Below are 72089 nucleotides of genomic sequence, written 5' to 3'. Positions count from 1 at the left end.
GGAGCTCCACATGCTGGTTTCTTTGAAGATCTCTTCATCGAATCATAAAACACTTTTGGTTGGAAGGGACCTTTAAAGGCCGCTTACTCCAACCCCATTCAGTGAGCAGGGATATCTTCAATTAGACAGGGTTGCTCAGAGCCCCATCTGATCTGGCCTTGAATTTTTCCATGAAAGCTTTTGAAGCTCCAAGCATGCAAAATAACAATGCACGGGAAAAAAATGGGCATGGTCAGCTCACCCAGAGCAGCCTTCTCAGCAGGTTCACAGGCCCTCCTGCATTCTGCACAGAGGTTTGCTGTCTAGAAAGTTTTAGTATGACTTTTATCAGCAATTTGCATACTATGGGCTGCTGCAGACTGTTCTTAGTGCTCGCTGCTGTGCCCTGCATGCTGATATGGGATGGATGAGTCCAGCCATACATTCCTGCTACTCTCACATGCCAACTCCACCTCGGGAAGAAGTGTAGAATATGTAGGTATCATGGAAACACAGAATCGTTTGGGTGGGAAGAGACCTTAAAGCCCCCTGCCACGTGCAGGGACACCTTCCCTTGGAGGAACCAAGTTGTTTCAAGCCCCATCCAATCTAGCCATGAGCACTTCCAGGGATGGGGCAGCCACAGCTTCTCTGGGCACCCTGTGCCAGTGTCCAGCTACTCTCCTAGTGAAGAATTTCCTCCTAGTATCGAATGTAAATCTCTCCTCTCTCAGTGTAAAGCCATCCCCTCTAATCCTATAGGCATGTAAGTACGGAGAAATATGTATGCAGAAAATGTAGAATTTTCTACAATAAATAAAAATGTATAAAGTTTATGGGACTTCAGGGAGTTTTTTCCAAACATCCTCTGATCTCATGGCCCTATGAATTGTAGCATCCCTGGACTGGAGTGTCAATTGTTATTTGTAGATCAGAGGGTAATCATTTAGGCAGTACCTCACTTTCTTGCCATACCAGACCTGTGGCCATGTCCCAGCAACTAGAGACTAAAGAGAAAATCCTTATCCCTTCCTGGTCAGGCAATCCTACAAGAGGAGTAAGAATGCCACGGGAAGCATCACAATGTAAACATGCAGGGGATGAACAGGAGTGGGTTGCACCCAGAACATGGGGGCTTTCCTAAAAATCCAGGATGTGCCAACAGGATTTTCAGTGGCCTTTCTCACCCTCCACATCAAGGAACAGCATCTGGTTCCTCCTGTGGTTCCCATTAGAAAACACAGGTAAAAAACAATTTTTGGGGATTTTTTCCATAGCTGTCAATGTGCAGGTGCAAGTGTTTAAAGGGATGATTGGCAACTTATCCAAGGGTAACAGGGCAAATCATGAGCCATTTGTTCAGGCAGTTCCCTGGGAACAGGAGGCAGAATTGTGCATGCACATCCCCTTCTCCGTGATGTGACTGACACAGCTGGTGTGCTCCCTCTCCTCCTGCTCTTCTCTTCCCTGCATGAAGCCAGAGTGGTCCTGCTCTGGAAGAAGTAAAACAAAGGAAGGAATGGAGCACTTCATTCATCTGTGATGCTTGCAAGGGGAACAAAAGCCTTGGCTCAAACTTAGAAAGTTCTCAATGCCAAGAGGAGCAGAGCTCTTGGCACAGCAGAGATTGGCACAGTCGTAGCTGGAGAAAGGGAGTCATAATAATGCCAGTCATGAAGGGAAGGATGGTGCCACCTGGTAAAACATGGCAGGACAGGCTGAAGAACAGTCCCTGCTCTTCCCTGACCCTGCAGAGACTCTGGGATCGATGGCATTTGGTGTCTTTCATCTGCAGCCACTCTGTGCTAACTCCACCCAGAGTAAGCAGACCTCCCCTCTGGCAGCCCAAAAGATACATCTGGTAAGAGGATTGGCTCACTAGGTTCTGCTAAAGAAAATCCATTCTGCACTGAAGCCCCGAGAGCCCACGAGCAGCCTGCTTTTGGCATATGAGCTCAGGGAAGAGTTAAAGCACAGCATCAGGCTTTCAGCAGAAAGTTGTTCTCCTGCCTTTCTTTTCTTTTTTTTTTCCCCTCACTCTTTAAAAAAATGCCTCATTTTCACTTCAGTGAATCTGTAGAGGCAGGAAATAATACAAAGACTCTTTACAAAGCCAAACTTCTTTCTTCTGTGGCATCTGTGCTGAAGTATCGTGATGGTAACAGCCTCTGCTCTCTCTTCACAGGACTCAGCTTCATCAAATATTCCCTCTCTTGAGACTCTGTGGTGGTGGGATTCCCTCTCCCAGCTCCATTGCTTTTCCAGTCACACTCTGAGCTGCTTACAGAGCTCAGGCAGAGAAAAATGAAAACCTCTTCTGTTTGCTGCTCTCAGGGAGAAGAAGGGGCTATGGCCGCCTCAGCACCAAGGAAGCCCCTCCATGGGCCAGCCAGGCAAGGGGGGGGGGGTTTGGAGGCAGCACCATCAGCCCCCGAGGTACACTTGTTAAGTCATCATGTTCCAGGCATATTTTAAACCCTTTTGGATTGCTCTAATCTAAATAATTAATCAGCACAGAGTCCTTCTCTCTTCATTTGCCAGGAGGGGTGGGAGCAGGTTGTGCTCCCTGTGCAGCACCTCACTGCTGCCAGGGGTACCTGACACATCCCTGGCACAGCCCCTGTTCCCTCTGTGCCCCCAGGGCCACTGCCAGCTGGTTCCAGGGCACAGACAGGTCACTGCTTTGTGGGTTCATCCCACAGAGCATGGGCTTGCAGAGGTGAGGTCTCCCCATCTTTCCCCAGCATCCCAGCACTCTTGCTCAGAGAGCAAAGAGTAGGGAACCGGACTATCAGATGCCCCCAGGTTCTGGAGGCAGCAGAGGCCACAGCAGCAGGCAGTAACTGGGGGAGATGACCCTCGACAGCATCTGCTGGGACCTCCAGCAGAGCAGGCTGTGCCGTAACGTCTTCCAGCTGCCATGGCTTTGTGTGCACACACAGGTACCACACTGTGAGCCACTGGCTCATGAGAGCAGGACCTCCCTGACCACTGCTCTGGGAGCTGTGGAGTCCCATCCCACTCGATGTCTTGGTGACTGGGAAGGGAAGGTCATGGCAGAGGCTGTGGAGCATGAGAGGCTGAACATGGGCTCTGGGTGGACCCTGTGCAGCTCCTGCCCCAGGGAGATGCTCTGAGCCAGGTATGGCAGAGGAAGCACCAGGACCAATTCAGCCCTGAAGGCAGAACAGTGTACACAGCATGAGGCTGCTGCTGATGGGCTGGCTGCTGCTGTGGATCTCTTAATCCCTCCTTTCCCCCTTTGGTCCATCACCACTCTGGAAACTCTTCTCTCACCACTCCCACGCTGCCCCCAAACCCTCCAGGAGATTGTGTTCCTGCTGTTTTCTTTCAGAAATACCATTTTCCTAATAAAAGTGCTATCGTTTTCATCTCTCAGTGGTGCAGACACACTTTGTTCTCCTTCAGGTTCTAATTCTCAACTTCCTCTCTAGTATTTCCACTGTAAAAATTGATTTAGAACAGCACATTTCACCTCCTCCCACAGGACCACATAAGGGCAGTTTCCCTCTCCAGGTGGTGGAGATGGACACCTCGTGAACCACTGGCCAGGCTTCCCATCCTCCAGCAGACCTGTTATGGTATTGTTCATGTTCCACAGGCAAAAACAAAACAAGACTGGAGCATCCTACCCCAGGGCACCCAGCATGTGTGTCCAGGGACCATCTGCTCCAACCGGGGAGAACCAGTGATGGATGCAGAAATGGATGGATCAGGAACCATTTGTGGAGAAGAGGATCCCCACTCAAATAATGGTAGAAGGGACACGCTTAGGGGTCAGCATGTCCAGTCCCGTCCCTGTAGCTCCTCCCTGCTCCTCAGCAGCCTCAGGTGCTGCACTATACCCATGGAAATATCAGCAGGAGTCACAGAGAACATGGATTATGTCAAGGCTCACTGGCCCAGCAGCTGAATTCCTGCCTCCGACCACATGTGCTTGAAGGCCCAGAGTGGCCCTGGCAGAGGCAGGCACAGCATGGGGAGGGAGGGTTTTAGGGTCAAACCCAGATGGAAAAAAAAGGTGGAAATGGGGGGTTTTGAAACCTGCATCGTCATTGACCAGTTTGAAGTGGATAAAGAGTAGAAAATAGTTTAAGAAAACAAATAAAGAAAAAAGCTAAACCAAATCAATCTTTTGTTTTTCCAAGACAAATATTCTTGATTTTTAGTTGATGTGAAAAATACTTGGGTCTGTGCTCACAGCTTCCCTTTGGACTCGGTGGGTCTCCCCTGGGTGGCAGCAGTCATCCCCAGGGCCAGGCTAACTGACGAAAGAGCAAGAAGAGTTTCTTCGGAAGATTTTATCCCACAAAACCAGCAGGACTGGGCCCAGTGACTCTCCCAGTCCTGCAGCTCCAGGGTGACCACTGTGATGAATCCCCAGGAAGATTTCCACACCAGACAGCAATGGCTCTGCAGCCAGGTGACACAGTGAGACCACCAGCTCGGGGCGAAAAAGTGGCTGTGAAAGGTGCAGCATAAGAGAAAGTGTTTCAGGTGTCCTCCAAGGGTGGGACCCCAGACACAGGGAAGCAAATGCAAAAGGAGCCAGCCGCAGCCACATGACCTAAAGAAGTGGGGTCTCGGAATGCATCCACTCGTGGTTTGTCTGTACCATGAGCCACATCCTCCTGCAACTACCCCGTGCAACAACATCAAAAGTTATTTACATATTTATGGAGTATTTACCCAAAACCTCATAATATTAAAAAAAAATTGATCACACAGGCAGTAATTTAAATGAAAAATTGTTATTCATACATTTTCATTGTAATGTCACATGCCACAAAATATTACAGTTCATGAGGCAACCAGGGCTCTGCTAATAATTAGAATACATTACCACTTTGATGAGGCATTTACACAAAACTGCAGAACTGTCTCAGAACTGCTGAGATGTTCCAGCACCCCAATTAGAAAATGTCAGAGGCTTTTATTTATGCAGCATAAATCACACCTCTTGTCTAATTCCAGATACTTTGCACACAGCAGAACATACACATTGTCGCCTCCTGGTCCCCCTCAAAGGCCTGGGGGTGCAGGTCTTTTGAGCTCAGCGCCTGTGCCTTCATGGGCACCAGGTGCTAATGAGTCTCGATGCTCAGAGGGTCTGTAAAGACAAGAGCTGTGGCAGTACCCGTGAGCCTGTGGACCCAGCGTGGTGCTCTGCAGGTGGTCCCTGGGAGATGACCCAAGGGGATGGATGGGCAGAGGGCACAGGGTCTGTGGAGAGCAGCACCCACAGAATTAGCCAGGTCCACACCTCCCCTCTCTCGTCAGGTCCCTCCGTCCCTCCTGCACAGCCCTTTTGCTCCCCCCATGGCACTAAGGGCTGTGTGATGCAGCAGCTCCCGAGGGGTTTCTGTCCCTTCAGCCTCCTGAGGGCACTGGGGCCACAGTCAGAGAAGGCAGCAGGCACACACAGCCCCAGCACCAGTGACTTGCACAGCCTCAAACAGGCTGGACCCTCTGCCTGCCCAGATCATGGAGGGGCCAGGATGTGGACTCAGCACAGAGTCACACGGTGTGCTCAGGGCCAGGGCAGGGACAGGCTTTTCAAGGTGTGGAACCTGCACAAGCAGATCTGCCCCAACACATCCAGTGCTCCTCCAGGCTCTACAGTGCACCAGGCCCCTCCTGTATCCACATCGGGCCTCAACTCTGCTCTTCATCCCTCCTCCAGGCTGAAGTTCTATATCCTGCTGTCCTTTGTGCCATAGTCTGAAAGCAGACTACGGAGCATTGTCACTACAAGTTGTGCCTTGTGCAAAATTTTTTACCAGGGTCTTTAATTGCATGTTGCAAATGTACCACAATAAATTTCGGGTCAGAAAGAAATAGTTGCACAACTGCCCTCTTAAAAGCAAGATGCCTCTCAAACACAGGAATAGCACTATAGCAAGAGAAAAAACTTTCCCAGTCATTCAGGAGTAGAAGAGCCTGTCTTTAGGAAGAGAGAAGAGCTGTATTTTGGATCAAAAAGGATGACCCAAGGGATCCTTACCAGAAGCTGTAAACTGCATCATAAAAGAGAAATATCTTTTAGACAAGCTCAAAAAAAAAAAAAAAAACCTTCTTTCAAGAATATTCTGTGCAGCTTAAAAATGGCTCTTATTAAAATGAATCAATTTCATAAGCATGCTAACATCTTTATTCCTCAAATGTTAAGTAGAGCATTTAGAACTAGAGAATGTATCACTGAACACCTTCCTTACATCTCAGTTCATGTTTCTGCATGAAGATCAAAGCCTCTCTGGGTGTTTTTCCTTGATATGCTCCTTCAGAAGTGTTATTTACAAAATTTATCTGCTTCCACGTGTAAGCTTCATATAATAACTCCTGTGCCTTTGTTCTCAGTGCAGGAGAAGGGAGGTGTACAAGTGTAGCAAGGCTGTTTGTTGTTTATAATTGGATCGCAAAGCAATTTGAGTTCAGAATGGAGCAGAAGTGGGCCCAGCCCTGATCTAACAGTGCTGTGGATGCCTCACCTGGCACACAGACCTGTGGTGCCTGGCTGCCTCATTTGGGTGGCGAAAAGCCCCTCAGCCATCTGTGACCTTCCTCTGTTGGTAACAGATGCTCTCATGGGGAGAGTGCTACTGCCCAGTATAAACACAGCAGGACACGAGTCACCTCCAAAGAATTGAATAGAAAATGATGTCTGCAATGAGTGATGATTGTTCTGTTTCAAAATTCTCTAAAATTTAGCTCTCTCAAATACAGTAGTTATGTTGAAGAGTCATAGAACAGAGTTTTGTCCATGAAAAAAACGAAGTGTCAACTACTTTAAATTCCTGCTGATCTCAAGGGTCATTTTAGAAAGTGGACCAAACCAGAGAAGTGACAACTGAAGATGCTCTGGGGCACTCCTACCGCAGCATCAGAAGCATTCAGGGTTACATTGCACACACAGAGGTGATCCATATCCATGAGCCATGCAGCTCAAAGCATCCAGCCAGGGAAAGGATGACAGAAAACACATTTTCCTTCTGGCTTAAACATCTGAATATTTTCGGGTAAGCAGTGGCCAGATAGCTAATGCAGAGAGCAGCGAACAAGGAGGAGCCCTGACACATCAGGTTTTTAATGCCACGCACAGCATTGTTTCCTCAGCATTGAGAGCAATAGGAGGTTGTCAGTGTTCTGGCAAGGAATCAGAGTTAATATATTCTCATAATGAATTTAATGGGATAATGAAATGCTGTTGTAATTGAAGGAATTAACATCTTCTCTTGTTAAATACCAACTTGCTTAGACCATGTGTTCCTTGAGGAAAGACATGAGCTAATCTTGGTAAATGGAAACAAACTGTGGGATTTAATTCGGGTTTAGGACTCTCAGTATCCAGACATTTGGTGGTTTTCAACACTACTCCTTTGAGTGAGTTCTTTCAAGTAACTGATTTAAATGCTTTCTTTGGTTGCATTGGATTTAACTGAGATTAATCAGCTTTGCATATGCAGATACTATTTAGATTATGTGAGATATGTAAAGATGTTTCTCCAGCCTTTGAATTTGGCAATTGTGCCTATCTCTAAGCTCCTTTAACTGTCTAAAAAGCATAAGAGGAAGCTCACCAGCAACTCCAGGATGTGCTTTTGTCCCTGTTTTGCAGAGGAGAGGGACCCTCTGGGCAGGCAGACTTTTGTCCCACACATCTCAGTTATCAGTTATCAGTTCCCAGCAGAGGTAATGGCTGCAGCCACTGTTTACCATTTGTATTCTGTCTCCTTTCCTCAATAATTAGTCATGCATATTAACTGTGACTGTGGTACCTGCCTCACCTGCGATAGATAATGGACCGATTCACTGTCTTGGTATCAGCAGAGACACTGAAGAATGTTTAGTTTTGGGTATTCAGGTATCTCTCAGCTAATTTTCAGCCTGTTTTTAAAGAGAACTATTGCCAGTCAACAAGGTGATCCCCATGAGAGCGATGGCCCCAAGAGCATCCACAGGTAGGATGGAGGGGAATTTTGACTTCACTCATCACAAATCTGCAGCCACACACAGTTTTGCAGCATGGGAGGGGCACTGTGTGATGATTCCGGGGGGGCAGTTCTGCATAGAACCTTCCTGTGTGCTTTGCCTGCATCCCCCAGAGCATCTGAGGAGGTCAGTGACCTGCAGGTGCAGTCCAAATCTCAGCATCAGTATGAGGAGAGCATGAGATGCAGGAGTCCCTCCAGCGGCAGATTTAGTTTAAATACTGTATTTGATTCCTGGATCAGAAGGGGCAGTCATTCTTGTAAAATCTAACCTCCTGTGCAGACCAGGGAACTGCACACAGTGACTGTGCATCACCTGTGGGCACCTGGGACACATCTCCTGAAGAGACATCTCAGCTCAGTGGAAAGTAAAAGTGAAAACTGATGGGGAACCCATCTTTTCACTGGATGCCTACAGGCTAAGTGTCTCCTCTGAGGAGTGTGACTGTTACAGGGCAGACCCACTTTTTGGTAGAGTGGGAGATCTGGTCTTCTGAAACAGGTTGCTTTGAAGTCCATGGACATCACCAATGGGCTGCAGCTGCCACACTTTCTCTTCCACTTTCCTGCCATGAACAGGACAAGGTAATGCTGGGGACATATAGAGCTCTGACATGGTTTTGTTGGAAGTTTGAGTAGGGCAGTTGGATTTGTGTCTCTGAGGACAATTCCTATAGGAGATGATCTGGAGGCAGGGAGACAGGCTGGAGTTACAGAAGGGTTGAGCAGCTGGTTGAAGACCTTTCCAGAGAACTAAATTTCTCAATTTTACCATGGGAGGATGACTTCCTTCCTGAGATGACTTCCAGTTCATTCCTCCTCCAGCTAGGAGGCTGGTTTTAGTGTAGTATAAATATGCAACCTAAGACACTGGAATTGTTATTTTGATATGGTTTTGCAAAGTTGTAGAGTGACAAAGATGAGTTCTCCTAGGTGAGCTCTCTGATGGCAACTTCTCCATTTGAAGCACATTTTCATTGATCTGTGACATATAATAGCATTACCCTATGCCAACCTTGAAGTGCTGTGCAGTGACAAGAGACCTTCCTTCATTTTAAACAACAGAACTTATGTAATGATCTCCTTTTCAGTAATTGCTATATGTCCATAGTGTCAAATGGTGCAGGAATCTCATAAAGTACCATACAGGGGAAATAATTTGATTCGTATTCTCTGGTTTCCAAAACAACATTATAACTGTGATTGGGAAGTGAAGCACATAGTTCATGGAGTATGAGATTATGCTTTCCATAGCATCAATTTGGAGACAGATGAGGAAATTAAATTCTTTCTACAGAAGAAAAAAGCAGGATTCAGTTTCACAAAGCTAAATTATCAACAAAATATTTGGAAAACAGAATCTTCAGAGTGACCTACTTGTAACCTTCCAATACCTGAAGGGAGCCTACAAGAAAGATGGAGAAAGACTATTCACAAGGACCTGGAGGGACAGGACAAGGAGGAATGGCTTCACACTGGCAGAGGTCAGGTTTAGATTAGATACTAGGAAAAAATCTTTACTGCAAGGGTGGGGAGGCCCTGGAACAGCTTGTCCAGAGGAGCTGTGGCTGTCCCATGTCCAAGGCCATGTTGGTCAGAGCTTGGAGCAACCTGGTGTAGTGGAAGGTGTCCCTGCCCATGGCAGGAGGGTGGAATGGAATGAGCCTTAAGGTCCCTTCCAACCCAAGCCATTCTATGATGCATCTGGAAAGTGAAAAATAAATACAAAAATTCAGACCAACATGGGGTCTGTGTGTGTCAGGGTCTCACAGGGACATGCTGGATCCTTATGAGGAGTTTCTAGCAGAGAGATCTCAGCAGACTCCCATGACAGCATCTTCTTCACGTCCCCACAGCTGGAGCCTGGGAGGAGAGTGGAGTGTTCAACACGCCAATGTGGATATTGCTCCGTTAGTCCCTTCTTTTTTAACCATTCTCCTCACAACCAGGAGTTGCTGAAGGAGCCCAGGGATAATCGAGCTGCCTGCACCTCATTTGCAGCTCTGTAATTATTTGTTTGGGTGGCAGGCACATAGTCCATTCACTAGAGCCCAGAATTGGTCTATTCCCCTCTCTTCAGTTTAACACCATGTTCTGTTAAATCACAGTATTTCTGTAGCTCTCTGCTTAAATAAATTTAAAAAAATAGTTGAAAGACTCAAAAGATGCGGAAAAAAAAAAGCTACAAAGTTGATTTAAGGGCCAGGAAGAATACTTTCCATGCAGAGATTTAAAGGTTTCAAGCTGGTTAGCTTTTAAAAAGGAAGACTGAGAGGTGACTTTGTCATCGCATTTAAACACCTAGAGGGGGAGAAAATATCGTGCAATAGAGACTCTGTGACTGCACTGCAAAGGCAGAACAAGAGCTGGAAGCTGAAGCCAAAAACATTTGAATTATAAATTAGATGCTTTTTTGGAAGAAGAACATTTATCCACCAGTGAAAGTGGCCTGAAGAGGTCTTCCTGAAAAATGTGTTCCAATGAAATCCAAGTCCCTGGCTGCAATATATGATGAACCTGGTGAAATGTAATGGCCTGTGATTTACAGGTGATGATCTAATGCATCTCTCCAGCCTTAGTCTCTATGAATTTATTAAATAAAACCATCACACAAGCTGCAACCCAGAAACAAATTCCTTCTTCTTGCCACTAACCTGAAAATGGGGAGGTGGCTGGAGCTCTGAGGCACACACTGCTCTGGGGAAAGACAGATCACTGTGATGTCCAGGGAGGAGACTGGGGGAAAAAGCCTACCTTATGTCAGCTTCCTGCAGTTGGAGACTGACGAACACATTGCTGAGATCAAAGATCCGGAGAAGCTGTGGCTGCCCCATCCCTGGTTAGACAGGGCTTGGAGCAACCTGGTCTAGTGGAAGGTGTCCCTGCCCATGCCGAGGGGATGGGATGAGACGAATTTTAAGGTCCCTTCCAACCCAAACCAGTGTGTGATTCTGTGATCTTCAGGCAGGTTTTGGAGACTTCACAGCACCTGATGCCACAGACGCTGGTGCAGGGGAAGGCATGGATGAGCTGAGGATGGGCAGCAGCTCAGCAGTGCCACAGCCCTACTCAGGAGCTGTCCTGTGGGCAGAGGCAAGGTGGAAGGACTCCGGTAAGGCATCCAACAATGCTCTTAGCTCAGGACTGACCAGTTTTAACAGTGCAGACTCTGGGGACAGCTGAGCTCAAAGACTGGTGCACACCCCACGGCTCCCAGATTGAACAAGTGCCAGGATCCCTGCATTTTAACAAACAGAACCCAAAGCAGTGGCATAGTGTCTCCTGCTACCTCCAGAGCAGGTCCAGAGCTTGGCAGTGACTGACCACCACCTACCCTCTTCTCTCTGCACCCCAGAGTGAATAAGACAAACTAAGCCAGCAAGCCCCTTCCCTGGGTGGTGGCAGAGGACGTCCCTGTCATCCCGTCCTCTGGAAGCCACTGGTGTGCTTAGTATTCACAGCACAGTCCAATTATTTATAACAGATATTTTTCATTTTGAGTTTCAAGGTATAATAAAGTGGTTATAAAACTGATTTAGGGATAGAAAAGTTTGATTATAAAGGGAAATTATTCTAAGGTTTCAATGGAAGGAATAAGTCGTATGAAATAATGGTCCTGTTGGAGGGAAGAGATGTACTGAATAAAAAGCCTTTTAACTGTTCCCTTGCCCCATACACAGCCACCCCACCAGCCCTCATGTTATGACAGGAGAGCTGAGGTTTCCCAGGGGAAAAGCCCATGCTCCCACTGTCTCTGAGCCTGTTACAGGGCAGGGAGGGCAGGAGGAAATGAGCTTGACCTCCCAGCAAAGGGAAATCTGCACAGCGGGATCTGGAGTGCAGGTTAGTGTGAGGGGAAGGACAGTTGTATGAACTTTATGATACAACACTTTGCCTTAAAAATTGATATAAAAGTGATGGAGTGCCCCTGGAAGCAGCCAGCAGAGGAGACAGAGGGCTCAGCCTCCTAACACACAGAATGGGAAGGAGGAGTCTGGGTTGGAAGACAGGAAAACCCTAGTGGAACCTGTTTTTCTCACATCTCAGTGAACAGCATCTCCTGAAGGGCAGAAGAGGCAAAAAAGGCATCCTCAACCCTCCTTACACCAAGGGTCCCTCTGCTCAGAGCACTGGGTTGGGTGGGCTGGTGCTGGGACTGGCAAAGTTCGAGACACTGTCCAGGCCCACAATGAGGTCCCTGCTGTCCCATCTCCCAACCTGTAGTCCCCCATACCTCATTCCAGTTACACCAGTGCTGCTTCAAGGTGCTTTGCAAGTGACAGATCAGGATTGGATTACTCCATAAATCAAATTTTAAATATTTGTTATTAAATAAACTGTCATTTTAACAAAAAAAATGTTGTTTACTTGCCCTGTGCATGGAATCAACATGCTATTCTGCAGTGACTTTAACCTTCCTGACATGTGCCAAGTCCTGGACAGAGAAGACCTCTGCCCTGATGCTGGGAGAATCTTGCAGTACCCAAAGCCCTAACCCATAGCACATTCATAGAAACACTGAATCATGGAATGGTTTGGGTTGGAAGGGACCTTAAAGCTCATCTTGTTCTATCCCCTGCCATGGGCAGGCACTCCTTCCGTTAGACCAGGTTGTCCACGCCCACTAGACATTCATCCTGCAAGGCTATAATGGAAGTGTGAGGTTGTATCCCTGTCTTCCCAGCCTGTGTGAATGCATCCAAGAGTGCCAAGGGGCTCTCCTGGGTTGGCACAGAGCTGGTGACAAACATGGAGATGCACCACAACTCAGGATCACTCATTCCTGGACCCAAGCAGCCTTTCCTTAACCAAGGGTGTTTGCCAGGGAGAAAAGCAGTTTGGTTCATCCTGGCTCCTGAGGACTCTAGTTCATCCAGAGGCTGCTCCTCCAGCCTTTTGCTCTGGGCAGAGCACCCAGGTTCAGATCTGGCCCTCAGGCATGAGTTTATTTCAGCAGTCTGGACTCTGGATGCAGCTTCTGCAGGCACAACAGCCACCTTCATGAGTGCCAGGATGACAATAAGCAGCACCAGCCAGCAGGATGGGTGTCCACAGCAGTGCAGGAGAAACCAGGGAGCACGAAGCTGTGTCAGGAGATGTTTAGGCTGGATATTAGGGAAAGGTTCTTCCCCTGGAGTGTGGTCGGGCACTGAACAGGCTCCCCAGGACAGTGGTCATGGTCCCAAGGCTACCAGAGCTCAAGGAGCATTTGGACAATGCTCTCAGGGACATGATGGGACTGTTGTGGTGTCCAATGCAGGGTCAGGAGTTTGACTCGATCCTTGTTGGTCCCTTCCAACTTGGGGGATTCTATGGTTCTATGAGCAAGACAGTGAGCAGGACTGGGAGAATTCAGCTCACCTACAGGCACCAGGCCCATCAAAGCACTCTGGGAGCAAATACCAGAGGGTGGAGCAGGAGTGGGCACAGGGCTTGAATGCAGTCTGGGAAACACCGCTGCCAGGAGCAGTTCTCCAGCTCTTTGGGATGCAGATAACCTCAGCAACTTCCCACTGGGAAAGGAGACAGAGGATTCATCAAAGAATAGAAGTCAGCAGGACTGTTATTAGACAGAGATGATAAAATTGCTAATAATGAGGCAGGGAAGAGAGGAGCAGAAATATTTATGTGCTGTGTGGAGAGGAGCCTCAGGACATGCTGGTGCACCACAAGAACCGTGGAGTGTTTCCTGCGCTGCTGCAGAGGGTTCAGCACAGCCTCTCACTGAGAAGCACTTGCGAACTAATCACACCAGACAAGGCACCCCCAGTGTCCCGTGAGCTAACAAGGAGATATCTGGTCTTTATTAATTTTGACTACATCAGAGACAACAGGGAGCTGATGTAGGACAACTTTGCTGCGCCCAAAGAATAAAGTAGGTCTGTAATCTGAAATCAGTCACAGAAAATAATAGGAAAACCAACACAGGTTTCAGCTGATAAAGAATTAAATTATAGAATTAATGCAAATCAGTGTAACTGGATGCAGGTAACTTTTTCATGGCGGGCTGCATGGAAAAGAACTGTTGCTTTGGAAATAAAATAGACAAGAAGCACCAACCCTGGCTCGGTGAGATCTGACATGCCTGGCACCAGCAGCACTGCGGGTGCTCCTGTCATGGGTGTGCAGCTGCAGCTCCTCACCTTGCCCGTGCTGGGTTCAGCTGAGGGAAAGCACTGTCTGAGACCTAAACAAACAAACCTTAAACATGGCTCTTCATGGGAGAGGGAAATTAAGGATATGATAAGTTCACTTTTTAAAACAATCAGATCTCCAATTCCCACTATTAGACTCAACTGGGGAGACAACGAGGATTCAGGTTAATGTGACAGATCGGCCATTTTGGGGAAATGAACACATTTATTTTAACTATGCTGACAGGCAAAATTCACTTTAAATTACATAACATGGCAATTCGTCTTCATCATCCATTAGCTGGGAGTACCTAAGTGAAAAACTGTCATCAGAGAGGCAGCCTACACTTGTTTAAAAGTTCAGGACATCCAACTGGTTTTGTGCTGCAGGCATAAATGTACTCTGCAAGATGAAGTGTCATGGTGCTGCTCAGTGCAGAGCACTGGTGAGGGCAGGCAGGTGCCTGCTCACCTCCTGGCCCCAGTACCTCTGTTGGATCATCTCCCACACCCACCTGATCCACATGGGTGCACATCAAGCATTCTTGCCACAGTTTGAGCAGCAGTTTTGCAAGCACCTATAGCTCTGGTGGAGCTTGTCAGAGCCCTGCCTCTGTATGAGCTTAGGTAAGCAGATACCACCAGGTGCTGGTGACATCAGGAAATTTTTAAAATAGTTGTTGTATTCAGAAATTTGAGAAGGTTTCCTTCCATGGCATGAGTCCTATCTGTGGCATCTGGACTCCCTTTTTTCCCTCCAGTGACCAAATTATCCAGTCATGGAAATCCTTTTACTCGGCAAATCGTGACTGTTTTGTTGAGAGTTAAAGCTGGGTCTTTTCCCACATCATTTTTCACTTCCTCTCTCCCTCTGCTTCCTCCTTCTTAGATCTCTGTCACAGCCCTGTCTTTTATCAGAGACTCAGCAAGCCCTCAAAATTGTAGGATTGACTCTTGTCTCCAGTTCAATTGCCAGTAATCCTAAGATTTTGCCTTCTTTGTGTGCCCTCTGCTTAAAAGCATATTGCTCATGGGGTTTATTTTCTATACGGACTGCAGCACCCCTCAGTTTTCTATACCTCAGCTGGATGCACTTAGCCTCTTCTGCTTGACTTGTCTGAAAAATGTGAAACTCTTGAGGAGCTTGAGAGCAAGCAATTGCCAAGAAAAACTACCTTAAAACTTTCCTTTTTTTCCTAGTAGCTCTTTGTTGAGGCAAAAAGAGCAGGGAAAAGTGCCTAAGCATTCTCTGGTTTGAGCTTTTTCATGCAGCTTCAGTGCTTGCGACGCTCTTCATTGCACATAATTTTTGGTTTTGCAACAGGAGATGAAAGATGGTGAGTGCAAAAAAAGTTCAAAAGTTCAAAAAAGGTTTGAGCCTGAAGTTCAGTAAAGGTTAAACACTATTTGGTGTCTGGAGAAACCTCCTTATAATCTGAAGAGCAGAGCCCTAGAATAGGTCGTCAGAGAAATCCTCCTAATCAGGAATTTGTTACTGGTCTGTCGGGTTAGCACCCACCAAGCTGATGCATTTTAGAGGGAAGATGGAGAGATGGGCTCATTTAATCTTCATTTTGTTTTTCTATACTCTTTTTCATCTGGCAACAGAAGTTTACAGAATCCCTGTCAGGTGTGCGCATTCAAAGCTGGGGAGAAAGGGAGAAGTTCTTCAGCTTTACATCAATATTCACTGAATGAGTTTGAGAACAAACATCACTGAAGCAGGTTCAAGATGCTCAGCAACTTCCATGTACTATGGCTATTGCATTTGAGTGTGTCCTGGTTTGAGCTGGGTAAAGTTAATTTCTTCTCAGCAGCTGTTCCAGTGCTGTGTTTTGGATCCGGAATGAGAATGGTGTTGATAACACACTGATGGTTTGGAGTTTTGCCAAGTTGTGTTTCTTCAAAACCAAGGACTTCTTTTTCCTTGTCTCATGGTCTGCCAGTGATGAGTTCATAAAGGAAACTGGAGGGAGCAGAGCCAGGAAAGCAGGCCCAAACAGTGCAAAGGGATCTCCCACACTGTGGAACATCATGCCCAGTGTATAAACGGAGGGGAGTTACTGCGAAGGCAATGTGCTGTGTTCAGGAAGGGAGGTCTGGCATCGGTCAGTGGGTGGTGAACCATTGCACTGGGCATCACTTGTTTTTCTCTTTTATCATTATTATTATTATTTACTCTTATTATTGTATTTTACTTTATTTTCAATTCATAAATTGCTGTTATCTCAACATACAATTCTTACTCTGTTTCTACTCCCTACTCCACGGAGTAGGGGGGCAATGGAGAGGGGGTTGAACAAGTGGCAATTCATCTCCAGCTGGGCTTAAAACCACGTCAGTCCTTTTCGGTGCCCAACTTTTTCAGGGCCTGAAAGGTTGGAGGATGGTGATATCACACTCTACCTGCCAAAGCTGGCCCTGGGGGCCTGAGTTCATTGTAAGGATCAGGAAGGATAATCACTGAGTCATTAAATTGTTTGGGTTGAAATGAACCTTAAAGCTCATCCTGTTCCACCCCCTGCCATGGGCAGGGACACCTTCCACTAGCCCAGGTTGCTCCAAGCCCCATCCAACCTGGCCTTGGACATTTCCAGGGATGGGGCACCCACAGCTCTCTGGGCAACCTGTGCCAGGGCCTCACAAGCCTCAGAGGGAACAATTCCTTCCCAGTATCCCATCTATCCCTGCCCTCTGGCAGTGAGAAGCTATTCCTCCTTGTCCTGTCACTCCAGACCCTTGTCCCAAGTCCCTCTCCAGCTCTCTTGGAGTCTCTTTAGGTACTTGAAGGGTCTCTAGGTCTCCCCAGAGCCTTCCCTTCTCCAGGCTGACAACCCCAGGGCTCCCAGCAGAGGGGCTCCAGCCCTGGGAGCATCTCTGTGACCTCTCCTGGACTCTCTCTAGAAGTGAGTTCATCTCAGTGGTTGCTCCCTGCTGTGGGAGCAGTCCCATATTCACAGGCTGTATCCTGGTCCCAAACAGCATCTCCTCTTGTACATGTAATTTGCACCCACATTTTTGTTCCCGCATTTCATTTCACATGTGAGGTAATCATGATCCTGTCAGGCCCTGCAATTGCACACTTTGACCTAAAATTTCAGATTATCCATGCACGGTCAAAGCCTATCAAGCTTGAAGAGTCATCCAACTGCAAGAAGAACAAGGTGTTGAACCAGCTGAACAGGATAAGAGTGGCTTCCAGAGACATGACCAGGAAAAATTCCTTAGAATGGATTTTTTTGTATCTTAGAGCATTTGTGGGAAATCTGAAGAGGAAGCGAAGCTGGCTGCATGCCTCATGGGAGGCAGTGTACACACCAGACCGTGTGAGGCACACCTCCCCTCCACTGACTAAGAGGAATGGCTCTTTTTTTTTTTTTTTTTATGAGGCCATGCTGGATCATAGAGAGATGAGCTGTACGTCCACGCCGGGCGAGAAGTAGAACCTCAGGAACCGTGTCCAGCTGTTCCTGTCCAGCACTGTCTTAGAGTGTGTTTGTGAGAAACAGAACTCACAGTGAAAGGGAAACTGGAGTTGTGATTTTGTTTGAGGACAGACCACTATAAAGCCATTATTGACTTCTAGTATTCTGTTAGATTTTCATTTTTCATGTTTTGAGCTGATGGCTTGGCAGTGTCTTAGCTCAGTAGCTCAACCCTTTTTCTTTTAAGGAATCTAGGTATCAAAAGTCATATTGCTTAAAAGTCTTCCAAACATGAAAGCAGAATAGCTGTACAGCTCTGAAATCATCCTCAGAATGTTCCATAACCTGAACGTTCATTACAAATAAAAGTTTATAGCATCAATGCTTGCTGGAGGAACTTGTAGATGTGAATCAGAGGCAGCCTTCCCCACACCTGAAGGCAGCCTGAAATAACAGCTCCAAAACAGCTATCAACTGCCTATTAATGAGACAAGGTAATAATTTTGAAATCAAATATCATTAATCATTTCCCACCTGATTTATCAATCACAAATATTCAGAGTGTGCTTACCTCAGAACACAGAGTAACAAACACAGATAACAAAAACATCAAGTGCTTCCATGTTGCCTTGTGTTCCCCAAAAGAAAATTCTCTGATCATTCTGCCAAGTACCAAAAAAAATTGGTTCAATAAGTTGCCTTCCTGCTTCTTTTAATATGTTGCAGTAAATATTTCCCAAGTCTCTGCCTTTAGCAACCCTTATTCCTAGAGTCTATAAATTATATTCTCTTTGTTCTTTTGGAGACTTCAGAGAATTTTCTTTCTTGTATAAGTTTAATTGCAATAACTTAATTTGCACACAAAACATTGATATTTCCACCATTCTAAGACAGATTATTCTAATTGGACAAGCTGACATTTACCTTAAAATCTAAGATTTAAAATTTATCTTAAATTTAAAATTCAGCTTCTCTACAGCCCTACTACAGAACTAATACAATTTATTCCAAATTTCACAACACCCAACTTCCCACGGCCAGGGAATTAGGGACATCCTGAGGTGTTTGAAATTAAATGCAGACACCTATTGGAGCAGAATGTTTTCTGTGCCAGCAATAAATACTCTTTCATCACGCTGGTTGTGAAGCCATACCTGCTAGAAAAGCAAAATCAAAGAATAAATAGAAAGAAAGTGGCTCATTGCTTGCATCAGTTTAACCAGTGACCTACTTGAGGAAAGCCAGGCCAAAAGGGATGTACTAATTTGCTAAAATGCAAATTGACAGAACTTTTACAAAATCACTCGGATTCCCTCTGGACCACAATATGAGATCTGAGCTTGACTCCTTACCTCTCCAGGCTGTATTTGTTTACCAAGCACTTTGGAGTACCAGCTATTCTTCCTTAGTTTTAAAGGGAAAGGTCTAATCTTTGATTCCTAAAAAAAAAGGCTCATCACCACATGCCCGATGTCCAATAAAATCCACTCTCACAAACCCCAGGGCCACCTAAGACTGGTGGCTTTGAAGTGCCTTTTGATACCCCAGCTCTGAAGTCCAAATGCTGCTCTACCTTGGCACCCTGCCTCTTCCAGCCCTTCTGCCAGCCTGGACTGAGTCAAAACTGCATCACATTGTTCGGGGTCCGGGGGACATTCGGCCTTTCCTAAACTCCTATGACAAATTCCCAGTGGTGAGATCATAGAATTATGGAGTCATAAAATGGTTTGGGTTGGAAGGAACCATAAAGCCCATTCTGTTCCACCCCCTACCATGGGCAAGGACACCTTCCACTAGCCCAGGTTGCTCCAAGCCCCGTCCGACCTGGCCTTGAACACTTCCAGGGATCCAAGGGCAGCCACAGCTTCTCTGGGTAACCTGTGCCAGGGCCTCCCCACCCTCACAGGGAACAATTTCTTCCTAAGTACTAATCTAAACCAACTCTCTTTCAGTTTTAAACCCTTTCCCTTAGTTCTATCTCTCTATAACTCAGCACCTCCATGGCCATGCCACACAGGGGTTTTGACTGGAACCACAGCCCTGGTACTGGTTCCTACTGGTTGTGTTCTCACCAGCCTTAGACCAGGCAACTACCCTCCTCCAGCCATTGCCTGCTGATGGCTATTTTCCACCTCCTCTCATAGCAGCTCTACCACCTTTGTGCCCTCTTTCTGTTCCCCTGCCCCGAGTTCTTTTGGAATGCTGTTCTTGTCACATACTGAGTCCTACCTCTCTGTTACATGTTTTGTGGCTCCCAGGTGTTAGTCCTCTGCTTCTGAAGGGACAGAGAGGGAGGATATTTAGGGACATCTAGGTCCAATCTGTCTGCTTGCCTTTCCCAAAGACAGGCTGAGAGGATCATGCTGAACAAAAAAAAAATGGTAGGAATGTCCTTCCTGAGATGTTTCAGTCTCTCAGGACTTTCAGCTTTGTCTGGGACAGCCGCAGAGATAGAATCACAGAATCACACCATCATTATGGTTGAAAAGACCACTAAGATTGTTGAGTCCAACCATAAACCCAGTGCCACCATGTTCACCACTAAACCGTATCCCCAAGTGCCACATTCAAATGCCTTTTGAACATTTCCAGGGATGATGACTGCAGCACTGCCCTGATCAGCCTATTCCAATGCCTGACCACACTTTCAGGGAAGAAATTTTTCCTAGTAACTACTCTAAACCTCCCACCTACATTTTAGCTTGGGATCTCCTTCACCTTCATGGACTAGCCCGAGAGTGGACAAACGCCCCTGGCCACCATGTCCCTTTGTCTCAAGGCTTCCTCCCCTATGGCATGTGTACGAGGACCAAGGGCTGCTCTCAGGCAGCTCCTATAGCACCCAAATTCTATAGCTTCTGGGCACATTGTGTCTCCCCAGCCAGGGTTTTGTGCATCCAACACATCTATCTTTCAAACATAGATGGTCCTTGGCTGCTTCTTAATAATCCATCCAAAACCAGCCCTGCAGGCTGGCAGGCATTTCCTCAGTACCTGATGCCCTGCCTTGAGTGATTCTGCATCATAAATAAACTCTGCCATAACAAGGCTGGTGCTCATTCCACCTGCCCTGTGAAATCCAGACTGCACCCATCCCATGCAGAGCCCAGCCAGTGGCCCTTGGCTCTGGAAGGTGTTCTGTCTTTATAGACTGCTGCTCCTTCTCCACCTGACTGTGCAGCTAGCAAAGCCAAGGACATCTGAGGCTTTACCAGGAAGGTTTGTGAGCTTTTCAATCAAGTATTTTACCCCAGCTCAGGTGTGCTATGTGTGCTGCAGTCCCTCTGCCTTCTGACCCAAGGACCTGGGGCTGGTTTAGCAAGAGAGTGCCTCGAGGCTATGCAGGCGTTCAGGAAGGACAACCTGGGAGAGACAGGAGCGATGCCATCAGCTGGCAAGAACAGGGCAAAAAGAGACAAGGGGAACATCTGGGGAGTACTGTCCATGAAATACATTGCTGTTGAATGGTGGCAGCAGAATAAAGAGTTTTTAAAAACACGAAGTGTCACTGTCAGATCTCCCACAGTGATTATCCAGCTCAAGCTTTGCTCTTTATTTAGTCTTCATTGGGTAGATGGGGCCTGTGCCTGCAAATAATTGAATTTATACATGTGTGTGAGGCCATGAGCATGTATTGACATGAGGGACAGTGGGGAGACATTGGAGGAGCAGAAATGCTTTGCCATGCACTCTGTGATCCTATCAGAACCGGTAATAAAGGAATTGGCTGCTTCTGGCAGGTTTTGTTCCATGTAAAGCTGCCTTGGGTTTCATTATGATAATGGGATATGGATATAGTAGCACCATTCTGGAGCCATGTGTCTGCTGACACTCTGCAGACACCAAAGAGGATGGTGCCTGTGCTGGGCAGAGCAGCATCTAAAGGAGTCAGGAGATGTATGTTGGTGGTTCCTCTGGATGCAGTAGGGTGGCCAGTGCCTGAAAGTCATACAGGGGCAGGCCCAGAGAGGCCCTTTGAGAAAGACCCATGAAACCAAGAAATGGGGACAGAAAGACCAATCCAAGGACACCCCACAGCACACAGGTACTGTGCGGCAACCATCGTCATTGCAGGGGCAAGTGTGACAGGCCCTGGGCAGCACAGAAACAGCAAAGAACTTCAACCAAAACGACACAAGAGTGGGGTTACGTAAGGTCATGCAAGGGCTGCTTCCCACTTCACCAGGCAATTTGGAAAGCAATGAAACCATACAGTAACTTAAGCTGCTACAAGGTCTATGGGATAACTCCAACAATTTATTACACAGATCAAATGCATGAAGCAAAGCCAAAGGTCTTGTCAGGAAGGCTAAGGGGAGACAGTATCCACTGCAATCACCTATCAGAAAAAAACCCACAGGCTCAGCTCCTTCCTGCTACTCTAGTCCCTCAGGAGGCAGCAATAAATCCCAGGATTTGGCTTGTCGTGTAAGTTTGCAGCACTTTTTCCTTCTTTGATTTTTTTTTTTTCCTTAGTGAACATCAATGCCAGAGGTTTGGGATGAAGCACCTTCCAAGTCTCCCTGTTCTACAATGCCTATTGTGTCCCATCCAGAGCATAACCTGGACAATTAAAAACTCAAACACGAGAAGGCAGGGGCTTGGTGGAGACACTGCAGGTGCTGCGTGAGCTACACTTCTGCCCCCTGTTACCAGGTACCCTGGCTGCGGGACACATTCATACCCCGCTATCTGTCTGTTGGTGCAGCTGGTGTCCAGAGCACATGTGTCCTTTCCTGGGCTCAGGCAAGACCAGATGAAATCTCTCATGCGAGATCATTTTATCAAAGGGAACAGGCTGGCCACAGTGCGCAGCCAGGATACCCTGGGCAGAACCTGGCCGGTGCTGGAGCTGCCTGGGTACACCCTGTACCATAGGCTGGGTATCCAAAAGCCAGAGCCTTCTCCTGAGTCATCTGAAGTCCAAAAACCAGCAGATGTTGAAGAGCAGGAGTGATCAGACAGTGGCACATGGACACAACTGATCAGGACAATCCCCTGCACTAAGAGCCACTTTGTCCCCATGTTTTTTTGGGGTGCATCGGGAAGGATTTTGCTGCCTTCAGTTTGAAGGTCACTTGAATATCACTAAAGAGGAACCAACACAAACACTAACAAAATGCAGCAATCCTGAACCAATAAGCTGCTTTTCTGCACATTATAGGAAAAAGAGAGCTCAGACACCAAGGATGACCCACGGCACTGAGCACACTGTGACCAGGGAATGACAAGGAAAAGTCTTAACAGAAGCAGAGAAAACAGGTGCTCTGCTCTGCAAGCCCCAAAACATCCAGCATCATTGCAGACTTCACTGAAGGCACAAGCCACAGCTGCCTCTGTAATTCTTCTTTTAGTTACTTTTAGCTGCACCTGTCCCACCGACCTCTCATTTCAACCCATGCTCTCTGCCTAGTGGTGTATGCATTTTTTAGAGCAACACAATCATGGTTTACATAGCCTAGGAGACAAGATTAGGAATAATTTAGCTGCTGTACTTCAAATCTCTTTGAACAGTGTTGATGTCAGATGCCCCGTGTATGAACCTGAAATTTAACACAGTGGTAGGTGATCTGTAAGGGAAATGCAGTTTCTTTTTCATTGTTTTAATTCTTTTCCCATATTTAGTGTTTCAATCAACATCTAAAGGAATTTCCCATAAATCAAAACTTGAGAAAAAAAAATGAAGACACAAAAAATGAGTGAGTTGTGGAAAACCAGCTGTGGCTCTGGCTAGAGGGTATTTCATAGCTCAGAAGCACCAGAAAAAGTAAGTTCTTATTCCCTGTGCAGTCCTTATTCCAGAATCCCCCACCTTTGGAGTGCCTGAGTCTTCAGTCAAGTTCTCTGTACTCTGTAAGGAGTCCACCTCCACACAGCAACAAATCTCCACAGGATGAGACAGGTGGGGTGAGCAATTGGCTTTGCACTGTGGTCCTCTGGAAGCTGAGGGGTTTGAATTATAAGGCCCACAAGAGGTACATGATTTATTTCAAACATATTAATGGCTCACATAAAACCTTAAGATGGGATCAAGTTTAGCATTTTGTTTTCATTTCATTATCATGTTTGTACACTGTGAATGTAAATGTTTGACCCAAGCTCAGCAGGAGTAAATCAGGGGAGCCCCTTGGAAGCGAATTGACTACATTGACTTATCATCATGGCTGGGCTTCGTGAACGAAGATTTGGGAAGGCTTTATCCACATTTGTTACAGGTACGTTGGTGACTTATGAGGCCAATACGTGACAGACATATCCGATTGCAAAATGCACAACAGAAAGACTCCTTAGATGGTGTATTCCGCAAGACACGGTTCTTCCTGCGTTGTCTTTTCTCCTTGAGAGTGATCCTGCGTGTGTTCTCAAAGGCTTCTGCAGCGTTATAGATGCTGTGTCTCCAGGCCTCCCGATTTGAGGCCAGATTAGACCAATTATGGTGATCAATATGGCCAAGGCTGAGATGTTGTTTCAGGGAGTCCTTGAATCTTTTCTTCGGGGTTCCTCTCCTGCGGCAGCCAGTGGCAAGTTCACCATAGAGCAAGATCTTAGGGAGGCGGTGGTTGGTCCTTCATCCGGGAGACGTGCCCTGCCCATCGCAGCTGTGTTCTCATCAGCATGGCCTCTACACTTGTGACTGCTGCTTGCTCAAGAACAGATGTATTGGTCACATAATCTGACCAGTGGATGTTTAGGATTGTACGGAGGCAGGGCTGATGGAAGCGTTCTAGGAGACGCAGGTGGTGGCGGTAGATGACCCATGATTCGGAACCATACAAGAGAGTAGACAGCACTATGGCTCTGTAAACACTGATCTTGGTGCTTTTCTTCAAGTGTTTATTACACCATACTCTTTTGTGGAGTTTTCCGAAAGCACTGTATGCCTTTGCCAACCTGTTGTCTATCTCCACGTCAATCTTACCATCCGAGGAGATGAGGCTACCTAGGTAATTAAACTGCTGGACCGATTTGAGCTCTGATTCGCCAATGGTGATATGGGGATGATGGAAGACTTCCTGAGGTGCAGGTTGATGGAGAACTTCTGTCTTCTTTAAGCTGACTTCCAGCCCAAAGAGCTCAGCAGCATCTGCAAAGCAGGATGTTAAACGCTGCAGAGCTGCTTCTGTGTGGGCAACAAGGGCGGCGTCATCAGCATAAAGCAGCTCCCGGACAAAATGGTTTAAGGTCTTGGTGTGGGCCTTCAGACGCCTTAGATTGAATAGACTTCCATCAGTATGGTATCGAATGTAGATACCGTCCTGATCATCGAGGTCTGCTGTGGCCCTTTGGAGCATCATGCTAAAAAAGATTGTGAATAAGGTAGGAGCGAGAACACAGCCTTGTTTCACACCATTCTTAATTAAAAAGGGCTCAGAAAGTGTGTTGCCATATCTGACTTGGCCGTGCTGATCCTCATGAAGTGAGATGATCATTTTAAGGAACTTGGGGGGACAACCTAAACGTTCCAAAATCTGCCACAGACCTTTTCTGCTCACAGTATCAAAAGCCTTGGTGAGGTCGACAAAGGTTACATAAAGACCTTTGTTCTGTTCCCTACATTTCTCTTGCAGTTGTCTGAGAACAAATACCATGTCTGTGGTGCTTCTGTTGGCTCTGAAACCACACTGACTTTCAGGTAGAATTCCTTCTGCTATAGTGGGTATTAGTCTGTTCAAGAGTATTCTTGCCAGGATTTTGCCAGCAATGGAGAGCAGAGTAATACCACGGTAGTTTGAGCAATCTGATTTAATACCTTTCTTCTTATACATAGTGATGATAACTGCATCTCGAAGGTCTGATGGTAGTTCACCGAGCTCCCAACAGCGCACCACAAACTCGTGAAATTTGGTGTGTAGTGCAAGCCCCCATGTTTCCAGACTTCGGGTGGAATTCCATCAACCCCAGCTGCCTTGCCAATTTTTACCTGCTGTATGGCCTTGAGGGTTTCTCCTAAAGTGGGGGCAGTATTCAATTCATACTTTACTGGTTGTTGTGTGATGGACTGAATTGCTGAGCCTTGGACCACATGGTTGGTACTGAAAAGAGTCTGAAAGTGTTCAGACCATCGATTCAGAATGGAGGTTTTATCTGTTAGAAGCGTTTGGCCATCAGCACTGAGTAGAGGGCTTTGTACCTGGTATGTAGGCCCATATGCTGTTTTCAAGGCTTCATAGAAACCTTTGTGATCACCTATATCTGCGCATAATTGAGTTTTTTCAGCTAGATCGATCCACCACTTGTTCTGGATGTCACAGAGTTTCTGTTGGAGCTTGCTGCATGAGACGAAAGGCTGTTTTTCTTGCGTGACAGGATGGTAGTGCAAGGTGTGCTTGGTGGGCGGTTCTCTTCTTCCTGAACAAGTCCTGGATTTCTTGATTGTTTTCGTCAAACCAGTCCTTGTTCTTCTTGAGGGAGAACCCTAAGGATTCTTCGGAGGACTGCAGGATGCTGGTTTTAATATGCTGCCAGGTTGTTTCAGGAGAGGAATCTGCAGAATCTGTGGAACAGTTTTCAAGCCTAGTTTGAAGGTTTACCTGGAATCTCTCTCTTACTGTGGCTGATTGGAGACTGTTAACTTGGAGTCTTCTCCTTGGGATGTTGCCCATTTTAGGTTTGAATTTAAGATTGAAGCTGAGTTTGCAGCGCACAAGCCGATGGTCTGTTTGGCATTCTGCACTGGGCATCACGGGAGTATGGTGGACATCGCAGACATCTCTCCGTCGCACCAGGATATAATCGATGAGGTATCAATGCTTAGATCTGGGGTGCATCCAGGTTGTCTTCAGACTATCTTTCTGCTGAAAGATAGTATTAGTGATGGTGAGCTGTTGCTCTGCACAGAATTCTAGCAGGAGTCGACCATTATCATTGCAGTTTCCAACACCATGCTTGCCTAATATTCCTTTCCAGGCATCAAAATTCTTACCTACTCTGGCGTTGAAATCACCAAGGATAATGATCTTATGATCTGCGGGCACCTTTTGGGTAAGGTGGCGCAGGTCAGCGTAAAATTTGTCCTTTTCGGCAGGGTCAGCTTGGAGAGTTGGGGCATATATACTAAAGAGGACAACGTGTTGCTTGTTGTGGAGTGGAAGGCGTAGGGAGATAATGCGATCAGAGTGACCTGTTGGCAGATTTTCGAGTTTGGGAAGAATAGAGTTTTTGATCATGAAGCCGACACCTGAGAGATGTTTTTTGGTTCTGGGCTTACCTGACCAAAAGAGTGTGTAACCAGCACCATGTTCTCTGAGGCTTCCTTCCTCGTGAAGGCGAACTTCACTGAGGGCAGCAATGTCGATGTTGAGACGAGCCAGTTCATGGGCAATTAGGGCAGAACGCCGCTCAGGACGTCCACTATCCGCAGAATCAAGCATGGTTCTGATGTGCCAACATGCTAGAGTTAATTTAGGTACACCTTTGGAGGCAGGTGCATGCCTTTGTCTTTTGATCTTTGTGCGACCGCATTGGAAGAAGATGCCCATTGGTCTGCGGTTAACCAGCCGGGTGAAAGTGGAGATGAGCTTTGTTTAGGCCACCTTTTCTAGGCCCCTCTCCGAGTGGAGTAAGCAGTGCTGTCCTTGAAAAGGCTGCTTGGTCGTTCAGGGTGCTGCCCCAAGAGACTGTCATCTCCGATCAGTCTCAAATGACCAATATCCTGAACCGCCTGCATGCAGGGTTGGGTCTGCGGCTCCCAGTGCACCTTTCACCTGCCGTTTCAACCCTCATCCGTCGCTACAGGACTTTTTGCATGTGGGTAAAGCCTTCAAGCCTGCGCAATGGATTTTTAGGTGAGATGCAGTATGCGCGGAACTGAACCCACCCTTTAATCCTGAGGTTCATCTGCCGGGGCCGAGCGAGCTTGGACGGTGGCAGTGAGGTCCTCAGGACGTAGGTTTGATTAGAGTGACCTTCTGTTAGATGGATGGCCTTACAGGGCTAAGCGAGCTTCATCTGCCCGGGTTTGAGATTAGAGTTGTCCTTCTCCTAGGATGACTGCCAGGAGGCTAATGAGCTCATCCTGCCCGTAGATTTATTGTATCCGACCCTGCTGTTTTGACCTGTCTGGCATGGGCAACCCTACCGAAGGCATGTACCATTGCCAGCATAGCCCATAACCACACAGGGACACACAGGCTACGTTCCTGTTAGAATGGTTTGGTCAAGTCTTTAAGTTCCTGCTTTACTATCACCTATTTATATACAGTCATAAGGAGATACCCAGGAACAGCCCTTTGTCCTGCCCACCCTTTACAGGACGTAACAGAGCAAAGCAAGCTTATCTGGAACATGCTGAACCTGGGCAGTAGCAGTAGATGAGCCAAAAACAAACAGACAAACAAACTGACCAAGTGTTCTGGCCCTTGTACCCATCCAAGGCTGAGGTGCTTTTCAAGTCCCCAGCTTGGCTGGGACCCCTATCACTCTGAAGGAACCCCACTATTCTCCCTGACCATGTCCTTCCTCCACTGTGTTACCAGGTATCTGCAGGTGCACTGCACATCTGTGACACTTCATACAGGAGTGCCCTGCTTCCCCCCCCATCAATCAGAAGCCCCCCATGGCCCGCTTGATGCCCCTCCTCTCTCTTCCCCACACCCTTTCCCTGAACCCCCCCTCCCCCTTCCCCCCAGACCTGAAACAGCAAACCTCTGTGTGCTCTGAAGCTGCTCTATCCTCCTTCATAGGTGTGTAGCAACTGCTGGCAAGGCTCCCCCACTTTCTCTCTCCGCTCTCCTGCTGAGACTGCACCTTGAGACTAAACCGCGCGCGCGGAGCGTACACCCCGGCCCGGCCCGGGAGCAAACCCCAGCACCTAGCCCCACATTGACTTATATCCACCAAGGATTTCACCAGTTCTCTCTGAATGTATGTGCTAATACACACATATTTATTTGTGGTTATATTAACTGGGGCTTGCAAGGTAGCCAAATAAAGAAATAGTATCTGGCGGAAAGCAAAATGCTGCTCTTGGCAAGATTGTTTTTGACCCCCAAAATCATGTTCCTGGTTGTGACTACTGATTGGGAAGAGGAAGGATTGGAAGGGGTGGGGAAGAGGGAAATAAGATAACAGAATAAAATAACATAAAGGTAACATAAATAAGGAAACATAACGGGGAAATTTAGAAGGGACATAACAGGAGGGAAAAGAGTGGGCAGTAAAAAGCCTGGGCATGGAGTGTAGGGGTTGCAGAATGGGATTTGGATCCTTCAGACTTAAAATAAGCCAGAAATATCAGAAAAGGTTTAAAAGGTGGTCCCATTAAACAAATCAGACCTTGTCCTCCCTGGACTACAGACACCCCTTTTCTGACCGTCTTTGCTGAGCTTGGGTGCCTCAGCCAGGAAAGGTCCCTACCAGGTTCCAGGCTGTCTGGGGACAGCCAGGGCAGATTTTTCCTGAGGAAGGTTCCTCTGCCAGAGGGCAGGATTAGATGGGATATTGGGAAGGAATTCTTCCCCGTGAGGTTGGGGAGGCACCGCAAATGTTGCCCAGAGAAGCTGTGGCTGCCCCATCCCTGGAAGTGTCCAAGGCCAGGCTGGACAGGGCTTGGAGCAACCTGGGCTAGTGGGAGGTGTCCCTGCCCATGGGACTAGACAGACTTTAATGTCCCTTCCAACCAAAACCATTCCATGATTCTATGATCAGCGCTTCCTAAATGAGTCACTAAACTAAAACTTTCTTTGCTTTTCTTGGTTCTCTGCTGACATAAACACTGGTGCAGCACCTGTTTTGCTCTGGAAAGGGTCAACCACAGTCCTGCATACCTATTCACTAGATGAAGACATAGGAGCTGGATAGATAGATAGACAGATGCATAGATAGATGCATAAATAGATACATACATATGTATATATATATGCAAACATATACATATATAGATATGGATATATAAACTTTTCTGTGCATATATATTAACTTCTTCTCCTCTGCACAGACATGGAAGGATGCAACCCTGGACACATGTGACATGTGACCAACCCACCAGTGTTCCAGAGCATAGAGAAAGGGGAGATCTCGCAGGGGGAAGGACAATGGGGCAACACCAGCAGCAGTGGCTCAGCCCACATGTCTTGGTAAGGTCCCTGGGATAAGCACTGAGGCCCTGTAAAGAGACACGGAGGCTGAAAAGTGAAATTTGTTCACCTCCCAGACTTGAGGCAGGATGCAGGTGCCTCAGGCTCACATTTGCCTACAGGATGACATTTTTTTACTGGGTTCTCAAATGGCTGCAGATATTTCTGCCATCCTGAGCCCTTCTGGAGGTCACAGGAACATCCAGCCCACCTCAGCCTCTGGAAAGACTTAACAGTAAATATCTCCTCTTTCCTCGCTCAGAGAAAGATGTGGACCTTGACTCGGCTGAAATCTCTGAGATGGTTTGGAAGACTGATGGGGAAGGAAAAGGTCTCATATGAGCAGCAGACCCACCAGAATCCCAATGGATGGGGTTTTTGGAGGTGCCCTCATTGCTGATGAATTCTGTAGCCAGCAGCAGAACATGACTGTAATATCAAAACTGGCAGGTGAGCTGGTTGCACAGCACTTGTGGTGGTTTCACTCTAGGCCTTCCTGGAGACCAACTTGTAGCCAGGAAGGAACTAGAAAAGTGATCACGGAAGTATTCCATGCTATTCCTTTACGTAACTTGAGGTATAAATAAAGCCAGCGGGAGGGATCTCGCTCTCTTCCTCTCCGGCGAGGTTCGAGAACGGTGGGTCCCTGTTTCGGTCGGGTTTATCTGGAGCCGAGGCCTACAGTGACTGCCGTTATCTGCCTGCGTGAGGGGAGAGCCGAGGACCGTGTCTGGTCATCCTGCCTGTTCGAAGGGAAGTGGTGAGATTTTGCTAGTTTGCCTTCGGCTGGCCGTTTGACTTGTTCGGTCCTTGCCCTTTTTGTCCTTCTCCCTTTTCCCCCCCCCTCCCCCCCCGGTGTGTGGTATTCTCCTTTTGTGTATCTGTCTCATATGTAAAGTATATACATATATATATATATATATATATTTTGCTATAGCTTTGGCTGCTTGGTTTTTTTTTCCCCTTTTTCCCTCTCTGGGAGGCGGGTCCTTGTTGTCGAGTTTCGGGGGACTTGGCGGGAAGCCAGCTCGAAACTTGTACAACATTTTTGGTAGCAGAGGATGGTTGTTTTGGTTAAGTTTGGCTTGTTTTGATAAACATTTTCCGGGAAGACAGCCAAGTTCGGTGTTGTTTTGCAAACCAATCTATTGTTTTGGGAACAGGTCTGGGAACACTGCCAGAGTCTGGGAAAGCAGCCAAGGAAACTTTGTTTATATAAACAAAAGTTTGTTTTGGGATCAGGAAGAAATAATAACAAAAAACAATGGCTATTTCATTAATTTGTCTTATAATTCTAGCCATCTTTACACCTGTGTTAGGCTACTCTATAGGGAGACGTCCAGACCTTGAGGATGGATGGAACGAATTGCTTCCATCCTTTAATTTTGACATCGAAGGTTTGGTAAAGGAGATCCCCATGGTTAAAATTGGCTCTAATTACTATATAAATCTTATTGCAACAGTACTGTCATTGATAAAGGTACTGGAAGTGCTCCTTAAACTTGGAAGAATGGGGTTCCGTTGCTTTCCCTCTTGTAGGAAAGATCACACCTCAAAGGGACTCGCTGGAACTTTGGAAAGGGCTGCAGACAGGCCAGTCTCCGGGTGGCATGGAGCTTGGGAAGATTTCGGTAGATTAGTAGGACATGTGTCACCCCCCATTAATTGGGAGTTTACACCAGAACAAATGTTTGATTCTGGTGAAATGGCCCACTGTTTGGCAGAAGGGTGTTTTTCCTACAAAGATCCGAATATGCAATTCTCCGCTTTGTGCTGGGGCCTGGCTAATGCTTATCGAGCTGCCATAGACCACCTTCAGAGGGTTAAGGTTGACACAGAGACCCAAACCACGCCACTTGAAACCAGTGATGTCCCTATTAGGTCCACAGAAGTTGGAGTCCAAGCACAACTTGAAGTCAATACCATCTCTACTAAGTCCACTAGGACCGGGACTCAAGCTAAGAACCGGAAGGTCATCATTGCCCCTGTGAAGAAGAAGAAGACGTGGGTAAGGGAGATCAAGGAACTTACGGACCCATCTCCGCAACCAGAATGCACAGAAGAAAGAGAAGAAGAAGAAGAAGAAGAAGGAACAGAGGATGTAGTGAATGAAGGAGCGGCAGCAATTGGAGAAGGAGCAACAGCAAGTGATGAAGGCGCGACTGCGAGAGAGGAAGAAGTGGTTGTGACTGAGGAAGGAGCGATTAGAAGAGAAGAAGCAGTTACCAGAGAGGAAGAAACGGCTACACGGGAAGGAGCACGTCCAAAAGAACTAGGGGCACGCCCAAAGGAATACAGAATAGCATCAAGAGAAAAGAAAGCAACAGTACAAACGGTCGGTGGTATATTGTCGCTTGATGATTTATATCCTGACTACACATTCAGTATTACAAAAGACGCAAAGAAGGAGTCAAAGCATCCCCCTCAATTGGAGGGGGAATTATCCCTACCCCTCCAGACCCAACCTTCTCTTGGAGGTATGAATGATTGGAGGAGAAGGCCCTTATCTCAGCACGCGGAAGATTACTCACTACCTCCACCCGCGGGGTATCGCGAACGACACAGGAGTCCATCCCCATGGCGTGAATGGCATAGAAGTCCATCTCCACGGCGTGAACGACGCAGAAGTCCATCTCCGCGGCGCGAGCGGCGTAGGAGTCCATCCCCACGGTATGAACGACGTAGAAGTCCATCTCCGCGGCGTGAACGGCGTAGGAGTCCATCCCCACAGTATGAACGGCGTAGAAATCCATCTCCGCGGCGTGAACAATATAGAAGCTTATCCCCACAGTACGCCCAGTCTCCACCTCCACATGAGAGATATAGGGAGGAAGTGGGAGCAGTCCCACGTAGGAGTGGAAGAGTAAAGAGAGAGGTGGAAAAGATTCTACGTGGGAGAGATGGACAAGAAATAATGCGAGAAAGCGAAATTACACAATCACTGACCACAAGAGAGCTTCGAGATTTACGGAGAGATTATATGCGCTTGCCTGGTGAAGAAGTCCTCACCTGGCTGGTGCGATGCTGGGACAAAGGAGCTGATAGTCATGTAATTGAAGGTGATGAAGCACGACAATTGGGATCCATTGCTCGAGACCCTGTGATAGAGCAAGAAATGGGGAGGGAGAAAATGGCGTCCAGCCTTTGGCTCCGAATCCTCCACGCGGTGAGAGTGAAATACCCATTTAAGGAGTCCCTGAAGAGTTCTTCAAGAAGGTGGAGGACTGCAGAAGAAGGCATCCAATACCTACGGGAATTGGCCATGCTGGAGATCATCTATTCTGATCCAGATTATTATGACATCCAAGTTCCTGAGAATGTTCCATGCACGCAACCAATGTGGAAAAAGGTAATTCAAGGTGCCCCCAAACCATATATTTCCTGCTTGATATCCGTATATAATCCAAAGATGGAGGAACCAAGCGTGGACGCTATGTGTGCTTGGATAAGAACCATAGAGGAAAATATGGAAGACTCCTTCAATCCCCTCTACCGACGCACCTACGATAGGGAAAGAATGGAGAGAGATTATGAATGTTCCAGATATGAGGACGACCTTAGAGACAGAGAGGACAGAAGGTATAGAGATTACCAAGAAAGGCCAATGGGAAGATCACGGTGGAACCGACAAAGACGACCTCGGCCTAGACCTCGATCCTGGTCTCGATCTCGCTCACGGTCCCTGTCATTCACACGTCGAAGGAAAGAGAACTCTAAGCGTTGGTCACGTAACCAACTATGGGCATACCTTCGTAGTAAAGGAGAAAACATGAAGAAGTGGGATGGTGAACCCACTTCTAAGCTTGAAGCTAGAGTGAGGGAGTTGAAGCGAAAGAAGACTGACAAGAAAGTTGTCTATGTAGTAGACGGAGATTTCTTAAAAGAGAAACTGCGATCACCGAAACACGAGAAGATGGAGGTCCACTTCGACAACGGCAAAAAGTCTAAGAAGTCAAAGTCAAGCTCTGACGACGAATGCTCTGATCAAGACCAGTAGAGGGGCCCTGCCTTCTGCCAGGAGAAGGAGAGGGACCAAGAAGATAACCGAGTTTACTGGGCTGTGTGGGTTCGATGGCCTGGCACATCGGATCCTCAGAGATACCAGGCCTTGATAGATACTGGAGCCCAGTGTACTGTAATGCCTTCAGAGTGTAAGAGTACCGAGACTGTTACTATTTCTGGAGTGACCGGAGGGTCTCAAGAATTGTCAGTAGTAGAGGCAGACATGAGCTTGACGGGAGACCAATGGGAAAAGCGTCCCATTGTGACGGGGCCAGAAGCCCCTTGCATCCTTGGTATGGACTACCTAAGAAGAGGATACTTCAAGGACCCGAAAGGGTACCGGTGGGCTTTTGGTATAGCCTCGGTGATTGAAGAGGAGTCCAAGCAGTTGTCTGCCCTTCCTGGCCTCTCAGAAGACCCTTCCATTGTAGGATTACTGCGAGTTAAAGATCAAGAAGTGCCAATAGCCACAACAACTGTACACAGACGACAGTATCGGACAAACCGAGATGCTGTGATCCCTATCCACAAAATGATCCGAAAGTTGGAGAGCCAAGGGGTGGTCAGCAGAACCCATTCACCCTTCAACAGCCCCATCTGGCCTGTGCGTAAATCCGATGGAGAGTGGAGACTGACTGTGGACTATCGTGGCTTAAATGAAGTTACGCCACCGTTGAGTGCTGCCGTGCCAGATATGTTGGAGCTCCAATACGAGTTGGAGTCCAAGACAGCAAAGTGGTACGCCACCATCGACATAGCCAACGCGTTTTTCTCCATTCCTTTAGCGGCAGAGTGCAGGCCACAGTTTGCTTTCACCTGGAGGGGCGTTCAATACACCTGGAATCGACTGCCCCAGGGGTGGAAACACAGTCCAACCATCTGTCATGGACTGATCCAGGTCACGCTAGAGAAGGGTAAGGCTCCCGAACACATCCAGTACATCGATGACATCATTGTATGGGGGGATACAGCAGAAGAAGTTTTCAAAAAAGGACAGACGATCATCCAGATTCTCCTCAAGGCCGGTTTCGCTATAAAGAAGAGCAAAGTCAAGGGACCTGCCCGAGAGATCCAATTCCTAGGGGTGAAATGGCAAGATGGACGACGTCAGATACCAACAGACATAATCAACAAGATTGTAGCAATGGCTCCCCCCACAAACAAGAAAGAAACCCAAGCTTTTCTGGGAGCAATAGGTTTCTGGAGGATGCATATCCCAGAATACAGTCAGATTGTGAGCCCTCTTTACTTTGTGACCCGTAAAAAGAACAATTTCCAGTGGGGTCCTGAGCAACAACAAGCTTTCAGGCAGATCAAGCAAGAAATTGCACATGCCGTGGCTCTTGGACCAGTTAGAACGGGACCAGATGTAAAGAACGTACTCTATTCTGCAGCTGGAGATAAAGGTCCCTCCTGGAGCCTCTGGCAAAAGGTGCCTGGCGAGACGCGAGGGCGACCACTGGGTTTCTGGAGCCGAAGCTACAGAGGTTCTGAGGCCAATTACACCCCTGTGGAAAAAGAAATCTTAGCGGCATATGAAGGTATACGAGCAGCTTCGGAGGTAATCGGTACTGAAGCACAGCTCTTCCTGGCACCCGATTACCAGTCTTGAGTTGGATGTTCAAAGGGAAGGTGCCCCCTACGCATCATGCCACCGATGCTACGTGGAGTAAGTGGATAGCCTTGATTACGCAGCGTGTACGATTGGGAAGCTCAAATCGCCCTGGAATTCTGGAGGTTATCACAAATTGGCCTGAAGGTGGGAACTTCAGTCTGGCAGAAGAAGAAGAAGAACCAGTGAGCCGAGCTGAAGAAGCTCCACCATTTGATCAGCTGCCAGATGAAGAAAGGTGTTATGCCCTTTTCACTGATGGTTCTTGCCGTATTGTAGGAAGGAACCGGAAGTGGAAAGCAGCCGTTTGGAGTCCCACCCGACGAGTGGCAGAAGCTGCCGAGGGTCAAGGCGAGTCGAGTCAATTTGCAGAGCTCAAAGCCGTCCAATTGGCCCTGGACATCGCCGAACGAGAAGGATGGCCGAGACTCTACCTCTACACAGACTCGTGGATGATAGCCAATGCTCTGTGGGGATGGTTAGACCGATGGAAAAAGATGAACTGGAGGCGTGGAGGAAAACCCATCTGGGCTGCTGACTTGTGGCAGGACATCGCTGCCAGAGCGAAGAGTCTGAATGTGAGAGTCCACCATGTAGATGCCCATGTGTCCAAGAAGCGAGCTAATGAAGAACATAATAACAACAGAGAAGCTGACCGAGCTGCACAGATAGGGGTGTCACAAGTAGACCTAGACTGGCAGCAGAAGGGAGAGCTGTTTCTGGCTCGATGGGCCCATGATGCTTCCGGTCATCAGGGCCGAGATGCCACCCACAGATGGGCACGAGACCGAGGGGTGGATTTAACCATGGATATCATTTCTGAAGTTATCCATGATTGTGAGACCTGTGCCGCTATTAAGCAGGCAAAAAGACTGAAGCCCCTATGGTATGGTGGACGATGGGATAAGTATAAGTATGGAGAGGCATGGCAGGTTGATTATATCAAACTGCCACAGACTCGCCAAGGTAAGTGCTATGTACTTACCATGGTGGAAGCAACAACGGGATGGTTAGAGACTTTTTCGGTGCCCCACGCAACGGCCCGGAATACCATTCTGGGCCTTGAAAAGCAGGTCCTGTGGAGACACGGGACCCCAGAACGTATTGAGTCAGACAACGGGACTCATTTCAAAAATCAATTAGTCACCACTTGGGCGAGGGAACATGGTATCGAATGGGTGTACCACATTCCTTATCATGCACCAGCTGCTGGGAAGGTTGAGAGATATAATGGACTATTGAAGACCACTCTAAAGTCATTAGGAGAAGGAACTTATAAAAACTGGGACAAAAACTTAGCCAAGGCTACCTGGCTAGTTAACACCAGGGGTTCTGTCAATCGAGCTGGCCCTGCACAGGCAGAATCCCTTCACATTGTTGATGGAGATAAAGTTCCAGCGATCCATTTGAGGGGAATGCTAGGGAAAGCTGTTTGGGTTACCCCTGCCTCAGGCCAAGACAAACCCATTCGTGGGATTGTCTTTGCTCAAGGGCCAGGACATACGTGGTGGTTAATGAGGAAGGATGGAGTCATCCAGTGTGTGCCTCAAGGAAATTTAGCCTTGGGGAAAAACTAATTGTAGGTCCTAAGTTGTGTTTTTACAGGAAGCCAGTCACCAGATGAGAGAGAGACCTGAACTAAGCTGATGCTGGTATCCGGCGATGAAACAGCCCAGTGACGAAACAGCCATAAATCGAAACTGTAATTGTGACTGAGGAGACCAAAGATCTGGACTGAACTGACATCGGCATTGATTTTCCAACGACGAGACAACTATGCTATATATGCGCGGGATGTAGGCGAACATGAAACATAGGTGTTACGTAAAGAAATAGTATGGAATAAGGGGTGGAGAATGTGGTGGTTTCACTCTAGGCCTTCCTGGAGACCAACTTGTAGCCAGGAAGGAACTAGAAAAGTGATCACGGAAGTATTCCATGCTATTCCTTTACGTAACTTGAGGTATAAATAAAGCCAGCGGGAGGGATCTCGCTCTCTTCCTCTCCGGCGAGGTTCGAGAACGGTGGGTCCCTGTTTCGGTCGGGTTTATCTGGAGCCGAGGCCTACAGTGACTGCCGTTATCTGCCTGCGTGAGGGGAGAGCCGAGGACCGTGTCTGGTCATCCTGCCTGTTCGAAGGGAAGTGGTGAGATTTTGCTAGTTTGCCTTCGGCTGGCCGTTTGACTTGTTCGGTCCTTGCCCTTTTTGTCCTTCTCCCTTTTCCCCCCCCCTCCCCCCCGGTGTGTGGTATTCTCCTTTTGTGTATCTGTCTCATATGTAAAGTATATACATATATATATATATATATATATATTTTGCTATAGCTTTGGCTGCTTGGTTTTTTTTTCCCCTTTTTCCCTCTCTGGGAGGCGGGTCCTTGTTGTCGAGTTTCGGGGGACTTGGCGGGAAGCCAGCTCGAAACTTGTACAGCACTGCAAGTACGAGGACGGAGTTTTCTCTCCCAGACTTTGACAATGCACCAAGTTAAACTGCCTGACTGAATTGGAGTTGTTATCCTTCAAATCAGAGCTAAAATAGAAACACTGACCCCTCATGGACATTAACGTAATCAAGATGGCAATGCCTAACCCAAATATACTCTCTCTGTTTGAAGCCATTCCCCCTTGTCCTGTCACTACAGATCCTTGTAAATAGTCTCTCTACATTTCCTTGTAGGCTCCCTTCAGGTACTGGAAGGCCACAAGTAGGTCACCCCAAGAAACAAGCTGGGGAAAGTAGAAACTCACCCTTGAAGTTCAAACAAACCCCGTCCTGTGCAGGAGCACACCTGAAGATATACATCACATGGTCCAGGAATACTCTGTCCCAGCCAGCTCTAGCAGCACCGTCCTTGATGAGGCTGGTGGAGACTTCTGCTGGGCTGGGCTTTGCAGTGGAGCTAAAAAGAACAAGGCCCAAACATGGAGTTTACTCATGCCTCTCAGTTCCTGTATCTTTTTTTCTATAATTCCTCTCATATGATATCAATCCTCAAATATTTTTCCTTTTTCTATATATTGATTTTCTGGCTTCTGCACACTATTACTCCCAAACTACAAGAGTTCTGCAATTTCCTTTCTTTGGAGGTAAACCTCTGGACAGTTCTTACACAAGGTAAAATTTTCATTCACAGTTTTACATCTGCTTTCCATTCTACTCAGGAAATAATCACACAACCTGTGGAAAACACAAGCTGAGTGACTGCATAGTGCAAAAACAGAGTGGCAGAAATTACAGTGCCAGAGACCTGGGAGGCAAAATTCACCAACAAACCTCCTGCCAGATTTCTCCCATTGGGAAGTTTTGATGGTGAAATCCTCACACAAAAGAAAATGTTCATATTAAAAAGAAATAGAGTGTCAGAAGATGTAATGTGCAAATTCCAAGTAGATATAAAACCTCCTGTAGAAGATGAAGAATTTCTGGCTGCAGGGATCCTCTCTAGCAGCACCAGAGTCTGGGCAGTAGGAGACTGCTCAACAGGTAGCCAGCATGAGGTCAGCTCACGTTTCAGGGTGACATTTTTTCTCATTGTCTGAAATCTTGGCTGCACTTTAATTGTTAATGAGAGATCAATAGCTGGAGCTTGTTATACATGTAAATGGAGGGAATGTGCCAAATATCTTACCCCACTGCTCGTGTCCAGTCATCCCTGCAGGAAACCTGGAATAGGGAACGCTCCAGGCTCCTCTGCTGCAGAGGAGTAAAGGAGTAGGGACTGGTGCATGAGGAACAGTTGTGCCCATCCCAGGAGGCAAAGCAGGACAGAGGCTGTGTGGGATCCCATGCTCTGGGGGCATAGCAGCTCTGAGGACATAAGATACATGACCTCAGCCTCTCTATCAGGTATCAGAAGGAAGGTGCCAAGGGCCTGTTCTGGCTGGACCATTGCAGCTGCTCCAGGAGTTGTCTGAGCCTTGGGACATCAGAAGGGAGCTGAGGTTCAGTGATGATGACTGAGATGTTTTACATCCATGGAGTATTTTGAATACTGTGCATTCCTGACCTCCATGGTCAGATCATCTACGAAGCAGAAGTAGAAAAGGTAGAGGAAAAGGGACCAGTGAAGTTTGCAACATGGGGCAGATTCTGCTTGGAGTGGGTTAAACAGAGTAGGACTTGTTATCTTGGGAAAAGTGGCTAAGGTGGATGTGACAGCAGTCTGGAAATCTTGTTAATACAAGTAGGGAATGGTTTATTTTACTACAAGTAGTAGGAGCTGTCACAGAGTGACCAGAGATCAGATTTTTAAAAACCCCAGATTTAGGTACAACACACCATTAACTGGTGGGACCCAGGGCCATAAGATGCTGGGGAAGACTGAGGATCTTTAAAAGGAGATTAGGTAAATATACAGAGGGTAGGAATACTGGTTGTCATTGGAACTGTAGTCCAATACTTTGTGCAGAGGCATAGCTGTTCATGAGCACGGCTCTGAGACAGCTGGGGCCTCTGAATTGAGCTTCCTTGCTGGAATGCTCCATTTTCTTTGTACTTTTGAAGGAGTCTCACTGAGTCCCAAGGGTGCAGGATCCTGATGCCTCGTTGTTCAAACACCCTTTTGCCTTTGCCATAGCCTGGTGACAGGTTGGTATTCACTCTCCATGCTGCCAGGCTCTCAAGAGGACTGGCAAATTTGTCAGTATTTCCCTCCAGCAGGAAATTCTCTTCTGTAAAACAGTGACTGTGAGAGGTAGCACGTCCTGGCTGAGCTGACAGAAGGCCCACGTGCTCTATGAAACATGCACTCTGTACACACTAATTGCTCTGCTGGGAGATTTACAGGCAGCTGAACCCCATTATAGACTCCCACCCGCCTCGGTCCGCAGGGATAGGGGAAATTGGGACCAGGCACTGCGGTTAGGGTTCGGACACAGTTGAGGTCTCGTGATGCAATGCCCGTTTATTCAAGGGAAACAAGGGTTTAAAAAACCGCGGTTTGAGGGGTGGATGCTAAGCAAGAGATTGACAGCTTAGGGAAAGATGTGGTAGGGGGACAGGGGAGAGATGGGTGGAACTCTCGAATATCAGAGGGGATTGACTAATTGTAGCTCTCTCTGCACTGTGATAGCTACAGCTTATCAGTAACAGAGGCATGGGAAAACAGGGGAGAAGAAGAGATAAACAGCTTTCAAAGGGGAAGCCTGAGGGAGAAATAGGGACAATATGGAGGTACAGCAGGATCTATAAATTTTGACAATAAACTGGGGTGTACAAGGGTTCATAAGCACACAACAGCAAACTGGGGAAAAACTGCCAGTCTGCTGGGTGGATTATTCAGTAAGTAAAAAGTCCATTCAGACTCCATTAATGCTTTTCCAGGCCACATATCTCTCCCATTCTGTCTTTTCATCCATCGCATCTCCCCCTTCTCTGTTTTCAGTCGTGGTGACATTCACGGAGACACTGTGGATGACCATCTGGCGAACACAAATGACAAAGCACGGCAAACAGGCACACAAGAACACAAGGGCAAATAGGGAAATCACTAGCATGATTATGATTTTGCGGGACCAATTGGGTAAAGAGGGGAGTTTTATCCAATCGAAAAGTCCATCTAATCCTTCATCACGGGACTGGTGGATATCTTTTACAAGATTCTTTAGTTGATGTATGCTTTCATACATTGATTGTGAGTGATCTGAAAAATTCATACAGCACATTCCTTCAAAATCCTGGCACCCATGACCGTGTGCCAGGAGTAAGAAGTCAATGGCTGCACGATTTTGGAGACTAATTTCTTTCAGCTTTTGAGTGTCTGCTAGCAGACCCTCAATTGCTTTCGTGGTTGCATTCGCTTCTTTAGTTAACCAGCAACCAAGGTGGGAAAGTAAGGAAAGGGCATGGGCAGTTCCTATCCCGGGGATGGGGAAGGAAGCCCAAAAGTTTTTCATGCGGGACCAAATGTGAATGCTGGAATCACAGTCTGCTGGGAAGGGTAGGGGTGGTGGTGGAGTAATGATTGTACCTACCACACGTGGTGCTGCATTAAGGGGAGGAATGATTGGGTTCTTTGGGGCTACATTTTTTTTAGGGTTGGGAGACTTTCCTCTTTTTATACGGAGGGACCTTTTGACTTTATTTTTGGGAACAATCGATTGATCTGCTAATTGAAACTTCGCCGGGTTATACAGAGCCAGCTTCCCTACTGTACAGGGACCCCCTTCCGGGTAGGCAGGAATACCCTGCCACGCTCGATCCCCACACAGGAGGAAAAACCCTTCGGGGAGCTTCATGTTCCTAGGAACGTGCTCTGTTGGTACTGTGGTGGCAATTGAATTGTTGCACCACGGCGAAGTGGCCCCTTTGTAAATTAACTTATTGGCGGTGACATTGTGGGGGGTAAATAGGTGGGGCTCTGTGTGCCGATGGAATATAACACAATTGCCGGTGGGTAGCGAACCGAGCAAATCTATTTCTTGTGGAGGGATGGTGGTAAACGCCTGCCTGGACACCATCTGTGCTAGGGTGACTGAATTTAGCTGTAAGAATCCTAGACTCCGGGTTTTTTCCACGAATGTGTCCCAGTCTTTGCCTGGAGTCACGGGAATCCCTATAAGGCAGGTTTTGAATGGATTACTAGCACTGGACAAGGTCAGGCACAAGGTGTCAGTGCCTGTGGCCTTGGCCAGGGTTACCCAGAGGTTCTCGGAGGGCTGGTTCATCCAGTCCCTCAAAGGGGACGCAGTGACGTTGGTGACCAATCTGAGAAGACAGATCAGGATAGCGTAGGCCTGGAGAGTGTGCATCCTTCGTCTCAGTCCTGGTGTATCTTCACTCTTCTTGCGGGGACCCACTTTGGTCCGTTGTTGCCTGAAATACATGCGTACCCCTTCCCCCAGGTGATTAAGGGGAAAGGGCCCGTCCACATCTCTGTAATTGGATCTTTAAACATAACTTTTGCTTTTTGCTGTGATGGAGTAAAATCTGATTTGAAATGTCTGTCTATTGGACTTCTGTTTATGTGAGTGTCTTGTTCCTCCATCATATTTAAAAAATTTAAAACATACATAACTTTTTCTAATCTTTCTTGGGGGGTCAGGCCAATACTCCCCCTCTTTTGTTTTTTGAGCAAATTTTTAATGTTTTGGTGAGCACGCTCTACTATGCCTTGTCCCGTGGGGTTGTGAGGGATTCCGGTGGTATGGTGTACCCCCCATTCTTCAAAAAACTTTTTTGTGTCTGCAGATACATAAGACGGTCCGTTATCTGTTTTCACCTGTTTGGGGACCCCCATCCTTGCAAATGCGGACAGAAAATGCTTTTTAACATCTCTGCTCTTCTCACTAGAATGTGCAGTGGCCACAATCATTTTTGAAAAGGTGTCAATAGACACATGTACATACTTTAGTTTGCCAAATTCTGCTACGTGCGTGACATCTGACTGCCAGATTTCTAGGGCTGTCAAACCCCTGGGATTGGTCCCCTCTGGAACCATCGGTGCAAGCATTTGACAGTCAGGACACGCTTTCAAAATTTCTTTGGCTTGGGATAATTTTAGTCCGAATTGTTTTTGTAACGATCGTGCATTCTGATGGAAAAACTCGTGTGAAATTTTTGCCTGTTGATAAAGGTTAGGGGTAACCACCATACCTGCCAAATGGTCGGCGATTTGGTTTCCCTCTGCTACAGGACCGGGCAAAGCAGTGTGTGATCTGGTGTGGACAATGTAGAAGCTGAATTTTCTGTTTTCTATTAAAAACAACAATTTGGTTAACAGCTTAAAGAGATTTTCATTAGACACGTTTTTTAGATAGGAATTTTCAATCCTTTTCACCACACCTACAACATAGGCTGAATCTGAAACAATATTAATTGGTTCTTCACTAAAAATTTGAAAGGCACGAACAACTGCTGAGAGTTCTACGATTTGGGGGGAACCTTGAACTTTATGTATATCCTGGTGCCAATTGCCATGTTGCTGCCAAACAATAACTGCATTTCCGGTTCTCCCTGAGCCATCAGTGAAAAGGGTTTTTGCATTTTTAATTGGTAAGTCTGATTGCACGATTTTTAATTTCAGAGGAATTGGAATCAATCTTTGCAAAAACGGGCACGCCGGGAGATGGAATTTGATTTCTCCCGGGTAGCCTCCGATGGCAATTTGAAAATCAATAGAACTCTGCATCAGTTTTTCTAGGTGCTCAGAGGTCAGTGGAAGGTAGATGAAATCTGGCTCTTCCCCACTGAGCTCTAAACACCTGGTGCGGCCTTTAAATATCAGCTTGCCAATCATTTCTGCTAAGGTTGTAATTGTTTTGCCGAATTGATGAGGGAGGAATACCCACTCCCATAAGCAGAAGTCTCTATTATCAGTAGTAAACTGACCCAGCAGGGCCAGTGGTTGTCTCTGTTCATTAATTATTACAAGGGAGGATGGCAGTCCCTCCATCCTCCTAAAAGACTGTCTCTCTGATATTTTTCTCTCAACAATGGCAAGGGATTTCTCAGCTTCTGTTGTTAATGATCTAGGAGAGGACAGGCCAGCATCTCCCTTCAGCAGCTCAAATAATGGGTGCAGATCACTGGTTGTGATCCCCAGCACAGGTCTAATCCAATTAATGGCTCCTAGCAGCTTCTGGAGGTCATTCAAAGTTTGGACTCGCTTGTCTATTAACACTGACTGAGGCTTGATAGCCTTCTCTGTAATTTGGAGCCCAAGATACTTCCAGGGTGCTTCCTTCTGCACTTTTTCAGGGGAGATCTCTAATCCTTTAGCATTTAGAGCTTCAATGGTTGAATTTAGGGTTTTTTCTACAGCAAATTGTGTTTTAGCACAGATCAACACATCATCCATGTAATGGAAGATGATTGACTGCGGAAATTTTTTCCTGATTGGTTCTAACACTTTAGCCACAAACATCTGGCAAAGAGTTGGAGAATTTTTCATCCCCTGGGGAAGCACTCGCCACTGGAACCTGCGGTGAGGTTCACAAGCATTGATGGCAGGGACAGAGAACGCAAATTTGACCGAATCAGCCGGATTTAGGAATATGTGAAAAAAGCAGTCCTTAATATCAATAATTACCAGAGGCCATTCAGCAGGGAGCATAGATGGAGATGGCATCCCCTGCTGGAGGGCTCCCATGGGTTCCAGGACTTCGTTTACTTTCCGCAGGTCCTGGAGAAATCTCCAGGAGCCTGAGGATTTTTGAATTACAAACACTGGGGTATTCCAGGGACTGCTGGAAGACTCCAAGTGCCCTTTTTCTAATTCCTGATCAACTAATTTATTCAAAATTTGCAGCTTTTGTTTGGGCAGGGGCCACTGATCCACCCAAACTGGCGTTTCTGTCTTCCAGCTCAGTTTGGGGAGCTGCAAATGCTCAGTGACCCCTCCTAAAAATTTTCATCTGGAGACAGGGTTCCCAAAGTGAGCTCCCACTGCTCCATTGCGTCCCTTCCCCACAGTGTGATTGGGATGTTAAGTACATACGGTTGGAGCGATGCTGGTCTCCCCTCTGGTCCATAGACTGTTAGTACCTCTTTGCTCCTGACAGGATACTGTGATCCTCCTATCCCACTGACTCTGACGTTAGTAGACTGAGCTGGCCAGCCATTTGGCCAGTCTTTGGAGGCAAAGATCGATATATCAGCACCTGTATCCAGTAAGCCCTCTACTTTGACTTTCTGGGGGTGCTTAGGCTGTGAAAAATAAACCAGACATGTTAGAAGTGGGCGGGAGGTTTTCACTGAGGTAGTCCAGTGGACTTCCCTCAGTGCTTCCTCCCTCTGCTCCTCGTCTGAGGATTTCACGCAGAGCAGGTCATCTGTGGAGATCATCTTTGCCACGGGGAAGCGTTCATCTAGCTGCACAGGAGGGAGATGCACAGTTAGGCATATAGCAATGTTGGTATTTGTAAGTCCTGTCAGGAGGGTGGGTACAACAATGATTCCCTTAGCCACTGCTGAGAGATGTGATATCATTAGATATGTTTTGTCAGGGTCTACTGGGGCAGATGGCCTGACTCTGGCCAATTGCTCATAGGAGTTTAGGTGTGTTGAGGGTTGAATAACAGAGAGAATGGTCCAGTTAAGGGGAACACATTGATTTTGAACTGGAACAGGGTTTGCAAAATTAGGGGAAACACACGGAACAGGAATAGGGTCTGTTGGATTCAGGGGAATAGGATCTGCTGGAGGCTTTGGGCTTACAGGGTAACAGGGTGAGGTGTGGGGCGCAGGATTGAGCGGAGAGCAGGGGTGATTTGTGTCATCGCGCCCCCCCGGGCGCTCTGCTCCCCGTTTCCCTGATGTTCACAGGAGCAGGGGCGAAGATCAGGCAAGGATTGAAATGTGACTTTTTTCCTTGGCCCTGGGGATCTCCTGGGGGGCAAAGGTTCACCATTGAGGTTGGTTATGGACCTGCAACTAGAGGACCAGTGACGCCCTTTCCCACACCTCCGGCATAAGGTTTTAGGTAAATTTGGTTCAGGGATTAATTTAGGACAGTGCTTTTTAAAATGTCCTTTCTCCCCACACTCAAAACAATGCTGAGGCCCTGTAAAAGCAGCAGCCAATAGACGTGCCTTATGGGAATTAGAGCCTATGTTCTTACAGGCTTCTATCATTTCTAGTAAGGAGGGATTTTTTAACATTTTTAATGCTTTCTGGCAGTCCTCATTAGCTTTTTCAATAACCAATTTATTAAACAAAATTTCTTGACTCTCTTTTTGATGGACTTGCCGGCTGATTGCTTCTTTTAACCTGGTTATAAATTCCACAAAAGGTTCTTTTGTACCTTGGTTAATAAGAGTGAAGGAGGGTGTCTGAACATAGGCATTAGCTACCCTCTTCACAGCTTCTAATGCCAATTCTTTGATTACTTCTAAAAATTTGGGGTCAATTCTAGCTTGATCCTTCCTACTAGAATAGTTTCCTTCCCCATAAAGCATATCTATTGCCTGCTGGATAGGAATTCCTCTTCTTTCCATTTTTTCATTCACATATACAGTAATCAGTTTTTTCCATTCAGCCTCAAATACTGAGGACTGCACTGTGGTGAACAATCCTCCTATTACTGCACGAATATCATAAGGAATTAATGTATAAGCAAGAAAAAAGGATTCTAGCAGCCCGATGGTAAAGGGTGCTCCCAGCCCATATTCAACGATTGCTTTTTTAATGTCTTTGAGCATGGGGTACGATATGGGTCTCCACTCCGGGGTCTTTCCTTCTTCTACATAAATAGGAAACGCTTTCAGGAATTCGGCATCCTTAGCTGAAGCAGCCTCTTCCCTGAAAGCCTTCCAGATGTCCGGGAGTTTTGGCTGCCATTCAGGGGAGTCTGTGTCTGGCTGCAGGTACTGACAGGCAGGGTAAGCCTCTGTGTCTGAACCGGGTTCAGGGTAGCTGCAGGCTCTGGTGCTGTGAGGCTTATGGGCGCGGCCACCTTTCCGAGAAGAGGCTCTGACTTTCGCCCTGCCCCTGCTTCTCGCTACCCTGCCGCCCCGGTCAGGTGACGGATCTGGGGAAGAGGCGGGACTGGAGGAGGTAGGCGTATCTGTGGGCAGGCGGGGGGAGGGATCCCTGACGCGATCGGGCAGAGGCGGGGGCGGTCTAAGGGCAGAGCTTCTCCCGTTCCGCGCGGGTTTTTTCTGCGCCGCCCCTTTCTGCCTTTGCTCCGTGCAGTCCCCGTGTCCCTCCTCCTTGATATCCTTTTGAGATCGCCGCGATGGTTTCTTCCCTTCCCTGTCACATGGTGTATCTGTCTGCCCAGTGTCCATCTCCGCCCTTTTAGTTTCAGTTTCTGGGAGGCTGATATCCTTGTTCATCACCTGGTGCTGTAGCACCATGAGAATTAGACGCCACCCGATAAGAGCTTCTTTGGCTAAACTGTCCCCCTTATCACTGTCCCGCCAGAGGTCATATCCCACAGCTTGCCACTTCTCGATATCAGTGTCCTCGGCAAGCTTATAGCTTTTGTGGTCAAGCCATCTGGCAAGCGCTTTAGCTGATCGTTTGTCTAGCGGATGGCCATGCTCTGTAAGAAAATCTTTCAAGCGCCGATATACAAATTTTTGAGAGGTCGAGAGAGTGAGTCCCATGGTGCAGGTCCCCACTCCAGTCTCGGATGGAAAATCCTCTCTTTCAGTGTCCAATCGGGGTATGGGTGATGGGGTAGGGTGCAGGGAATGTCCCCAGCAGCTCACCTTGTGCGGTGCGTTGACCCGCGCAGCTTCTACAAGCCCGCAGCCATCCGTTCTGCTGGAGAGGACCGGCGGGGACGAGCGCCTTCCCCGGCGTCGCCTGAACCAGAGTGCAGGCACAGGAGTTCTCTCAGTATGAGAGCCCTCAACTGTGCTCCACGTCTGGGAGCCACTCGCCTCGGTCCGCAGGGATAGGGGAAATTGGGACCAGGCACTGCGGTTAGGGTTCGGACACAGTTGAGGTCTCGTGATGCAATGCCCGTTTATTCAAGGGAAACAAGGGTTTAAAAACCGCGGTTTGAGGGGTGGATGCTAAGCAAGAGATTGACAGCTTAGGGAAAGATGTGGTAGGGGGACAGGGGAGAGATGGGTGGAACTCTCGAATATCAGAGGGGATTGACTAATTGTAGCTCTCTCTGCACTGTGATAGCTACAGCTTATCAGTAACAGAGGCATGGGAAAACAGGGGAGAAGAAGAGATAAACAGCTTTCAAAGGGGAAGCCTGAGGGAGAAATAGGGACAATATGGAGGTACAGCAGGATCTATAAATTTTGACAATAAACTGGGGTGTACAAGGGTTCATAAGCACACAACAGCAAACTGGGGAAAAACTGCCAGTCTGCTGGGTGGATTATTCAGTAAGTAAAAAGTCCATTCAGACTCCATTAATGCTTTTCCAGGCCACATATCTCTCCCATTCTGTCTTTTCATCCATCGCACCCACCCCATCGGTGCCAGCTGTCTGCTCAGGAGATGCTAGGTTACCTCTCGGACAATCACCTCACAGACCACAACGTGCTGCTCCATGTGTGCAGGGCAGGGCTGGACACACAGAACCCTTGCCTGGGGATGGTGGATACAGAATATGTGTGTATGTTTGCAGATGTGTGCCCATGGGAACAGTGCACACTGGGAACAGATGCCGTGCCTGTGTACGTGCAAATCTCTTGTCCGTCCGTGTTCTATGAGCAGGCTCCATGTGGAGCTCCATGATAAATCCTAGAAGGAATCCACACATTCAATATTTTTCATTATATGTAATTTATAGGTTTCTCCTTTCTTGTTTAAAGAGGGTGCAAATATAGGAAAGCAGCCTATAACTTAACAGCAGGGATGTGCTAATTAAGGGTGCAAAAGGAATATTAATTAAGAGACTGACCAGGAAGGGCACAGAAAAGGTGTAATCCCAGGAAGCCTCTCTAGGTCCCTCCCTCCTGCCCTGGAGATGCAGTTGCAGCCTGGAGCAGATGCCCCTATGGGGCTCAAAGGCCAGTCTACTGTGGGGCTAAACTAGTGCTACTGGGAGGCAGTCAGGAGGTGATGGGGTGCAAGGCAGAGCCATGGAGCCTGGAAGTCTGGTTAGTCAGGATAGCACAGAGGAAACTTCTCCCCATGATTAATAACAACCAAAACTCAGAGATTCTCTCATTGGGGAAGTTCAAAGCCAAATCTCTCCTTAGGAGTTCAGCCCTTCCCATAGCAGCTCCATTTCCAAACCTCCCCCCCAGCATCCAGGTTTTGGAGAGCCCAAAGCCTCAGGGAAAGGGAGTACAGAAGATCTGACCTGTGTAGAGCATTTAAAAGGGCTCAGTTTCTCTGGAGTTGTGTTTATCCATAGCTGTTCTGAGAAAGAAGTTGTTTTCCAAAGCCTAATAAGGATGTCCCAGCTTTCTCCTCATCAGTTGTAGCTGGACCTCAGCAGGTATTTTTGGGAACTTTCAATGAGGGGAATTTTCTAATTGAAATATTGAAGAATAGAGAGAGAGAGACTCTTTTTCTATTGCAAGACACCTGCCCCTGAGTCATCACAGAATGACAGAACTGTTTGGATTGGAGGGGCCCCTGAAGCTCATCTCGTTCCAGTCCCCTGCCATAGGCAGGGATGCCTTCCACTAGACCAGGTTACTCAGACCCACATCCAGCCTGACCTTGAACACTTCCAGAAATGGCCATGCTGTAACTCACATCACCCAGCTGGCTCATGATGAACACTGAAGATTTCAGATCCCTCTGGCACCCTGGATCCACCCCAGATCCCAGACCACTCTCCAGCCACAGCAGAGTCCTAGGTACCCAAAGGCACGGCAGCAGAGGATGTGACACCAGTTTGTTCTCTGTTTGGTACTGGGGGCTTCTCCTCCATTATATGCCGTGAGTTTGTCCCTCTGGAAGGGAATTAGCTCTGGTGGCTGCTCATCTCCACAACAGCACAAGGGGGAGGCGGCATCCACCTGGTAAGAGAGGAGAGACGGAGGCCAGAGCTGGCACCGCAGCTGTGCCCAGGCTGCTCCTGGGTGATTCAAAGATGGAAGCACTGGGCTGCGGGAGGGCCTGGGCACCTATTGAGTGCACCAGGCTCCCCTCTGCTCACTAATCACCAAACAAAGCTGGAGATAACGAGGCGTCTGCATGCGGAGTTGTCAGAGCTGATCGCAGCCTGGCTCTGGGAACACAAAGGGAATCGCAGCCTGGCTCTGGGAACACAAAGGGAATCGGTGGCAGAGGGAGATGCAATTTCCCAGGATTTCAGAAGTCCTATTTTTCCTTCTATTACAACGTGTGAACAACGGTCAAGTGTCTCAATTCTCTCTCCACAGTCCTCCCAAAAGAAAGGGATTACAAGTGTATCATTAATATAAGAGTGACCTGGCAGCAAGTCGACAGATTTAATCTGCTGACAAGATGAGAGGCACTGGAATTCTCCCATCTCCCCAGAAAATGAAAAATAGGTTCTACCTGCTACTAGTAAATATTGCTGGTAAGTGAATAAAAATTCAAAAGGGAAAAAGCAATTTTCCTTCTGCTCATATTGTGCTTACTTCTCAATACACTTCATGCAAGAGGCTCCCCTGGCTGATGGATTCCTCCTAGATAATATCATGCCTTTAAATTTATATGCCCCAGCTCTTTAAAAGACTGTTTGCCAAGGCCTTTGCATTCTGTGTTAGCCTGGTAACTGCTGACATTTGAAAGATGCCATTGAAGACAAATCCAAAATGTTTTTTTAAATAAGAAAAGGAGACAGACCTAGCAGATAGAGGTAGATTAAAGATTTAGTCAACAGCTGAAATCAAAGTTTTCATAAAGTAGTAATGTCAGAAAAAGTTTACAAGGCCTAATAGAGGGCTTGTGTGTCATGAAAACCCAAATTAAGTTTGGCTTTTTTCCCTCCTAGCACTCCACATGAATTTTTCAGGACTCTGCTTTTTCTGCAGAGCAGCAGCACAAACAGAGTCCAGTGAGAGCTGGCAAGGGCAGAGGCTGTGCCTCCGTCAGGCATGGCAGGCATGCAGGAGGGAGCCTGATTTGAGCTCCAACCCACATCCTTCCAACTAGCAAAGAGAAGTCCTACATGTGACCACTGAATTTTTATTAAATATCTGCTGTTGTCTGCCATCAAACACTGGAAAAGTGCAGCAAACTTTCAGTGCTCCTCCTGGTTTGAGTGAACAACTTTGTAGCCCAAAGTGTCACTTTGATCCCACAAACCATCTTTCACAGTGGCCATGGCTGGTGTGGGGCTCCAGTGCTGAAATCAAGTTATGCTTCACCTCAAGAGTTTTTGCGTTGAAGGATGCAGAGAGCAAAGAGGGGTTCTACACCACCTCCAGTGAGCCTGTTGGGCTGAGCAGGCAGAGAGCAGGGGTGGCATCCTTGCCTTGTCCCTGAGGGATGGAGAACATCCCCTGGGCACAACCTGAATGGCCTTGCAGACAGGGCAATGGCATGAGACCAAAGACATGGGAGAACTGCTGGGAGAATGCCCATGCTGGTGTTGGTGGGCCAAGGCATTGAAAGGAAGGAACAGCCACCCAACCTCAGGTCTGCTGAGGGGAGCTGGACTGAGCCTGCCATCGTGGGAGGTGATGACACCGACATGGAGGTGTCTCCTTGGTCCCTGGATCTGCAGAACCTCTTTGCAAGAGTGGGTGATGTCCAGTCTAGACTGGACCCTCCTGTGCCTCCCTGCCATGGCCAGCCACGTGACCAGCACTGAGAGCTCTGCCTCACTCCATGCACAGAGCATCCCCAGACGTGTCTCATTTCCTTGGAGACAGTGGCATTTCACCCACCTCCTTAAATCCACAGACTATGCTCTTCACCCACCCGAACCAACTGTGGCCAAGATGCCCAAACTTTGGCCCATTCCTCATCTCTTCTCTGCAGCAAAGCTGTTTCTTTCCAAAACCTCATACCCTTCCTGGTCAGCTCCCCCTCCCACCCCACACAGCTTGATGACACAGAGAAAGAGGGAAAAGTAGAGGGAGGAGAGTCAATGATCAGCAGCAGGTTCTGCTGTGCCTCATGGAAGAGGACGTCAGCACTTCTATTTTTTTAATAAAAAGATACCAAAAGCTAGTCAGGAGTTTTTCAAATCTGTGACTTCTGCACTGAAAATTGCCACCAAAAGGTGCACTTACCCTTGACTAAAGACCTCATTAGCAGCTGTGCTTAATTACTGTTTCTCTCCAGCCTTGGCCTAGGCTGTCCAATGGAAGAACATGTGAAAAGCTTTTCTACTTAAGATGAATGAACCTACTCCAAAAACTACAATTTAAAGAGCAATTCCAAATCCGAGTAATGCCTCCTGACCTAAATCTCCATAACAAGTTGACCAGTTTAGTCAAACTTTGCAAGAAACTTCTAATTAGTTTCCAGAGCACATTCATGAGTCCTTGGAGCAATGCAACTGGGGGAAATACTAAAAATAGGACCTCCATGGAAAACTCTTTAGTAAATATGGTGAGGTGATGTGACACTTGTGGGGCATTTTATTCTGTTACATAGGGTCTGGGGGGCAGGACAGTGTGTGTTGTGGTAAAAAAATACTATGAGATAATACCATAAAAACAAGTTTACCTGAGCACATCACTAGTCTGTCTGCACAAAAAAAGAGGGTCTGAGCCCTGCCAAGTCAGGTCCCATTTGAACACCCATCTTGACTACTACACATCCCACTGCGCATCCTCTTCTCTGGAAGGGAGCAACTGCTCTTCGTGTGTGGTGATACTTGCTCTGGTATGTGCTAAACTCTCCCTTTGGGCTGAGGCAAATAATGGGCACTGCAACCTTAAAACACTCATTCATGACACCCATATGTGGACTCCGTGCTGCCTCTTTTCTGAACTCAGCCACAGGTTTCCTCCCACCTTCTTGCACCGATCCCTGCCAAATAATGACTTCATATTTGACGTGGTTATTGCTAACCTGGATCTTTATTTAAAAGCAAAAGATTAAGAGAACAGCTCATTGACAGAGTGGAGATATTAGTGCCGCCTATGCTCTGCAAGAAGGCAGTAGACAGTCAGTGAACTCCTACATAACAGGTGCTGTGAGTTGCTCTTAATTTCTGTCTTCATTTATTGTCATTTATTTTAGAAGAGAAATGATTGTGTTACTTTGCTAGGGAGTCACAGGATGGCAAATTTGTGTCCATGAGGCAGCCACGGCACTGATGAGCAGCATCTGATCCTAACTGTTTTTAACAAAGCTATTACTTTAAAAACTGAGTCAGCCTATTCATGTAATTCCCTATTATGCTCAAAGAGTTGACACAGTAAACATTTCCAGAGTTGGATGATGTCCATTGAGGGTTCCTGCCTATTCAACAGTTGCCTTTCTCAGTTATTAGAAGGATGGGAAAATTTTGCAGAGGCCTTCAGGGTAAACAGCTGGCCCTCCCCACCCTTCCCAGACCCTTGGAATTAGTGCCTCTGTACCCAGGGATGTTCATGCAGTGACTTACTGCAATCTGTGGATGTTTATTCATCACCAGCCTTCTACCCCTTGAATCTCCTCTTTCCAGATGGCCGTTTTCCTGCTCTCTGTCTGTGGTGTTTAGATCAGTGGATCAGTGGCAATGCTTATGGCAGACATGGAGATCCAGGAAAAGGGCTCCAGTGGTCTCTTAGCCAAGCACCTTGAGGAACTCCAGATGCAGAAGAACACCTGTCGTTTATCTCCAGACAAATATCCCTACCACTGGGTAATGGCACGGAGTGATGGTGAGCCAGTCCAGTCCCACCAGCAGCTCTGGGGTCTGGGAGCCACTTGAAGAGATCCAGTTCTTGGAGTTAATTGGAACCAGGAGTAATTACAACTGTTGACACACTCACAATAATTTTGCCCCAGTGCCAGTACCATGGCAGTCTTGAACAGCACAGGGTGGTGCTTGAAGGTCACATAAGCCATGTGAGTAAATAACTCTGCAAGAAAGGAATGATGACGCTGAACTACTCGTACAGAAAGTCATCATTAGAGAGACCTAGCCGTGTAAAAGAAATTGGCCTCTGCTACTGGAAAAAGGTACAGAATATCCCCAGAAGAGGGACAGAAGCAGAGCCCAAACTAGAAAACAAGTGGAAGAGCCAAGTGTCACAGAGAGGCGGAAGTAACTCCTTGAGCTGGGCACCCAAGACAAACCAGATCCACCTGCTCTCAGCACTCTGCATGATGTATGCCCTCTTCCAAGCACACGGCAATTCCAGAGGATCCATCACGCCAGCGAAGGCAGAAGAGGAGCATATGGTGGAAATCAAGCCCAGCCACACAAGGCTTAGAAATGAACAGTTCAGCAGTTCTGAGACTCCAGTCCCAGGTGTGTGCTGGACCCACTGACAATGTGGAGAAAAGGCGACGTCCAGGCTGGTGCACAGTCAGATGGTCTCCTGCTGTACCTACAGTCCCTGAACCTCTTCCCTATCCCAATGAACGGACCGTGCTATCCCTGTCACACCAAGGGCTGTGCCGTGCAGCTGAGCATGGCCACGGCTGAAATAGCCCAACTACTGACAAGCAATTTCTGATGCTGCCTAATTGTGTCTTTGCCAGTGAACCCAACCCTCCTCCTCCCTGTTCCTTTTGGGTTGGTGAATGGTAGCTTCCCCATTGCCACTTCTTTCTCTCTGCAGATATGTAATTGTCAGCGACACCTTTTAAATCACTTTGGGGAGGTATAATGAAACAAACTAGACGGAAATAAAATTTCAAGTAACTGATAGGAAATTGAAAAGAAAAATGTTTATGGAGCAATTTTCTTTGCTTCCTTGAAAGATGGAAATTGTTACCGTCACTCATAAATTATTAACTTCAATTCCTCTTTTTCTCTTTTCATTGTTGCATGCTCTCAAGGAGCCAGGGCTACAGCTGAGGATTTGCCCCAGGAATGCCCTGGTTTGATAGAGGTGGGCAGTATCTCCACCGTGCACCATAATGAGGTGACTCTGTCTTTTGGAGGAGGTAATTCCTTCTACATCAGTCCCAAGAGGGCTTTTCTCTGGCCACTCTGATAGAATCAGTCCTGTGAGAGACAGGCAAAAACACAAAAAAAGTGGGAACAGGTTTGTTTGCGGACCTGTATTGAAATCCACCTCTAAAGTGGTTAACTTAGGTGGGAGGTGGGAGGGAAAGTAACAACCAGAGTGGCACAAGGACTCCTGTAATTATCATATTTGTAGAATTTCAGGAAACTGAGCTAGAAGGGACTATAAAAGCAGATAGATTTACAATTCTCTCTGGTCCTGTGGTAGACCGAGGGACCTACTACCTGAAGTCATTCACCTGGTGTGACAGGAGAACATCCCCAGCAGGGAGGTGAATTGAAACCAGAACTGAGTGGGAAAGACACAACACTGACAGAAAAATATGAGTGAAAAGAGGGAATTTTTCTTAGAGGACAAGAGCCATAATTCCATAATCAAGTAAGAGGGCGTGTTTCTCCAAATGCCCATCCCCTTCACTGATGAAGTGGAGGCAGATATAAGAAATTAAAAAAAAAAAAAAGAAGAAAGGAGAAATATATATAATAAAATGGAGTGTAGGGGGAAATGAATTACCATTGATTTTGAATTAGAAGTTATGAGGAAGAGAAAATTCATACAAGAATCTTCACTCATCAGTTAAAAATGCCTGACTTAGGGAATGAATGGCAATGCGGAGGCAACTGAAATGGTCTGTGAAAAATAGAAAAAAACCCTGGTGCATAAGTTTTATTTATAGAGGTGGTCTAATTCTGCATAGAAATATAAGTGTTTCTGGGCTGCCTTGATGTCTTTACCACGACAGGATGCTGAAAAACTCACCAGCGTTTTTAAGATCATGGATGGTGTTAAACAGCATTGGATGGTGATAAGTTACAAAATGGGCAGGTCTGGAGATGGTTGTGCAGGAGCAGCCCCAGAAAATCTTGGATGATGGGGAAGCTGGAGCATCCCAATGTTGATGGCAGGCTGGGTGAATCTACCTTTAAACACCTGGTATGGGCAAACCCAAATGAAAAGAATCAAGGAGGCAGTTGGAGAATTTATGTCAATCAACATGGTTTTGTGGCAAAGAGGTCTCGTCAGCCTTCATTTCATTCACAGAGGGGATTATATATGTGGTTGGTAGAACTGGCTGAATAGATGTGATATATTCAGCCTGGGGAATGCACCAATGCATTGTTGATTAAAAATGAGCACTCAGCTACATCCAGAGACACAGGTGAGACTGAGGCTCAGGGAAGAGCTCAGGCAGCAGCCACTGATGGGGAACTGTCATTAAAACTGTGATTCTCAGAATGTTTTGGAGCAGGAGGCTCAGAGTAGTCAATATTTTCATCAGTGATTCACAAATATATATTAAAAACTCATTCATAAAAAAATCTGTGGCTGACAAAAAACATGGAGAGATAGAGAAATCACATGGAGCTCTCGGCAGAGTTGGGGAGAGGCTGGGATCTCTCAGGAGACTGAACCCTTTCCCATACATTTATGTTACAGTCCAGTGCTTCATCATGGAACTCTAAAAGGCTGGACGTGGGCCTCTGCAGGTCACCAGTGGGTTGTTGTGAGTGTGTGGGCTGAGGGACAGAAAGAGGAGGGCAGTAAATGTCGCCTCTGAGCACTGCACAGGCACAAGTGATGGGTATGCTGAGTCCAGCCTGCCTGTTAGGCCAGTCAGTGGTTAGATGGATGGGGAAATGAGGGAATCAAAAGAGTTCAAAGTATCTGTTCTGACAAATAGAAATTCTCCAGGCTGGTTTAGTCATCCTGCACAGGCACATTCCTGTGGAGGAGATAGTTGGTGCTGGAAGGAGCTTTAACCTCTGAGGAAATGTCCCAGCGAGTGGGAAAGGGAAGCAGGTGCCTTCCTCATGTCTCCACATCTCCTGGAGAGAAATTGCTGTCCTGAGGATGCTTGAACTGAAAGTGAGTGACACATCTCCATTTGAGAGCTGAGTGGATTAAATGCAATTGGTTGTGACATGCTGCATACTGGAGACCAGGAATCCAGTTGAACTTGTGTGTGACTTGTTTCTCCTCCCCTGCTTGGAACACTTTGCTTACAAGGATCCTTGCCCAGCAAAACCTCACCACTCCCCCAGGATAAACTCCATGGAGAACCCCCATATCCTATAAACAATGACTGTTCACCACAGGTTGGAGGTCAAAGTCTCATTCATATTTCCATTTTTCTCCAAGAAAACAAGACATCTTGTGGAGTAACAAAAACCCAGGCAAATCTACCATCAAGCAGATGGGCACTCTCCTTGGTCACTCGTTCAGGGCAGTAGCAGCTGAAGAAAGAGCTGCTCTTGCTCAGCAGAGCAGAGGACTTGTCACCCAAAAATCTGCCTATGGATGGGCCCCTGCACCCAGAGAATCTGCAGCTGGGGATGTGCCTCCAGAGCCTATTGTCACCAGAAATATTGATCAATTAAATATATTTGTCATATGACAGAAAAGCCTAATGCTCCCATCTCTGGATGTGCCATCAGTGAAAAACCACATCCGGAGCCCGGCTGCAATCCAGGGTGAGATTGGGTAAGGAATCCATCAGATCAAAAGCAGAGGGAATGGTCTGGAGAGCTTGAGAGGAGAAGGATTTCTGGGACTACCTCAGCTCTCTGTCCTGAAGGCCCATCACATGGAACAGAAGTTGGACTGACAGGAGGACAAGAGAAACAGCCTGAAAGAAGGGAGGTGGAGCAGGATATGCTACTCAGGAGCATCTCTCCTCACAGCCAGGTTGGTTCTAGAGAAGACCCATTTGAAGCAAAGTTTGTAAAAGGAGTAGAAAAGACCTCAGGGGTCTCATAATATCAGTTTTGTGTCCCTGTGCTTTGCATGCCTTGCCCTGACCTGGAGTCCCAGGTACTCCTCTGGAGTCCCTTCTAGATCAGCCTGGACCTACATCACAGAAAAGGGACATTAGCAAGTGTCCCTCTCACCAGCTGCATCCCAGCTCCTGCCTCATGCTCTTGCCCAGGAGGCTACAGGGAGCTTCCATCTTTTGTGATTGGAACTCCCCATCTGCTGGATCAGCCCCAGGCTGGGTCAAAACCAGAAAACATATGAGCTGAGGCCTTGAATTTGAGACTGAAAATAGGTTCAGATGGAGACAACAAACAAAATTCTCCTGACAACCTAGAAAAGAATGTCTTGGTTTTGCTTTACAAATTTCACTGCTCCTCCCAGCAGCACCGCACAACCCCAGGACATAAACCTGGTGCCACCCATGAGCAGCAGCCTCTCCACATGTCCTGTTTTGGCCAAAAAGCTTGAGCTTTCCTGGGGCCCTTTGGGGGTTTTCCAGCCATGCAAATTGGGCATGATGGTGCAATGATGGGGTGGAAGAAGTGCAAGGCTTCTAGATGCCCCTAACCAGAAAAAAGGAGTCCAAGGGCACATGCCATTAAGGAATCTCCACATGATGCCCCTCCATGGTCTGACAGAAAATGTAGATAGTTGAAATCCCAGTTTGTGCTGATGTCATGGTTTAAAAAATGAAAATGAAGTCGCTAGAAAAAAGTGGCAGAGCTGAACTCCTCTTGGAGAATGTCAGACAGAGCCTGAAGCCTGGAGCATCTCAGCTGTGAAGAGAGATCAGACAGCCTGCAAGTGCTTCTTTCGAGAAAGCACAGGCCAGAGAGGCACAATGATGTGATAAATGATCTGGAGAAGAGCAATTGGCAACATCTGTTCTCCCTGCTTCATAATCTGAGGACACCCAGTGAATGTGCAAATTAGCAGCTCCCATGGGAAAAGGCAACATTTTCTTGAAGAAGGTGACTGTGGTCCTTCCCAGTGCCAGAAGACATTTTAATCTTGAAATTCAGCAAGACAGAAGGACGTCTTGTACTTCTACAATGATAACAAGATTATTCACCTGCTGCTGAGCACAGTAGCAATTCTGGCAGACACTCTGCCTGGTACCTTGGGAAGAAGCCAGTCTCTAGATCTGAGACACCAGAATTAGCCCACAACATGCAACCCCTGGTGCTGCACCTTCTCCTGCAGTGCTTGCATGTTTCCCCATCATCCTGGAGCTCATGGAACCTGGCAGGTCCATTGTCTAAACTGTGTGATGACCTGCAGCCAGCACCTTGTCCCCCTATGTACAGCATCCACAGTGTGATCAGGGTGAGAGGTGTCCTGAGCGCTGTGGAGCGCAACATGCCTGCTCACGTGAGATTTGGGGTCATACGCTATATCCAGTTGGATGTTTTGAGAGCAGAGATTGGAAGTAAATGATAAGAAAGTAAAACGAGAAGATGCAAAAAGGAGCTCCAGAGTCAAAGACACATCCTCATGGAGGTACAGTCAATGCTCCACTTTATTCCAAAAAATACACACATTTTCCAGGGTCCTACAGGGTTCACAAGCTCTACGTATCACTTTATTCCCTCTCCTCGCCAAGGCACACGCTCTGTCTTCCTCTCTCTTGTTTACCTCTGTGCAGCTTTCTCATATCTGCTGCTCAAGGACACACATCTGCTGCTTGAGAATACAGGTCCCCGCCGTCTGGCACGCAGGCTGAATTGTGCAAACAGGCCTGAAGCAATATGTTATGACCTGCATCATCTAAGATTCTCTCAACAATTCCCCCTTTTTCTTTTGCACAATCCAGGCCTGATTGATGGTCTTTCGCACCATATCCGTGAGACACTTCAAGATACACGGTTCAATTATCAAAATAATGCAAATCACCAGCAAAATAACTATTCCAGATTTTACCAAGTCTCATAGCCATCCTGATAATCCTAGATTGTTTAACCATTCTTCAAATGGTGACACGTTGACAGTAAGCTTTTTCATGTTGTCTTTCAGCTTTCGGAGATCAGCGTGTATCGAGGTTGAATGATCTGATAAATTCATACAACACATGCCTTCAAAATCTTCACATCCGTGCCCTTGTGCTAAAAGCAAAAAATCTATTGCAGCTCTATTTTGCAAAGCAGCATGCCTAATGCTATCAATATCATTTGTTAGTTCAGTTAAAATTTTTGATGTTATGTTTAATTGCTTAACAGCCCAACATCCTAACCTTTTAATTTCTTTCAACACTTTCACAGTGCCAATTGAACATTATCATTACAATCTGGCCCTAGTTGATGCACATTTCACTTGGTTCGACTCTTTGTTCCATGCGGTTCTTGAAAACTTTTATTTTGCAAATGAAACTTCATTTAACTCAGGGTTATGTGTCTCCTATTTTTTATCTAAAGGTGCTTATGCATATGTGAGGTAATATGGTTTATGCATTTGTGAGCAAAACCAGAATATATTAATAATCATGTATTCATACCTGCATACATTCACACAACTTTCATGCATGATGGCCATCACTTCATGCTCTCACACAAACATACTTTTGAGTTGTATTTTACTGTGTTTTCTGGTTGTGAACTGAGAAATTATCATTCTTGTGTTTTTGCCCTCAGATGAGTAAGATCTAATTATGCATTTCTTGTTTTTATGAAAGTATAACTTGGAAAACATAAACATATTTCTGCTTCACATTCAATTCAAAACCCAAATGCATACAAACATTCTTATAATTTAAATATAAATATATACTCCTATTTTTAAAGCAAAACATGCACTTCTCTATGCAAATGGGCTTTTGGACTCCAAAGAGAACTTGTCAGTAGTCACTACAAAAACTTCAAAAGCTCCACTTCTCCACCACGTTTAAAACAATTCTGGCTATTTAGGCAAGCAACCTCAAGAAACAGTCAGTAAGACCATCTCATGAACTTATCTTTCCTCACTCCCTCCCCCCCTTTTTTTTTTTTTTTTTGGTACTGAAATTAACTGTGAGGTTAGTTGTTGCATGAATAAAAAGCTTAGCTTTGTTGACTTTGAGCTTAGTGTCCCATGTAAGGATGGGTCTTTATATGATTTACCTGTGGCGTGCTGTATCTCAGGGGTCTGTCTTAACATCATCTTCTTTTTCACTGTTTCTGTCAAATGTTTTTGGAGAGTTGTCAACTAATAGCAAAATACCAATTAATCTCAAGTAATACAAGATGGTTGTTTCAGGGATGAAGTTCCCATCTATCAGCGCTTGCATCATCCAATGAAGCACAAATACATTCCCATCGTATGGTCTGTGGTTGGACCATGCCATTGTTGAACAAGTTAAACAGCATATTGATGAAAAACAAGGAAAACAACATAGAATATCTACAACAAAGGACTAATAGTAAAAGGGTAGACAATAATATCTTTGTAACCATATCCCTCTTTAGTGAAGAGATCGGAATAGGCTCTAGCTGTTCCTGCTTCATTGGGTCAGCCAGGGTCACTTGCATGCTATGCCGTGGTTGCAGGTAATCATAATCTCTTTGCAGTCAGCATACAGGGGGTCAGCATCCTCCTGTTGAATGTAGACGTAATCTCCAAATTGGAATAGATGAACAGGAGTGTTTAATCTCACGGGTTCGGATTACAGAATGAATCTGTGGAATTTTGCAAAGTAGAGCTTAGACTATTAAACAATTTTCACAAACAAATTTCAAATTTCAGAATTTTTGTAACTTGACTGTACGAGAGGAATATAGGTTTTATAGTATGAAGTGGTTGGCTGTCAGTTACTAATAAAAGGCTGTAGAGAATCATGTAGGACAAAGCAGGTAGTGCAATACAATCAGGCACCAGGCACTGTCACTGCTTGTGTTAAGTGGTCAAAGCCTGTGTGCTGTGAAGAACCCAAGAGCATTAAGAGCATAAAGAAAAACATCCAGGACATGATCAAAATTCACTCAACTAAGGCATGCAGTAAAGGAATGCACAAGTTAGATAAAGCATTCAAACAACAGAAACCATCATGCTATGAAGTTAGCAGTCTATCAAAAGACTGTGGGCATGATGCGAACTAGGGCCTATGGGGGGAGGGGGTCCAAAAAACATCAGCCTTTCATTTACAGCTTTGCTAACTAGTCACTGTCTTGCTTTCTAACACAGGGCTCTTTTTCTGTGAGAATGTGGTGGTTTCACTCTAGGCCTTCCTGGAGACCAACTTGTAGCCAGGAAGGAAGTAGAAAAGTGATCACAGAAGTATTCCATGCTATTCCTTTACATAACTTGAGGTATAAATAAAGCCAGCGGGAGGGATCTCGCTCTCTTCCTCTCCGGCGAGGTGTCGAGAACGGTGGATCCCCTGTTTCGGTCGGGCTATCTGGAGCCGAGGCCTATAGTGACTGCCGTTATCTGCCTCGCGTGAGGGGAGAGCCGAGGACCGGTGTCTGGTCATCCTGCATGTTCGAAGGAAGTGGTTGAGATTTTGCGTAGTTTGCCTTCGGCTGGCCGTTTTGACTTGTTCGGTCCTTGCCCCTTTTTGTCCTTCTCCCTTTCCCCCCCTTGCCCCCACCCCCCCCCCGGTGTGTGGTATTCTCCTTTTGTGTATCTGTCTCATATGTAAAGTATATACATATATATATATATATATATATTTTGCTATAGCTTTGGCTGCTTGGTTTTTTTTTTCCCCTTTTACCCTCTCTGGGAGGCGGGTTCTTGTTGTCGAGTTTTGGGGGGGACTTGGCGGGAAGCCAGCTCGAAACTTGTACAACATTTTTGATAGCAGAGGATGGTTGTTTGGTTAAGTTTGGCTTGTTTTGATAAAACATTTTCCGGGAAGACAGCCCAAGCTCGGGTTGTTTTGCAAACCACTTTCTTGTTTTGGGAACCGGTCTGGGAACACTGCCCGAGTCTGGGGAAAGCACGCAAGGAAACTTGTTTATATAAACAAAAGTTTGTTTTGGGATCAGGAAGAAATAATAACAAAAAACAATGGCTATTTCATTAATTTGTCTTATAATTCTAGCCATCTTTACACCTGTGCTAGGCTACTCTATAGGGAGACGTCCAGACCTTGAGGATGGATGGAACGAATTGCTTCCATCCTTTAATTTTGACATCGAAGGTTTGGTAAAGGAGATCCCCATGGTTAAAATCGGCTCTAATTACTATATAAATCTTATTGCAACAGTACTGTCATTGATAAAGGTACTGGAAGTGCTCCTTAAACTTGGAAGAATGGGGTTCCGTTGCTTTCCCTTTTGTAGGAAAGATCACGCCTCAAAGGGACTCGCTGGAACTTTGGAAAGGGCTGCAGACAGGCCAGTCCCCGGGTGGCATGGAACTTGGGAAGATTTCGGTAGATTAGTAGGACATGTGTCACCCCCCATTAATTGGGAGTTCACACCAGAACAAATGTTTGATTCTGGTGAGATGGCCCACTGTTTGGCAGAAGGGTGTTTTTCCTACAAAGATCCGAATATGCAATTCTCCGCTTTGTGCTGGGGCCTGGCCAATGCTTATCGAGCTGCCATAGACCACCTCCAGAGGGTTAAGGTCGACACAGAGACCCAAACCACGCCACTTGAAACCAGTGATGTCCCTATTAGGTCCACAGAAGTTGGGGTCCAAACACAACTTGAAGTCAATACCATCTCTACTAAGTCCACTAGAACCGGGACTCAAGCTAAGAACCGGAAGGTCATCATTGCCCCTGTGAAGAAGAAGAAGATGTGGGTAAGGGAGATCAAGGAACTTGCGGACCCATCTCCGCAACCAGAACGCACAGAAGAAAGAGAAGAAGAAGAAGAAGAAGAAGGAACAAAGGATGTTGTGAACGAAGGAGCGGAAGGAGCAGCAGCAAGTGATGAAGGCGCGACTGCGAGAGAGGAAGAAGTGGTTGTGACTGAGGAAGGAGCGATTAGAAGAGAAGAAGCAGCTACCAGAGAGGAAGAAACGGCTACACGGGAAGGAGCACGTCCAAAAGAACTAGGGGCACGCCCAAAGGAATACAGAATAGCATCAAGAGAAAAGAAAGCAACAGTACAAACGGTCGGTGGTATATTGTCGCTTGATGATTTATATCCTGACTACACATTCAGTATTACAAAAGACGCAAAGAAGGAGTCAAAGCATCCCCCTCAATTGGAGGGGGAATTATCCCTACCCCTCCAGACCCAACCTTCTCTTGGAGGTATGAATGATTGGAGGAGAAGGCCCTCATCTCAGCACGCGGAAGATTACTCACTACCTCCACCCGCGGGGTATCGCGAACGACACAGGAGTCCATCCCCATGGCGTGAATGGCATAGAAGTCCATCTACACGGCGTGAACGACGCAGAAGTCCATCTCCGCGGCGCGAGCGGCGTAGGAGTCCATCCCCACAGTATGAACGGCGTAGAAATCCATCTCCACGGCGTGAACAATATAGAAGCTTATCCCCACGGCATGCCCAGTCTCCACCTCCACATGAGAGATATAGGGAGGAAGTGGGAGCAGTCCCACGTAGGAGTGGAAGAGTAAAGAGAGAGGTGGAAAAGATTCTACGTGGGAGAGATGGACAAGAAATAATGCGAGAAAGCGAAATTACACAATCACTGACCACAAGAGAGCTTCGAGATTTACGGAGAGATTATATGCGCTTGCCTGGTGAAGAAGTCCTCACCTGGCTGGTGCGATGCTGGGACAAGGGAGCTGATAGTCATGTAATTGAAGGTGATGAAGCACGACAATTGGGATCCATTGCTCGAGACCCTGTGATAGAGCAAGAAATGGGGAGGGAGAAAATGGCGTCCAGCCTTTGGCTCCGAATCCTCCATGCGGTGAGAGTGAAATACCCATTTAAGGAGTCCCTGAAGAGTTCTTCAAGAAGGTGGAGGACTGCAGAAGAAGGCATCCAATACCTACGGGAATTGGCCATGCTGGAGATCATCTATTCTGATCCAGATTATTATGACATCCAAGTTCCTGAGAACGTTCCATGCACGCAACCAATGTGGAAAAAGGTAATTCAAGGTGCCCCCAAACCATATATTTCCTGCTTGATATCCGTATATAATCCAAAGATGGAGGAACCAAGCGTGGACGCTATGTGTGCTTGGATAAGAACCATAGAGGAAAATATGGAAGACTCCTTCAATCCCCTCTACCGACACACCTACGATAGGGAAAGAATGGAGAGAGATTATGAATGTTCCAGATATGAGGACGACCTTAGAGACAGAGAGGACAGAAGGTATAGAGATTACCAAGAAAGGCCAATGGGAAGATCACGGTGGGACCGACAAAGACGACCTCGGCCTAGACCTCGATCCTGGTCTCGATCTCGCTCACGGTCCCTGTCATTCACACGTCGAAGGAAAGAGAACTCTAAGCGTTGGTCACGTAACCAACTATGGGCATACCTTCGTAGTAAAGGAGAAAACATGAAGAAGTGGGATGGTGAACCCACTTCTAAGCTTGAAGCTAGAGTGAGGGAGCTGAAGCGAAAGAAGACTGACAAGAAAGTTGTCTATGTAGTAGACGGAGATTTCTTAAAAGAGAAACTGCGATCGCCGAAACACAAGATGGAGGTCCACTTTGACAACGGCAAAAAGTCTAAGAAGTCAAAGTCAAATTCTGACGACGAATGCTCTGATCAAGACCAGTAGAGGGGCCCTGCCTTCTGCCAGGAGAAGGAGAGGGACCAAGAAGATAATCGAGTTTACTGGGCTGTGTGGGTTCGATGGCCTGGCACATCGGATCCTCAGAGATACCAGGCCTTGATAGATACTGGAGCCCAGTGTACTGTAATGCCTTCGGAGTATAAGAGTACCGAGACTGTTACTATTTCTGGAGTGACCGGAGGGTCTCAAGAATTGTCAGTAGTAGAGGCGGACATGAGCTTGACGGGAGACCAATGGGAAAAGCATCCCATTGTGACGGGGCCAGAAGCCCCTTGCATCCTTGGTATGGACTACCTAAGAAGAGGATACTTCAAGGACCCGAAAGGGTACCGGTGGGCTTTTGGTATAGCCTTGGTGATTGAAGAGGAGTCCAAGCAATTGTCTGCCCTTCCTGGCCTCTCAGAAGACCCTTCCATTGTAGGATTACTGCGAGTTAAAGATCAAGAAGTGCCAATAGCCACAACAACTGTACACAGACGACAGTATCGGACAAACCGAGATGCTGTGATCCCTATCCACAAAATGATCCAAAAGTTGGAGAGCCAAGGGGTGGTCAGCAGAACCCATTCACCCTTCAACAGCCCCATCTGGCCTGTGCGTAAATCCGATGGAGAGTGGAGACTGACTGTGGACTATCGTGGCTTAAATGAAGTTACGCCACCGTTGAGTGCTGCCGTGCCAGATATGTTGGAGCTCCAATACGAGTTGGAGTCCAAGACAGCAAAGTGGTACGCCACCATCGACATAGCCAACGCGTTTTTCTCCATTCCTTTAGCGGCAGAGTGCAGGCCACAGTTTGCTTTCACCTGGAGGGGCGTTCAATACACCTGGAATCGACTGCCCCAGGGGTGGAAACACAGTCCAACCATCTGTCATGGACTGATCCAGGTCACGCTAGAGAAGGGTAAGGCTCCCGAGCACATCCAGTACATCGATGACATCATTGTATGGGGGGATACAGCAGAAGAAGTTTTCAAAAAAGGACAAACGATCATCCGGATTCTCCTCGAGGCCGGTTTCGCTATCAAGAAGAGCAAAGTCAAGGGACCTGCCCGAGAGATCCAATTCCTAGGGGTGAAATGGCAAGATGGACGACGCCAGATACCAACAGACATAATCAACAAGATTGTAGCAATGGCTCCCCCCACAAACAAGAAAGAAACCCAAGCTTTTCTGGGAGCAATAGGTTTCTGGAGGATGCATATCCCAGAATACAGTCAGATTGTGAGCCCTCTTTACTTTGTGACCCGTAAAAAGAACAATTTCCAGTGGGGTCCTGAGCAACAACAAGCTTTCAGGCAGATCAAGCAAGAAATTGCACATGCCGTGGCTCTTGGACCAGTTAGAACGGGACCAGATGTAAAGAATGTACTCTACTCTGCAGCTGGAGATAAAGGTCCCTCCTGGAGCCTCTGGCAAAAGGTGCCTGGCGAGACGCGAGGGCGACCACTGGGTTTCTGGAGCCGAAGCTACAGAGGTTCTGAGGCCAATTACACCCCTGTGGAAAAGGAAATCTTAGCGGCATATGAAGGTATACGAGCAGCTTCAGAAGTAATTGGTACCGAAGCACAGCTCTTCCTGGCACCCCGATTACCAGTCTTGAGCTGGATGTTCAAAGGGAAGGTGCCCCCTACGCATCATGCCACCGATGCTACGTGGAGCAAGTGGATAGCCTTGATGACGCAGCGTGTACGATTGGGAAGCTCAAATCGCCCTGGAATTCTGGAGGTTATCACAAATTGGCCTGAAGGTGGGAACTTCAGTCTGGCAGAAGAAGAAGAAGAGCCAGTGAGCCGAGCTGAAGAAGCTCCGCCATTTGATCAGCTGCCAGATGAAGAAAGGTGTTATGCCCTTTTCACTGATGGTTCTTGCCGTATTGTAGGAAGGAACCGGAAGTGGAAAGCAGCCGTTTGGAGTCCCACCCGACGAGTGGCAGAAGCTGCCGAGGGTCAAGGCGAGTCGAGTCAATTTGCAGAGCTCAAAGCCGTCCAATTGGCCCTGGACATCGCCGAACGAGAAGGATGGCCGAGACTCTACCTCTACACAGACTCGTGGATGATAGCCAATGCTCTGTGGGGATGGTTAGACCGATGGAAGAAGATGAACTGGAGGCGTGGAGGAAAACCCATTTGGGCTGCTGACTTGTGGCAGGACATCGCTGCCAGAGCGAAGAGTCTGAATGTGAGAGTCCACCATGTAGATGCCCATGTGTCCAAGAAGCGAGCTAATGAAGAACATAATAACAACAGAGAGGCGGACCGAGCTGCACAGATAGGGGTGTCACAAGTAGACCTAGACTGGCAGCAGAAGGGAGAGCTGTTTCTGGCTCGATGGGCCCATGATGCTTCCGGTCATCAAGGCCGAGATGCCACCCACAGATGGGCACGAGACCGAGGGGTGGATTTAACCATGGATATCATTTCTGAAGTTATCCATGATTGTGAGACTTGTGCCGCTATTAAGCAGGCAAAAAGACTGAAGCCCCTATGGTATGGTGGACGATGGGATAAGTATAAGTATGGAGAGGCATGGCAGGTTGATTATATCAAACTGCCACAGACTCGCCAAGGTAAGTGCTATGTACTTACCATGGTGGAAGCAACAACGGGATGGTTAGAGACTTTTTCGGTGCCCCACGCAACGGCCCGGAATACCATTCTGGGCCTTGAAAAGCAAGTCCTGTGGAGACACGGGACCCCAGAACGTATTGAGTCAGACAACGGGACTCATTTCAAAAATCAATTAGTCACCACTTGGGCGAGGGAACATGGTATCGAATGGGTGTACCACATTCCTTATCATGCACCAGCTGCTGGGAAGGTTGAGAGATATAATGGACTATTGAAGACCACTCTAAAGTCATTAGGAGAAGGAACTTATAAAAACTGGGACAAAAACTTAGCCAAGGCTACCTGGCTAGTTAACACCAGGGGTTCTGTCAATCGAGCTGGCCCTGCACAGGCAGAATCCCTTCACATTGTTGATGGAGATAAAGTTCCAGCGATCCATTTGAGGGGAATGCTAGGGAAAGCTGTTTGGGTTACCCCTGCCTCAGGCCAAGACAAACCCATTCGTGGGATTGTCTTTGCTCAAGGGCCAGGACATACGTGGTGGTTAATGAGGAAGGATGGAGTCATCCAGTGTGTGCCTCAAGGAAATTTAGCCTTGGGGAAAAACTAATTGTAGGTCCTAAGTTGTGTTTTTACAGGAAGCCAGTCACCAGATGAGAGAGAGACCTGAACTAAGCTAATGCTGGTATCCGGCGATGAAACAGCCCAGTGATGAAACAGCCATAAATCGAAACTGTAATTGTGACTGAGGAGACCAAAGATCTGGACTGAACTGACATCAGCATTGATTTTCCAACGACAAGACAACTATGCTATATATGCGCGGGATGTAGGCGAACATGAAACATAGGTGTTACATAAAGAAATAGTATGGAATAAGGGGTGGAGAATGTGGTGGTTTCACTCTAGGCCTTCCTGGAGACCAACTTGTAGCCAGGAAGGAAGTAGAAAAGTGATCACGGAAGTATTCCATGCTATTCCTTTACGTAACTTGAGGTATAAATAAAGCCAGCGGGAGGGATCTCGCTCTCTTCCTCTCCGGCGAGGTTCGAGAACGGTGGATCCCTGTTTCGGTCGGGCTTATCTGGAGCCGAGGCCTATAGTGACTGCCGTTATCTGCCCGCGTGAGGGGAGAGCCGAGGACCGTGTCTGGTCATCCTGCCTGTTCGAAGGGAAGTGGTGAGATCTTTGCTAGTTTGCCTTCGGCTGGCCGTTTGACTTGTTCGGTCCTTGCCCCTTTTTGTCCTTCTCCCTTTCCCCCCCTTCCCCCCCCCCCCGGTGTGTGGTATTCTCCTTTTGTGTATATCTGTCTCATATGTAAAGTATATACATATATATATATATATATTTTGCTATAGCTTTGGCTGCTTGGTTTTTTTTTTCCCCTTTTCCCCTCTCTGGGAGGCGGGTTCTTGTTGTCAAGTTTCGGGGGGACTTGGCGGGAAGCCAGCTCGAAACTTGTACAGAGGCTCAGCACTTCATGCATTGTTATTTATAATCTTGTGTGGAATTGTAAATTAAAAGATTTCTTTTATATGTTGCAACAGTCAGAGAGGAGAGAGAGATTTTAAATAATTCTTGCCACTTGCTATAAAACTCCTGGGATAAAGCATATGCAAACAATATCAACTTCCATGAGAGACAATAGAAATATAATATCAATAACTATAATATTGTCTGATAATTTGACAGTATTATTCAAACTATACTAGCAATCCATTCTTTTACAGTTTTTCCAGTTTGGATATTATGAAGTAAATTCACTGAAGATATCTCTAAAGTCAGTGAGAGATCTTCAAAAGTCAGTTGATATAGAATTTGGAGTTTGTTTTCAAATTCCAGCTAAATTCATAATACAAATTTAATCATATTATGACTTTCTATATTGGAGTCAAAATGTAAGTTTTAATCCTAACTCTGATTCTTGCTTACCAGCAATACAACATAGAACAATAAGTTAAAATACATTGTTGGTATACCAATCTAAGAAGCAAAAACCTTCTTAGCTCTGGTAATATTTATTAGGGCAAGAGACCTGCTACATAAGAAAGAAAAAAACAATGTATTTTGTTCTTTAAAATACATGGCCTGCACTGAATGGCCAATGCATGGCTGTGGTTGTTGTCCTGATTAATAGAAAAAATGAAAAAAGCAACTAGAATAGTTTCCTTAATTTACTGTATTCTGCATCATCTTCCCAGCTTCTGGTCAAGCTCACTGGAGCCACAGATTGGCTCCTCTATTCATGAGAATTACTAATGACAGATTGAGAATGAATACATTTTTATTTGTGACTCTTTTCATTAATTTTAATATTATTTCTAACCTTTTTTTTTTCCTGTAAATCTCTACTGTGGTATGTGACTGAGGTTTCAGTTTGCAGTGTTTCACTTCTCCTCCCCCTATCCTGTAGGCAGAGAGATTCAAAGCGAGATAGGAGAGGTTTTTTAGATTTTTTGCCTTCTCTCCCACAAACTGTAAGGCAAAAATATTTCTTTCCCCAATCAGAAGATTGCAAAGTTGCAGCCTCTATAAAGCAGGAGGGTTCTACACACACACACCCCCAGTCCGGAGAAACTGGAAATGTAAACTTTTTTTTTTTTTTTGAGTTTGGCCAGAGGAGGTGTAAGCCTCCCACTCAGTTGCTCGGCAACAAACTATCTCTATTGTGTAAGCCGCTAACACCTTATCTCTTTCTCTGCGAAGGCAAAGGCAAAGTTTTGAAAGAGGGCTTTTTACCCTTTTTGTCAAAACCCTGCTTTTTTTTTTTTTTTTTTTTGCTGAATACGATATTTTTGCGGAAGGATTTTATAGGGGTAAGATACAGCTAAGAATAAGGCATTTCACTAAGATTTACGTACAAATATTCATTTCCCAGAAAAACTCCCTAAAACTGTCTGCATACTAGCTTGCAGTTAAACGCAATTCTTTGGGTTTAAGCTATCTACAAGTGATTAGAAGGACTAAAGAGAGAGATTTTTGCTTTCTTGTCTCGACCACTTAGATGCATGGTTTATGCGGGGCAACCACCCAGCAAGCCGGTCCCTCACTAATTCCCACATGGCAGAGCTAAGGAGCTAGAGATGGAAACGAGAACTATGGAAAGGTGTGTACTTGTTCGTTTTAAATACCTGTTCGCCAAGAGTAACAGAAAAAGGAAAGATGGCTATTTTGGTTTTCTCTCTCACTGCAGCCTCTGCTGCTGTTCCCACTCGCTCTCCCCCCCTCCCCTCGCGGGGGGGGAAGGGAGAGAGAACCCGCTGAAGTTGTTTAGTGTCTGCCCTTGCTGCTGCAACCCCCGCCAAACCTGGCGCAGGTCCCACAGCGCCCGAGCCGCCTCTCCGCCGCGGCTGCTGGCACAAGCGGCAGTTTGAATAATCTCAAAGGGAAATTCCTATGCTCCTGTGTCATCTGAGACACCTCTCCCGGACCCTCATCCCTGGGTTTTAACAGTTACTAACAAACCCATGGTCTCTTCTCCACACACACGCACAACCCCCAGCACTAGTACGGCATAGTTAGCAACACCGTGAGCCCACAATGACACACCGGACAGACAACAGAGTCAACACGAGAGTTAACAGAAACACGGGAAAACAGCCTTCTAGCCTGCTCCCCTTCTCAACAAGAAGTGATGCTTTTCCGGGGTTGCACCATCCCCGTTTCCCTCTGGGGCTGCTCCTGGTTTTTTCTTGCACCGCTACTGCCGGGCTGCTCTCCTACCAGCTCTCGGGCGCTCCTGCTTTACCCCCGCGGCACTGTCTCGCTCTGCTCTGCTACGCCGTGAGGGTCTCCCGGTCATAGCGGCTCTCTGGTGTTCGTCGTGGCGGCGGCCACGGTTCAAATTCACACGATTCGGTCGGGGCAGTGTGTGCCGCACTCCCCTCTTCAGCAGGATGACTGCACGGCCGAGAAGTTTCGTAGTAGCGGCGAGAGTAGTCAAGTCCCAAAGTCTATCTCCCAAACCCCGCCATTCCTCAAAGGCGAAAAGGAGAGGGGATTCTTTAAAAAAAAAATGTTTTCACGGGCCCAAGCAATAAGCTTGTCGAATACCTTCTCAGTTACTGCTTCCCTCGCTTAGCGAGGATACCTAACAGCAGTTTTGTAGCCGCAGCAAATTCCGATTCCATGCTTACAACAAATGACAGGGGAAAGGTAGCGATCCTTCTTACCTCGGTTCGCGCCGACTGGCCTCCGCAATCCAAAACTCCTCTGTCCCGCTCCATTCAGCCTCTCACGTCTCCAACCACGTCTCACCACCGAGATCAATCAGCTATCTGCATTCTTCTGCCTTTTCGCGCTTCTTATCACCTTTCCAGGTGCCAGATAAAACGAGAAGATGCAAAAAGGAGCTCCAGAGTCAAAGACACATCCTCATGGAGGTACAGTCAATGCTCCACTTTAT

The sequence above is a fragment of the Chiroxiphia lanceolata genome, chromosome 18 (assembly GCF_009829145.1).
Source record: "Chiroxiphia lanceolata isolate bChiLan1 chromosome 18, bChiLan1.pri, whole genome shotgun sequence".
NCBI classification, from domain to species: domain Eukaryota; kingdom Metazoa; phylum Chordata; class Aves; order Passeriformes; family Pipridae; genus Chiroxiphia; species Chiroxiphia lanceolata.
This window is presented reverse-complemented; position numbering follows the sequence as displayed.